The following is a 72,089-nucleotide window of genomic DNA, read 5'->3' as shown; positions in this document are numbered from 1 at the left end:
ATCAATTACAATCACTGTTAAATTGTAATCTGCATAAATAGGTGAATCAAGATAAATGATCTCAGTATTGTCATCAACAGACGCTATAACGTATGGAATAAACTCACCATATTCCATATAGGTATGCGAGTGAAGAATTGGATTATTGAAATTTAGAAAGCTGAATGATTGAGAATCGTCAGTGAAGAGTTTAAAAGAGCCGTTACTGGTTCGCCGGGAAATGTTAAATACAAATGTTGTTAAACCGACAGCTCCGATGTTTATGTTAGTAGTGAAATCTATAACTCCAACCATCATAGGCAGATCTACTTTTAATTTTTCACCACTTGTTAAATTATATATGTAAACAACTACGGCAAAACTTCGTCGTTTTGTATAACTATGTTCAACCACCGAGTCAACTATATTCGATTTATTTGAACCATCGCCGAAATCAAACGAAAAGGTAACATTGGGAGGAAATCGTACACATTTAAACACGGATATGGTAAACTCGATCTGTGAAGAAAAGCTTTTAACTTTTTTATCATTGCCAAGGGACATGTTGTTATACGCAATCCGCGGATAGGCAAATGAAAAATCATTTAGTGTAACTATTTTCATTTCTAGTTGAGTTTGTACGATAACTTCACTTACATTGTTAACGCATCGAACTGTTATGTCCTTGTTGCCTTCGCCTGTGTAAATATGTGGTATTCTGAACGGCCTTGTGTATTGTATATCAACATTTTCAAACGTTATATTCGGCATCATAAGATCTGGATAGAAATAGCATGTTACATCGGTTGGTGGTTCTTCTTTAGAGATTAACGTAATTTCTAATTCGACATTTCCATCTGGTATTGGGTACTGAGAGAGAGCTGATGGAGATATTGCTAGCTCTGTTATAGGATACTGGATTGTAATGTTTCTTTTACAGAATATTCTGGTTGCTAAATTAGAAGCCGTTAATTCGATTTCATACATACCTGGAGAACTATAACTATATGTCCAGGGTGTGCTATCAAAGTGTGTAAATAAAGCACCAGGTTTACTAATCCGTTCATTTCTATCCCCATACAAGATAGAAAATACAAATCCATTAGGAGGATAGTTTTGGAACTTGAATTCTATATCTGTACTTGTATTTGCAAATTGAGGTACATCAATTGATAGTTGGGTGATATCATCCGACACCAAAACTGTTATATTTTGAAAATATTGAGAACTCAATTGTGAGCTAATATTAAGGTTCACCATGAATTGTCCTTGCTTCAAATACGTATGAAAAATTCTATATCCTGATGTTAACAATGTGTCATTAATTGCATCATTTAGATACAAATTATCAGAGCTTTCATCCCCAAAATCTATTCTTAGCGTAAAATCTCCCATGGGAAACCGTTCAACCGAATCTGTGGTCAGAATAAATTCTGCATCATTGGTAGAATTGACAAGTTTTTCAAAGACTGAAAAATTGAAACCTGTAACTGGATTCAATACAGACGTTAGCAAATCAGTTTTCGCTTCATAGCTAGCTCCATTGGTAGCTACTAAAGTAATATTGAAATTTCCAATCACGGAGTAACTGTAACTAACTGAACACTCACGTACGATATCTTCACATATGACGTAAGCAGTGTGATTATCGTTCATGATCCAATCAAAATGAACATTACTTCCGGATGAAAACATGGCTATAAGTTCCATCGGCATGTCTATGAGGACTTCAGCAGGTACATCAATCTATGCAGATAAGTTTGCAATTAAATAGAGATGATTAATAATAGTGTTTTTAATGTATAGGTTATAGGATACCAGTAGGTCATTAGTCGAATTAAAATTTCTATAAGTTCTGAACATTCATTAACTGCTTTATATAAAACACATATCTGTTGCCATAATTACCACCCAAATTAATTTTCGTTTCAAAGATTTTGAAAAACATTTAGAAATTTTACGTTTTTTGGACAGGGTGTCATAATCTTTAGATACATTGCTTGTTGAATTAATAATGTCTAGAACTATCTTGTTTGATGTTTACATGCCCAAATGTATCTAATTTTATTCCAGATAATGTTTAATGAATTGATGAGGTTATGGAATTAAAGTCAACAACAAAAACAAACGTAAGGTGCACAAACACACAAAAGAAAAAGAAATCGGGAATAATCTTATCGACTTCAAATTCAAGAAAAGAAAGTGTCAATACAATATCTGCATATAGTATTGATAGCTATCTAATACTTACTGAAATGTTAGAAATGGTTTCTTCGTATTTCAAAACCAAATTTTCTAAATGATCTCCTTTGATATTTGTTATAATTAACAAAATGTGATAGACTCCAAACACTTTTGTACTGAGATTATCTGTTGTCACGTTGAAGGATCCGATCTTCTTGATATTGTCTGACATAACAGACAATGTTGTATTTACTTCATCAATGATTACTGCTGATGCCGAAATATTTGGGGATTCTTTCCACTCAAACGTCGTGTAGGTCATAGTTAGGTCATTCGTAAACAGGACCTCTGCGGCTGTTGTTAAAGTAAATTCTGAATTAAGGAAACAAAAAACTTTGAGATACATTATGAAGACGACGTTTCTTGCTTTCCGGTCAGAACACGTGTTGGTATCCTATAGAAACCATTAACACGCCAATTATGATATAAAATTAAAATGTATTGATGGAATTTGATGAAACTGTGAATGCAACTAGAACACGAGGAACTTCACAAGAACATCAAAAAAATATCTTTGTAAGTTTTATACTATCTGAAATACCAGTTTAATACTAGGATCCGGGAAAAAAAAGCACAAATGTTTAGTTTACAAGGCACGTTTCCAGTGTCCGAGGAGAAGAAGAATGGGGCAAAATGGTAAAAATGCAGCCGATTTTTGACGACGGTAAGTTTTTAAAAATCCAATCAATGGGGCATACATTCTCTCCCCTTTTTCCTCCCCTTAATCCAACACTCGAATGCACATAAATACCAATAAAACGTTCGTCCGAAAATTAACTTTAAATTATATTTTTCGCAATCCTCTCCTTCTCATTTCTTTTATAATGATATGTTATTGCTACAAAAAAATCGATTTATTGGAATTAAATTTTTAGATGGTCATCCAATTGGTCTGTTTATGAATAAAGAACTGAATATTTTGTTCAGCTTATAAAAAGGTCCGAAAAGATATGAATTAGCATTGTGCATTGAAATTGTTTTCACTTTCTCTCCACGTTTTAAGATAATACAGATACACTATCTTAGTGGCAATAACATCTATTTTGTAAGATTATTTGCAGGACAAGTTTTTTTATATAAAATTTAAATATTTGCTTGCAAGATTTAAGTGTACTTTATACATTTGTATTTATTTCTACAAAATATTAAAATTGTATATCTTTGAAATATAGTAGGTAATTTCATATTTTTTCCATATTAATATGCATTTCTTCTTGCTCTAAACGCTTGTGTAAATTCAATGCGGTCTCCCATTTAAGTACCTGTTACTTAAATATATATACCAATGTACATTTTTCAAGTAGAAAAGGCTATTATTCATTTTTCCTTATTATTATACATAACAAACTCCTTTCTGCAGCCATTAATGATATGTACATTTACCGTAGATAACCATTGTTCTCATTTAATTAACTTTTTGGAAACTTTTTTAACGAAATTCCTTTGTTTAGAAAAGACCTTAACAGTTACATATCTTCGAAATTCTAATTTCTTGAATACTTATGTGCACAGGTTTTCCCAGTTTCAGGACAGTTTAAGTGCTTTATCCATAAAATGGAAACTGATATTCACATTTAGATAATTTCATTTATAGGCACGCTCATGTAAAAAATAGTATTGTCGCCTTTCATAACAGAACATTGATAAAAGCAGGCTTATAAAAAGCTGTTGACACAAACAGGTTTTCGCGCCTGTTTCTTATTTTGATAGTATAGTGCAAATATTGATATTTACTTTCAACTGTATAACTAACTGTATCTATAAAAATGCAAAATGAAAAGCTGCATATCCCGACTTAGTAGGGTGCCCAATCAACAAATTTTATCGATTTGCCTTAACAGAATAACACATGGCTATATTTTATATCGTTGGAAAGAGGAGAACAAGCGTCATCAAAATAATGTTGTCGTCGTTGTCTGCCGTGGTCACGTTTTTTTAATCAGGATCATAGGTCAAAGCAAAAATTCGAATAAAAATGCACAGTCATATTTAGATAGCTGTTTTCTCCTACATATATACGTTTGGAGCAAAATAAAAATAATTAATTTATAGGAAAATATCTGTTGTATCTACATTTAGAACTTATTTTATATTTGTAACGCCAAAAATGACTCTAGATTGACTTTTTTGTATATGGGGTGCAAATTTGAAAATTTTAAACAACTGTTACATAACAGTGACCTTGACCTATTTCAATTTCAAAATTAATTTTTTTTGTATTCAATTCGATACAAGTAAGGTCTAAAGATGTTTTTTAGATCTTAACTTTAATCATTTGTCGAAAAAATTGTGTTTTTCACGTCTTTTGATAGTCAGGTGTTCGTCAATTTCTAGGATAAAATCAAATTTCTGTTATTTGGTGTGAAAGAGTATATATAAATGAGTTTTTTTCGAAATTAACGTCGGACTTGGTTGAATATCAAGCTCTGTGTGTAGCTTTGCTTTACAGAAGTAAAAAATAGTGCAAACAGAGAAAAAGGGGGGGTTAAAGTTATTTAAACAAAACATGTATTAAAAATAGGTAAAACACCCCATCATCATATTAAATAACTAAATGAGCAACAATTGGCTATATTGTTTACAAGTATTCCAAAAATATAATTAGGGAGAGGGTTATGTACAGCACCGATGTATTTTTACAAACAACTGCAAACAAAAAAAGGCGTGAGAGAGCAAAGGAACATGAAAGACTTACAAAATGAAGACAGCCAGACAAAAACACGAAAAAGAAAAACAAATACAAATAGAAAATAATGATCGAGGCTAGTATTACCTACTACATGATTTGGTCTCCTGTAGTTTAAGCCCACCAACCAAGCCAAGGGCAGAGAACATATGGCAGGTTTTTTATTATTATTTTTTAACATATTTTTAGGAATCCCCACTAGATAGATTAAAACTATATTTCCCACGATTTCAAAATTGAGTATATATTTTATCGGTATTTATTGTTTTGAAAATATTATGGACTGCTTAATTTCATTCAATAGCTAACAATAATTTATAAGGTACATACAGAAAATTGAAATCTTATACATCGTCATCTTCGTCGTAATCAATGTTTCTAACTTCAACCAGACGAGTATTTACATTTTGACATGTGTCATTTGCCTGACATGGGCATAAATATATATACAGGATAGATTTTGTTCTTAGCAAATGGCACCCTTTGAAACACAGATTTCCCTTACAAGTACAAACTAAATCTTGCAGAAATTCGGATGACATATTACCTTCGAGATAGATAGGAACAAGTAATTCTTCTTTTCCCATTCGAACTTAAGAGGAGAATTTTAGGATAGTTTTGCTATATGGGAAGACATCAAATTTATGTCTTGAGTGAAGCTCTTATTATATATTGGTTAAAAGTAGATTCACAAGGAGGAAATTTGACAAGGGAGAAATTTTAAATTGTAGCCAATTTTATGCTCAATTTGTTTAGGTCACGGTGATCTATTTTTAGTTTTGACTTGAGATCATTCAACTTGACAACAAGATCTCGAGCTGCATCTATAGATTCATCGATGTCACAATTAGATAGGTTTGACAAATCGGTGAACTCATCTGGGTTGTCCTTCAAGACTAAAAAGCAGTGCGCTTACTGATCCTAAACAGGGCCGATTACGTTGTATCGCATCATGTTACAGCATGTGCGACTGGTAGAACGTTACAGATGGCAAACTGAGACTTTTACATATTTCGTGGACATGTATATAGCGGCGCAAATCTTGTTTACAAGTAAAAGTGCCTCTTTGAAACCATAGGTCATGCGTATGCTGTATGGATTGGATGCAGGGAACGCATAATACTAGAAACATTTGTATCTTGTGACTTTGTTATTATCCTACCCTTGATTCCTTTCACACCGAACTCTTGAACAGCATGTACAATTATGCGAGTATCTACTTCATCGGGCGTACAAAATAATTCTTAAAACCTGATTTAGGGTCCTTGGAAGTGCTAGCTAGACTATGGCTTCCTTATGTCTCTTAGTAACTGTTGATCTACCATAATGCTGAACAATCGATTCGCCAAGAAATCTGATTAAGGCCTGCTAAATCACACTGACTCAAAGAAACTTTTTCAAGTCAGGAAATTGACGACTCTATATATGACCTGAAACACTTTAACAGACGAACAAGAACTTGATTCAGCTTTAAAATAGCTGCAGGTGTGTCTGCTAGTGTAAGATTTATAGCAAGAATGGTGCCGGGTACAACATTTTGAAATCATCAGTACGAAGATGGTCTAGGTCTGACGCATCATGCATGCAATAAACTAAACTCTTTCCGTGCTCCCATAGCCTCGATAAAGCTTTTGTTTATGCTAATTCCTTTCGTATTAATAAGCAATTCAGTAGAAGAACCCTGATATATAACACACTTATCCCATTGTATTTCATTCCTATTTCGTGTCGGGCTTGATGGGCATAGTTTAGCATGACTGAATGTTTGCCTGATATTCCGGGTCTGAAACGTGACCTAAGGATTTGATTTGTATATTACAATTATAACAAAACCCTCAATTCAAAAAAAGCAATTAAAGTTATAAAAAAAACAAAAAAATATTTCCAATTGCAAAACAACGATCTTCAAACTAACTGGACTAATCCAAACATACAAATCGACCAAATAACAAGCTTAACAGAGAAATGAAGTCAGTGACAATTGTTCTGGTTAATGACCTGACAGTGTAAGCTACAAAACGATTAACGACACGAGAAAAGGCGTGTTTGAATCAAGGCAGAAGTATCACTTAATTTGTGTTTTAAATTATTGTTTTCTTCTCGGTTATTAACATTACACGAAAGATATTTTGCACACATATGAACCGTGTCTTATTGGTGTAATCAGAGTAAAAATCCCGTAAAAGTAATACGCAATAAATTTTCTTTCGTTCAAAATGTGGTAAATTTCAGCTAAAACAATAGTCTTACTTAAATCATGAAATACTTAAACTTAAAATATATAAATCTTTTCAGCTTTTGTTATATGATAAATTTAATTTTTAAGCTAAATAATAAGTATCATTTGAACAAATAACACAGAAAGCAATAATTGTTGAAAATGGTCTGTATGATCATGTATCTGTGGGTACCCTAAGAAACCACAAAATTTTGAAAAACGTGACCACGGGAGCATACGACGACATTCATGATTGGAAAATATAATGATTTTCCAATAGTTTGCATATAAATATAGCCGTGTGTTATCCGTTAACTTAAACTCGTTAACTAGACATCTTTTTCGATACTGGGCACCCTACTAACTTACGGTACAAAAAAGGAAACAATATCCAACCCTACACTTGTGTATGTACTTCAAGACCAAACCCCTTCTTAAAAATCATTAGTAAAAGAGGGGCGAAAGATACCAGAGGGACATTCAAACTCATAAGTCGAAAATAAGCTGACAATGCCATGGCTTAAAAAAAGACAAACAATAGTACACAAAACACCACATAGAAAACTAAAAACTAATTAGCACAAACCCCACAAAAACTGGGGGTGACCTCAGGTGCCTCGGTAGGGTAAGCAGATCCTGCTCCACATGTAGCACCCGTCGTGTTGCTCATGTTAGTACAACCATTGTTACAAGTCTAATTTAGTATCTTATAACCAACTCATTGAGATCGTAATAAATATTATATAGTAGTATTAGTTCATGAATTGACCTAATTACATAATTTAACATGTAAACTTGGAAAAAAGTTCAGTCAATGACCCATGTACAAATATTTATTTCCAAAGGTGTGACGAAATTATATACGCCTCATGATAGCTTAAAACCACCATGTTGACAAACTTTGAATATATAAATAAATATATGTATCAAGAAATTTTACAAGTAGGACATTCTTTCCCTTGACAAAAATTATGTCGGAGGAGAGCTATATATCGTATTTCAAATACAAATCAATACATTCTGGTCAGATACGTCCTTCGATGACAAATTTAATAAAAACGATATAACATTTGCCAATGTGTATCACCATGTCATGCATCACTTTGACTCTTAAAGATTAAATTCAAGTAGGATTAGACAACTTTGCGATTTACACCCTATTTCTGGGACACATGCAAAAGATATTAACCTTACCTCTTGCAAAATAAGCTGATGAAAATACCACTTTGAGGAAAATGGCAATAAACTTTGATTAACAAAATTGTAACAAATTAAATGATAGATGATTGATTGGTTTTTAACGTTAAATTGCAAATATAACATGTATATCAGGACGAAAACATCTTAGTGAGATATTAATATGAATCATGTTATGAACTAGTTCTACACGTTGACCCGGGTATTTTATATGATAGTCCACACGTATTACCGATGTTATTTCAACTGATCGGGCGGAGCTTGCGTTTTAATTTGCATGAGGACAGTCGATTTGAAAATGAGTGTGATTACGATGATTGCCGTTATAGTTATTACTGATTTGTAATCACCTATCAGTGACCTCAAAGGAATTTACAAAAGAATGACTGGACAATGCATTGATTAATGCATCTATAGATGGACTGGTTTATTATGAGCGAACTGGATAAACTCCGCCCAGTCAAGTGAAATAAATTGAGTAATAATCTACAAAAAGAAAACTCATCAATCACAGACATATTATTCAAATACGAGCCGACCAATTTGTGTCCTTACTCCTGTATGACGCGTACGTAGCTAAGAAGCAGAAAACACAAATTTTCAAGATTTGTTATTACCCATGGCTATTACATTCTAGGCGAACACGCTTGTATGACGCAACTGAGGCTGTTACAAATTACCCAAAAGGAAATTACTATTTACATTATAAAAAAAAAACACGTAATAAATTCGTGCGTCCGAAGCACTTTTCTGGAAAACACGAAACAAGCAAATAAGGTGCTCTTAAAATTTCAATTGGTCTGATTAATTATTCGATAATTTAGTTGATTGATTGGTGTTTAACACCATTTTTATCACTATTGTGCTATTTCGTTGCGGTCAGTTTTTATTGTTAGAAGACGCCTGAGCGCCGGGAGAGAATCATCGACCTTCCTATAGAAAACTAATAATCTTAAACAATTAAGATTGGAGTCGATCCCACATGCCACGTGCGGGATTCGAACTCACAACCTCAGTGTTAAAACAGTAGTTTGGCTATTTAGACCACTCTGTCACCGAGGGCCCTCAATAATCAGTTAATGATTATTCGTCAAAACTGAAATCGATAACATGTAGTTTTAGGAATAGAATGAGCTGTAGGATATACGGTAACACGATTCCAAAAACAAAAAGGATACTCATAGGTCTACCAATATGTTTGGAAAATGATACATATTGCTTTTTATAGCATACAACAACTGATTAAATTATATTGCTGAATTTCGTCCGTGTACATTTACGCCAAACAATTGTCATTTTTAAATGAAAAAAAAGATGCCCTGCAACTTTGGAAGTTAATTGGTTTGAAAAATGTAACAAAAATCTATTGAAGTCACTTTATAAAAATCATTTAAGTAGTGAGATTTGAAATTAGTAATTTTCATGAGATTACATTTTTTGATTTCACGAGGATATTGAAAGAAATAATGATACATTTGTGTTAGAGAACATTTTTACTTATGTTTTAACATAAATGTACCTTTTATTACACAGCCTTCAAAATCACATGTATCTATCTCCCATGAATTTCCTGTACACATCTGATTCCCAATACATTTCCTTGTCCTGTTCTGTTCACAAATGCTTGAACAAGTCCCGTTCGCCCATTCAGTCCAATCTGTGAAATTTTGAATACATTAATTAATAAAAAGATAATAACGGTTTCAATTCATCACATTAACTAGCACATTCACTGCTTTTACTTTCACTTTCACTTAAATTGGCTCGCAGTTTAATATACAACGAAAGACACAATCATGAATATAATTTTATGATTTGAAATTATATAATTCTATATAATACTCAAATCCCCACATTTTGTCCAAAGTCAGGATCCCGTAATTCAGTGGTTGTGAGTTTGAATCTAGTTTTTGGCAGTTGCGTTCGACTCCTTAATTGACTATGATTGCCAGTTTGCCTGTCGATGGTCAGTTGTTCTCTCCGAATACTACCTCCAAAAACAAAACTGGCCATCCAGATATAGCCTAAAAAACGCTGACAATCATGTTAGGGTTTGAAAATGTTCAGTCAGTCTAATTTCCTTTATAGAATTGGGGTTAATTAAAAAAAATGTATTTATCAGTTTAGGTTGCACCAAGTAATCGGCCGGCTCAACTTAACGTTGACAAGAATATTTAGCACATGTCTCAACAATATATGTGCCTGCACAACAATAATTTAACCTTTCTTTATTCATGGATTAGAGATTCAACTAAAATTCTGTATTCAATAATATATAAATATGTTAAATTTTAATTTTTCATTTTTATTTTGTCGGCTTAAGTTACAGTTGATCTGAGGTGACATAAAGATTTCACCACAGGTTGTCGATTTGGGTATGTCTGATCATCAAAAAAGCACAGTCTCCTAGGAAACATAGCAGCCTTATTCTTCTAATTTGCTGCATTAATGTGCATTGTTGTGAAAAGTTCTTAAGAAACAAAAACCACACCCGTATCAAAAATCCCATACAATATTGTCTGTAACCAACTCTGTTGGAATGACATGATAATTCGACGATGTCAGGAATGATATGTTTCATGTGGCACGATTTGTGGGTTCAACTAAATATAACCACATGACCTTGACCTTTTAACTTTCAAATTAAGTCTTCTAATCCTACCTGAACTGAATGTGTATCGGGTGTTGTGAATATCCGTTGATAAACACAATCTTTGCAGTAGCCACAAGTGGACAGTCCTGTTAAAATTTCCTTTTGAAACTTTGTTACGAAAGAAATTATAATTCGACCTGATGTTATAAGTTTTAAGGAGAGATAGGTAGAAAACATACAAAACTCCACAAGTAGGCATTTGCTTGATTGAAGTTATTTTTCAAATAGTATATGAATAAGTAATGTTATATTTTATATTTGAAGAGACCCATCTTTTTCATGTACGAGTCGGTGTCGAGAGTTATAGAAAATATATATTTTAGTGGTATTTATAATTTCAAACATAAGCATTAAATTTTTCGCCCATTAACTGTCAATCAAATAAAAAATTTAATATGCGTACTGTTTAAACGATTCGGTGAAATCTTGCATACTAGATTGCAGGATACTTCCAAAATGTTATAAGAAATTACTAGTACTTGATTGCCAATTGTTATCTTAGATTTATTTACATGTCGTTATCTTCAACTTGCATTCCTAAACAAACGTGTTCTCCTACTATCCAACGAGACTACGGGTACACGTTTGTTTTCATTTTTGTAGGTAGTTTTGCATTTTTTTTGAAGAACAAAACGTTATTTTACAATATAACATTATTGCTTGTATCTAAATCAAGAAACGAAACTCTTTGCATATTCAAATGCACATAAGTAATGGCAATTGATCAAAGTTTTTTTGTTTGTTTCATATTTGACATGAATCAAGCAAACATCAATCCATCAATCGGTATGTGTATTGACAATATTACGTTACAAATCTAAACCAACATGAAATTCCTAATTTAGAAAAAGCATGAAGATAAAACAAACAATTACGATATGCTAAACTTGAATAGTACAAGTACATAACAATGCTAAAGATTAATCAAGTTTATTGAATGTCTATCTTTATGACAATCAATATAAATAAGAAGATGTGGTACGAGTGCCGATGAGACAACTCTCCAACAAGGTCACAATGTATAAAAAGTTAACAATTATAGGTCAAAGTACGGCCTTCAACACGGAACCTTGGCTCACACCGAACAGCAAGCTATAAAGGGCTTAAAAATGACTAGTGAAAAACAATTCAAACAGGGAAAACCAACCGTCTAATCTATATAAAAAAAAACTAGAAACAAGATACACCTATGGATCACACCAATAAACAACAACCACTGAACCTGTTTCAACTAACAATTATGCATCAATTCGAGAATCATTGTGAAACTATAAAATTGGCAGAATATCATCATGTCTTAATTTTCTTGATTCACTAACCATAATAGTATTTTTCTAATCTCTAGCTACCAACCGGCCTATGTCAGTCATTAAATTAACTCTTGAAAAGTAAACCATTTTACATGTACTGAACTATTTTTGTATTTTTGACCAAATAGCTCAAGTTTGGTAAATGAGATTATTTGTAACCGAAAAAGAAATATATATTTCATACAAAACAAAAACCAAAGATTTAGATGTGTTTATCATAATAATGTTGAGCAATTGTATTTCCTCTGAAATAGTAAAACAATTCAATTATTTCAATTCCACATCCAGTGTCTAATTCAACTTTAAATACAACTGTCTTGTGTGAGAGATTAACTATAACTGAAATCTAAATAAAGATAAAAGAAAATATTTTGGCTTTTATAGATTAAAAAAAAATGTTTTATTTTCAACTTTGATTGTACTAGAAATATTTTAAATGGTATGCCAACAGGGGGATCCAGAATTTGAAGTTTAGGAAAGCTCATAAGCATACAGTGTATGTACTAGTTCGCTCACTATAACGTTTAATGTTTATATTTTTATAGGTATTTTATACTTCAACGTCATTTTAATAATGTTTGTTTATCAACATTGGAATCAGATATCCTGTCAAAATAGTAGATGTCTTTCATAAAAGTCTTATATAATAAAAAGAAATTCGTTGTCTTAAGGTTCATCATAACAAACGAACAAATATGGCTGTATTTACATGCCAAAAACTACTCTGAGTACAGACTTACCTGTGAAGTTTAAAAAGTTTTTAGGTCTGGCATCCACTAGATATATTATAGTTAAATGCATTTTGTGATTCAGAAAGATAAACTCTCTTTTGATTTTGATGAGCATTTGTTTGTCCTTCATGCATAAGGTGTGAAAATTAACTAAGTTGTGGTACAACTTTGAGATGCTCCCTCAGGTAAAACACCTGTTTGTATTGTTTTGATTTTCCTTAATTGACATTGACAAGAGGTATCTTCACAAATACATGTGAGTTAAAAAGTTTATCTGAGTCAGTGAGTGGACAGTATCAAAGTAATTCATGTGTTTGTTTATTTTTACACCTTCTGCAGAAAGGAAAAAAATGTCCAGTTTTTTAGGTGAAAATACGGCCATATTTGTCCATTTGTTATGATGAACCTTAAATTGCAACACCTTATATATTTCATGCATCCAAAGCGGTTTGTCTGCATTTTTTTCATCAGGTACGCGCAATGCCAAATATATGAAAGCCATGTATAAATATGTCCAAACATTATGAGTTAGATAAAAAAAAAGGTCCTAAAAGAATTCAGCTCAACTTTGTCTGACGAAGTTGGAACCTTATTTTCGAAATCAATTTCTAAATTGATCAATGATTAATTAAAAACAAATATCTTATAATCATTTCAGTACTTACTACATAGTTGATAATACCCTCGAGGACTAACAGCCCGCGAACAGTAGTATCGACCCAGTGCTAGTAAATAAGAGCAACACCTAATAAATTTCCTGGGTACGAATCACTTTTCTGTATTTTCCTTCATCATGAAGGCTCCATAGGAACCAACTATTCCAAAAGTAGGGATGTATATATTTATTAGCAAAAGAGACTTAAACAAATAACAAAAACTGTTAGCAAACAATAGACTTAGAAATTGTTTTACATTGATACTTCATAATTAAAAAAATTGTAATACTACAATTTCATTTGTAGTAAGTACTTCACTATACTGTAAAGTTAAATTGCAAATATTTCATAACTACAATCCCGTACCCTTTTCCCGAAGGTGACCTATTAAGACTTATTACCGGGTTCGTACTAACATAAGCAACACGACGGATGTCACATATGGAGCAGGATATGCTCACCCTTCCGGAGCACCTGAGATCACCCCCAGTTTTTGATGGGGTTCCTGTTGCTCAGTCTTTAGTTTTCTGTGTTGTGTTTTGTGTACTATTGTTTGTCTGTTGGTCTTTTTCATTTTTAGTCATGGCGTTGTTAGTTTATTTTCGAGTTTGAATGTCCCTCTGTATCTTTCGCCCTTTTCACAACTTAGTAGGACAAACGTAAGGAACACAAATTAAATCGTACACAAATATTAAAATAAACAATCAAATACAAGAATATAGAATAACTCACCAGCAGAAACAGGTAGTAATCCAATACATAAAGATACTAAAAGCACGTAGAGGAAAGTTTTCTTGTCCATGATATGCTCTTAATGTTTGAGTGAGAACATGTTGGTTGTGATCTGCATATATAACTAAATGTTATAGAAACATTATTACCTTTTAATCATCACCTGTGCAAGACTAATTACCTAAAGGTATTTGTTGTCCTCTGAAAATTCAATAATAATTCATTATTTATCATCAATGAAACATAATACGATAACACAATGAACAAAAAACTGAGTTGGGAGTATATCAAAACCCTCAAAACATGCTTTCATTGGAAATTGAAAATTCGATTTTTTTTAGATTTAAGTTACTTACCAGAGAGATTGGATATATAAACATTATAGAGGATACAATGGATAACATTTTGTAATTAAGCCATTTTTTCTGACCATATTTTGTTATCTTCATTTCCATAATCTCACTGTAAAATTTCTTTTCTATTGTAAAAACATGGAGAATTTCGCAATATTGATGCAAATTATTTTGGTATTTTCATTGAAGACACTGTAAAATTTTCTTTCATTATTTTTAGAAACATTTGAAATTCAATGATTTTAGGAAGAATGTTCTGGGAAATTTCAAATGTGTAGCATATTTTTTTATATGCCATTTATAATAATTGGCTTAATAATATCCAGAAAGAGACATTGAAAATGCACTTTCTCAACAACAACAAAAATAAATAACTAACTTTTATCTTAATTGGTGTTCATTCTTCATTAACAACGATTAAGGAAAAACACATAATGAGATCATTTCAATTACAGTTAAATAGTAATATAATAAGAAAAATACAAATATTTAATGCAAAAAAAGCTCCGGTAAGAGTAGGCAATTGTGTTTATTGCTTCAACCAAACTACTGATAATTCTAACTTAATTTTTAAATAGACTGTTTGCCTGTTGTTCAGTGGTTGTCGTTTTTATGTGTTGTTCTCGTTTCTCGTGTTTTTTATATAGATTATACCGTTGGTTTTCCTGTTTGAATAGTGTTACACTAGTCATTTTGGGGCCCTTTATAGCTTGCTGTTTGGTGTGAGCCAAGGCTCCGTGTTGAAGGCCGTACTCTGACCTATAATTGTTTTCTTTTTACACATTGTGACTTGAATGGAGAGTTGTCCCATTGGCACTCATACCACATCTTCTTATTTATACTTACTTATTAACTTATGCCACTGATTTTACAACTATTAAGGTTACAAATTATAGACCTCAATACTAGTATGATGATCAAAAACTGTCATCATATATATTTATATAACTGTGGTCAATAAAGACTGCATTTGAGTGAAGTTTAATCCAATTAATACAAACACCTTTGAGTGTAATTGTTTAAAATCTTGGCAGCTGTCCATTATACTGGTATTATATTAATAATCTCATTTTCCTAATACAAGAAAAAGAATAACAGCATTTCAAAAAAGTATGGGAATCAACTCTGATATCAATACACATCTTGAACCAAATTTTATTCAATGGCTTACAGGAACATAAGATAATGATAAAACACTTTCATTATTCTTATCAACTGTTTAAATTTGATAAATCACATTTTCCACATTAATTAATAATTGACAATTTGATATAAATGTTGATTAACAAAGGAACTATATGCAAGTGTATATCTAACATAAAGAAATTGTACGCCAACCCTTTTCTTAATTTAAGGACAAATAAGATATTAAAAATTGATGATTAAAATGGTGTACAAAGTTTCTGCAAGTCATATAAACATAGATTTATTTTCATGACATGTCTTCAACTTAGAATTTTGCACTATCTCAAAATCGTGATTGGTAACATAGATCTTGCATGGCTGAATAAAAAAATAATATGGAGTTTGAATACACAATCATTAATAGGCATCAATGATAAAAATATCTAAAAAAGTAAAATAACAATAATACCGAACTCTGAGGGAAATTCTGAACGGAAAGTCCCTAATCAAATGGAAAAATCAAAAGCTTAAACACATCAAACGCATGGATAACAACTGTCATATTCCTGATATAGTTTTGTATGTAGAAAATGGTGGATTAAACAATTCTCATAACGCATTTCATTTCAAATATATACAAGTATGGTTATTTGAAAGCGTATCAATACAAATCATAATTTTTGAAATTTTTCTTAGATTTAGTTGATTGTTAATATAGTGGTGACATTAAAAAAGAATTTTGTAGAGTAAAATTATAATTTTCTACGACCAAATTTTAATTTAACATATTTACGTTCAATTATACATGATTGTGTCACTTTCAGAAATTTTCGAGCATTTTAAAAGCTAGGTCACAAATAATATTTTTAATGAGACATTCGATAGTCCAGAGACCGCTCCCGCCACAACATATGATGAACTTGACGATTTTTCGTTCCCTATTGTTAATTTTCCATTTTTAGATGGTGATGTTCCTTTGGTACCATCTTATGGTGTTTATATTTCACAGCTTGTTCGCTATGCCCGTGTCTGTTGTGATGTTTTTGATTTTAACGAAAGTAATCTATGTATTACTGGAAAATTTTAAAACCAGGGATATCGTTACCATGAAATACTTAAAACCTTTACTCAATTTGTCCATAGATATAAAGATTTGGTTTTGAAGTTTGGTTGTACCTGTAGAAAACTTATTTCAAACGGGATAGCACATCCTCATTTTTACAGAAATGTTGTTAACCGTGCCCGGAAATTTAGAAATGATCCATATGTGTTGCTCCTTTAAATAAACTTATTCTAAAAGGTTACCTATTCAACACTGTAATAAGATCATTGAATATTGTTTTTATTGGTATAAATATTGATTTTGTTATCAGTAAATTAAAAGCTAACTAAATATTACTAGTATGTTACATACATATACATATTCATGTATCTGCAATCTGTCGATACCTGTAACTTGGCATTGCACAAGGTCATGTTTTTCTCTGGCTGTTTATGACGTCTTTACACTAAATCCATTGGAGTTTATTCATACAATACAATGTAAAATATTTTGCCCCATAACACCCATTTTTTTTTTCATATAAGACTTAATAGCTCATGAAAGGTCATTTGCCAAAATTTTAGAAGATTCTTGATTTTCTTTCTCTTGTTTTAAGACCTAATAATATCAATACTATTAAATCTCAAATATCTCGCAAAGGAACTCCATGACCTATCAATATTTTTAGCTTATTTTTATCCTTAATTGATGATCTACCAGCTTATAGAATCAATTTTAACTTCTTAATTTATTAATTTTCACTTAACCTCACCTAAGTACATCCTTTATTGAATATACTCTAAAGGATCTATTTTTTCACCGTTGATAATGCATGAACGACGGATATTTTTCAAAACATAATTTAATATTTCTATCAATGTTAAGCTAGGTTCACTCTGACGATCAGATCAACTCGATCAAGTCCGATCAATCCAAATTACGTGATCGGGAGACTGGTTTGACTCAATGGACAAGAATGTTCGGGATAGGCTACCTTACTCGTCATCGATCTGACTTTCTATCCGAGTTTTTGACACGTCAAATTCATTCGAGTGAGGATCAAGAAGCAAGTCACTCGAGAAGAGATCGAGAATTCGTCGAGTAGCGATCGAATTGATCGGAAAAGGATCGTGTAGAGATCGAGTCGGATTACAAAAATTTTACCGATCAAATTCAAAGGTTAAAAACAAACCGACATAGCCATAGCGAAAAACGGTAACCGACGAGAAGACAAACAGCAGTCCACATAACAAAAAACTAAAAACTTAGCAACACGTAACCCAACAAAACCTGGGATGATCTCAGATGTTCCGGAAGGCAAAAAAATCCTGCATTTTTTCAAATATTAAAGTAATTGTGCAATAACATTCATTGTTAGACTGCTGATGAATAAGTTATCTTCCAAAGTTGGTTTATGAGAACATCAAGATTATATTTAACATGGTTTATTGGCTATTTTCTGTTTTGTCTGTCCGTATTTTCAGTTTGTCTAGAAATGTTTGTAGCATAAAAAAGAAGATTTGGTAAAACTGTCCAATGAGACAGCGCTTCATGATCACAGAACACCAAATGACACCGAAATTATCATCTATAGGTCACCTTACAGTCATTTTTTTTTTCATTCGAACTCATTGACGTAATTTCACACACAAATGAGACAAAAGACAAATGTTTTTTATTTGGTGCGAATTTTCTTTCTAACAGTAACAATATAAACTTTTCAGCGAGCACATGTTTTGATCATTTGTGTCTAACATACTTTTGAAAAGGTGGCATAAACTTCCTCAAACTATACACTCGCTGCAAATGCATGTACATTTTGTCGTTCGTCATTTGTAAGTTCAAAAAGATGCATTTCTTTCTAACTTTAACATTAAATCAATTATCTAAACGTGTTCTTGCTTGTCATAATTCAATATATTGTCTAAAATTACTCAAAATTCCAATGCTCTCTAACTAAACGATGCATTTGTTTCTACTTCTGTAACGTTTAACAAACTATAACAAACAGCACACAACGTTTACCAAACTTTGGTTAGAAAGAAATGCACTCTGGATCTCTTGATAGATATATGTAAAGTTGTAAACTGTTGCAGAAAAGGTATCACTCAAGGGAAATTCTACTTTGGGTCAAATTTGTGGAAATTGTGACATCTTTGCCCTCTTTTTGCAATATTTGTTGGCAAATACATACAAGTTGTTGCCATACAGCAAAGAGAAAATAAATAACCTTTCAACTACTGGATACCAAATCTATGAAAAATACTGATTACATACTTATGCACATATATTTGACAGTACGCTTTATTTGTAAGAAAGCAAGGAAATGGGGAAGGTAAAGTTTATTTATATTGTTATATAACATAAGTTCTAATCCAGTGACAAATCTCATTTTGTGGTGTCATTTTCAAAAAAGAGCAATAAAACTACGATCACATATCAGTGTCCACTATGAGGAAGTTGTTATAAGCATTGGGTTCCTCCTTGTTGAGTTACTGCAAGAAGTCTCTTAAACTGCTCATACAGCGGTCGTTGTGTCAGCCACTGCCTCACTTAGATTTCTCGACGCCCATTGCTTTCTACACCATCTTGTTTGTTTTCTTTGCACTCTACAAACTCCGTCACAGCTATTTACCTGTCTCTCTGAGCTCTTATCACCTTGCCCGAAGTGGATTGTAACCCTTGGGTAAAGAAGATGCACCTTGCCCAAAAATCCAACTGCTTTATTTCTATGTGGATATTTTAAATGTATGATTTTACTCGGACCTTCTACTGAATATTACCAAATAAACGGAGAATGTATCCATGGGACACTGATAATGCTCCAGCTAGCATAAATAACATAATAAAGGGTCATGTTTGGACGGACGTACGTTCGTACGGACGGACAAGGGTAACACTTTTAAAATGCCCATTCCTAAGCGGCGGGGAATAAAAAATTCGAACGTTTTTACAATAAAAATGTGCATACCCGACAAATTCTTGATTATCCCTACGACCCATATACGATCAGGTCGATCTGGTCTTGTCGAGATGAGTCTGAGATCGTAATAGTTGATTTGGTTTAGCTAGTCGAGTAAAGATCGTGTAAAGATCGTGAATTGATCAGAATTGTCGAATAAGTATTCATTTTGATGTCATGATGGAGTCGTGATGGAGTCATTAAGGAGTCGTGAATGATTTTGTTAAGCTGGGGTCAAACATACACGATTTTTACTGCCGTCCTTTACAGGACCATTCCCGATTAATATTTGTCAAAAGTCTGATCAAGATCATGTGAATCATGGATGGAAATATAAACTTTAATTAAAATGTGTAAAACGAATAATTTAATCACGACAACAATCAGATATTGTTCAGGAAGCGTCGATATTCAACCGTTTCCAAGCAAATTTATCCCGATAAACCCGTTCTCAATCCGCTTCTAATCCAATTTGTATATTTCGCCTGGTAAAATTCGACCGATTCTGTCACGACTGCGTCCCGATTCTACAGAATGAATCCGACAGATATCAGACAGTGAACAGACAGTTAACCGACGCTGACGGAAGTTATCCGTTCGAAAACTGTCGGCAAACTCGGGATGATCAGGTTCTGTCGGAACGTAATCCTATCACGGTCCGCTCTATCGCATTGCAAACTGGCTTTGGCTGGTCTCAGTCGCATTGTATTCTGTAATTGTCGGGACTCTGACGTGGGTATCATTGACGAATTTCGTATGTATAACGGGACTGTTCCGGAACGGTTTCGCCAAAAACGGTTAGCAATCGACAAGATCTGGACGCAATTTGGACTCAATCGGCAAAAAAACCGCAATGAAAAATTTCTCTAGATCATTCCCGTTCCACAGGACACCCTCCAGAATTCACAGAACATTGTAAGGATTTTCATCCGATTCAGCAGAATCTGTCACCACATAGGTTCGATTATAATCCGACTAGACAAAATCGGCCGAGTTTCCCCGATGTTTCGGGACGCACCTAACTGTCGGGGTACTTGGCCCAACTTTTCGGATTCTTCCCGACCCGTAGGAATCTGTTACGAACTCAAACGACTGCGTTCAGACAATGATAGGACATTCCAGGTAATTGAGGATAGTAATCCGACTTTTTCACTTTTCGTGTCGTATCGCTGTCTGATCTCAAACGGGAGCAATGATCGGCAGTGTGTGAACCCCGCATTAAGGTCGTGTACAGTCGGATGGCGGCCGAGTAGAAGTCGTAAACAGGCTTGATCAAGACATTTGTTGAGCTTGGTGGTGGAAATTTGGACAATTGGGATCATCGAGTTGCTCTGATCGGCAGTGTGAACCTAGCATTAACAATGCATTTGAAAACAAAAGATCGAATAACTGTTTAAGCTGTTTGATTAACAACAACAGGACACAGACACTGGTATCGAGACAAACATTGAACAGACATAAATAAAGGCAACAGTAGTATACCGCTGTTCAAACTCATAAATCCATGGACAAAAAACAAAATCGGGGTAACAAACTAAAACTGAGGGAAACGCATTAAATATAAGAGGAGAACAACAACACAACACTACAATGTAACACACACAGAAACGGACCAAGCAACAGACAAAATCCCACGAGAATAACAAATATAACATCATATAACATCGATAATATATATGACGCAGATAAACCAGTTTTCATCACTTATTTATACCTTTGGTTTCAATAACAATATAAGATTTGTTCACTCTAACGTCTATTCATTTGTTTTTGCATGTTTTATTCATGTTTTAGCGATAATGAATACCAGTGATTAAAAATTGAAAACGAACGTCGTTAATTCTCTTTGTTCTCTCTAAAACTGGCATACACTGAAGGATACATTTGTCCATTTTACTAACATACAACTTAAATCATCTGACAATATATTGTAATTTTAACTCTAAATCTAAACAATGCAGTTGATGAACATTTAATCTGACGCTATGAAAAGGAGAGACGATCGAAATTAAGATAAAATGAAATATCTACAATGTAAAACGTAACAAATTGAACAGAAAAGGGTGTTATAACAGGGAAGAATTGTCAATGATAACTATAAACGCATAAATTAAGCAATTAGAGGCGCAAATCCTTTCGGTTCGTTTAACAACGAAGGAAGATGATATAAGACAGATTTTAGGTTACGATTTAGCCATGGCGTTGTCAGTTTATTTTCGACTTGAGAGTTTGAATGCCCCTTTGGTATCTTTCGCCTCTCTTTGACAGGTAATATCATTTGCTCAATTTGCTAAATTTATTTTGAGGACCCCCCCCCCCCTTTTGGCATACTTTATTTCAAATATAATATCTTGTACCTGTAAACAGAGACTTATATATATAATACATTATATATTATATTAGTCTCTGCCTTCGGCTCAGTCATTATCACTATCTTAGTCAATACCACTGTCCTGTGGGCAGTCCAGATATCACGATAATGACCAGTTTTTCAAGAACTATGGTATAAATAATCAATTTTGTATTATCATAAGCACAAATCAACCAATTTCGAGTCTCTAGACTCTACAAGACTTGAGCAAACTTCTTCAGACTCTGTTTAGTCGGACCCGAATGTACTCGACTTGAGCAGACTTCTACAGACTCTGTTTAGTAGGACTCCAATGAAGAAGCTTCTGTCGTTACATTCTGTGAAAGTCTGTTAAGCTAGGTTCACACTGCCGATCAGATCAACTCGATGACCCCGATTGTCCACATTTCCACGACCAAGCTCAACCAAATTCTTGATCGGGCCTGTTTACGACTTCTACCCTACCACCATCCAACTGTACACGACCTAAACTCGACAATTTACGACTCCTTGATGACTCCATCACGACTCCATCCCGACAACAAAATGAATACTTATTAGATAATTCTGATCAATTCGCTATCTTTACACGATCTTTACTCGACTAGCTAGACCAAATCAACTTTTCACGATCTCAGCCTGATTTCGACCTGATCGTATATAGGTCGTAGGGATAATCGGGAATTGGTCGGGTATGCTCATTTTTAGTATAAAAACGTTGGATTTTTTTTTTATTCCCTGCCGCTTCGGACTGAGCATAAAGTGTTACCCTTGTCCGTTAGTACGCACACACGTCCAAACATAACCCTTCTTTATAATGTTACATATGCTAGCTGGGACATTATTGGTGTCCCATGGACACATTCTCCGTTTATTTGGTTATATTGAGTAGAAGTTCCGAGAAAAATCATACATTTAAAATATCTACATAGACATAAAGCAGTTGGATTTGTGGGCAAGGTGGTAAAAGCTCGGAGGGAGAGTTAACAGCTGTGAAGGACCTTGTAGAGTGCATAGAAGACGATGGTGTAGACATCAACACTAGGTGAGGCAGTGTTTGACACGATAACCACTGTGTGGGCAGTTTGGGAGACTTGCACTAACTCAATAAATAGGAACCCATAGCTTGTAAAGACTTCCTCATAGTGAACACTGATAAGTTTTATTGCTCTTTTTTGGAAATGACACAACAAAATGAGATTTGTCACTGGATTAGTAGTTATGTTAGATAGAAATATACATAAACTTTACTATCCCCATTTCCTTGCTTTCTTACAAATAAAAGCGTACTGTTTGTCAAATATATGTGCATAATGTAAGTATGTAATCAGTATTTTTCATAGATTTGATATCCAGTAGTTGAATGGTTAAAGAAATTTATTTTCTTTTTGCTGTATGGTCACAACCTGTATGTATTTACCAAAAAAATATTGCAAAAAGAGGGCAAAGATGTCACGTATTTCCTCAAAATTTGACCCAAAGAAGAATTTCAATCCCCTGGAGTGATACCTTTTCTAAAACAGTTTACAACTTTATACATATATATATATCTATCAAGAGATCAAAACTACATTTCTTTCTAACCAATGTTTGGTAAACGTTGTGTGCCGTTTGTTATAGTTTGTCAAACGTAACAGAAGTAGAAACAAATGCATCGTTTGGTTAGAAGAGATTGAAATTTTGAGTAATTTTAGACCATGTTTTGACGGATTTGCAGCGAGGGTATAGCTTGTCAAAGTTTATGCAAACTTGCAAAAGTATGTTAGAAACAAATGACCAAAACTTGTACTCGCTGAACAGTTTGTATCGTTACTGTTAGAAAGAATTCGCACCAAAAAAAAAATTATTTGTCTCATTTTTGTGTGAAATTAGGTCAAATTTTTGGCATACGTGTTCTTTGAATCGAGTTACATCGGAATATGTAATAAAAAATGGGGGTCACCATTTTTGTTTTTTTGTAATTTTCATAAGAAAACGTCAATTTTGGCGACAAATTTACTTAGGTATATAGGGGAAATGCCTTTTTTTCGGCTTACCTTTTTAGATTTTCGAATGGATGGCTATTTTCTTATATACGGAGAAAAACAAAAAACTAACATAATATCCAGGATTGCATAGTGAATCCATACACGTATAGAAACTCATATGTCACCATCCTTGTTTTTGAAATAAATGGCTTCAAAGTTGATCGATATGCCTAGAATTTGACCAAAAACGTGTGACGTTATGGTGTACGGAATATAACGTTATTCCTTCTCAGAGAAATGGAGAAAAAAATATGTGTCGGGATCTGAATGAGTATATTTTATTTTCATTTCCCCTGTCGACTGTCGTAAAGTTCCTAGTAATGCAATATAAAATTCTACTGAATCAGATATAATTTTATTTCGTCCTGCACATGGAATTTCACTCATATGAATTAATATCAATATCGTCTGATTTTCACATCAAACGAGCATATACTTGAAACTTGCGTGAACAGGTTCCATGTGAATCGTATGATAATAGTTCATGCATAAATCACCGGAATTTTGTACACGTTAAATTCACGTAAATATTTGAAATAAAATTATTTAAATAATATCTTTGTTGTAAAATTTGATTAAAACCATAAAAAATTCCTTCAGATTTTTGTTAAGTTTACGTGAAAATTAAATGAAATATTTCACGTGAGATTCATCATTACTGATTTTTAACTCCATCATATTAGACAATGGTGGTATCATCACTGCATCCCGTGATGCATAAATATAGTATTTCAAAAAATTTGATTCATTTAACTGTTTTTTAATTGCTCGGTTTGATGGTTGTTTAACGTTCAGTGGCAAATAGTTCATGCATGTTCGGGACGATACAATACAATTTTGAAAACAGTTGTTTATAAAAGACACATTTGATGTACCAGTCAAAAAAGATTAAACATTCTGTTATTAGTGAAAATTATGAGGAAAAATAATAATCATGATAAAATACACATTCCAAAAAATAGAATAACAAAGCTCCAAGAAAAATTCAAAACGAAAAAAATCCCTTTTCAAATGACGAAATCAAAAGCTGAAAACATCAAAAGAATGATAAACAGCTGTCATATTCTTGACTTGGTACATACAATACATGTAGTATAGTGTACTCTGCGTGGTGTAAATGTGTTACTTGTTTGCTCAGCAAGTCGGACAAACCTTGCAAACTGTTAACCCGAATTAATTCAGTCGTTATATTCCGCTTACTACATTAAGTAAGTAGGAGAGATCGATTACGGGGAGGGACTGAATTATTCGGGTTAGCAAACTGTATGCAAAATTTCACAAATTTCAACATTCTGTCATTTGTGAAAAATTATTTACATAACAAATCTTGAAATCATATATGCATTCTTTATATAAGTAAAACAACTGCGAAATTTAAAAGTTCCAGCTTGAAATTCAACCTGTATCAGATGTAAGCCGGAGTCTGTACTCTGTGTGCCTTTGTATTTTATCAAAATGCCTAATCCAGCAACCTGTCATGAAACAAAAAAGAAACTCCAGACGATATGCGCACCTATAATATGAGTAGTAACACCAGGTACATAGTTTTAAAGCTGAAGCAAAACTACTGTAGTCCTAAATAATTAGCCGAATTAACCCTATATATACTAAGTGCGGGATTAACGGTCGAACGGACAAATGTAAAACAATATGATGAAACGTGCTCTATAAGTAATTTGGTGACAATGCATATTTTTGAATATGCAGTTCATATAATGGAATGGTAATTTGGAGATCTGAAATGTAGTAGCAATGTAAGAAGGCTAGCATTTCCGTCATTTCGTCTTTGGTGGAAAGTTGATTAATTGGAAATTTTACCGCATCTCCTTATATTTCATAATGGTTTGAATTTTCTAGAGAAGAGCAAAAGTTTTAAAAGACTTAAACTAATATTAACCAAGAGACTGAAATGTTACTGTGACAATTATACTACACATACTCAAAATTTTCCAACTATTACTAAAACTACAAATAAGAAGTGTAAAGATACTATTCCAATTAGCATTAGTTACGATTTTCTTGATGTCTTCAAGGTGTTGATGTCAGTTAATAAATGCCCAGCTGTTGCTATCTTATAAATTGCATATCACATATCTCCATTTATCATTCTATCAGCCAACTTTTGTACAAATAACATGTACACAAAAAAAAAAAAAAAAAAAAATATTTGTACTTGTACTTTTACAAATAAAGTCTCATGTTACCCCACTTCCAAAATGAGCAAGCGGTAACGTAGATATTTAGTTTTGCGTAACTGTTCAATTTTGGTCTTCCTCGCGGTCTGCGTTTAAACTTTTTCGAATTTTTTGAAAAAAATAGAGGCAATGATTTAAATTTTAACAACTAAAGTTCCAAGTGACGGGTGTGAATTGTAGGATTGATTGCTTTGATTATTGGTTGGTTAACGTCCAGTGGAAAATATTTCATGCATGCTCAGGACGAGAACAAGTTAACAATAAATACAATAGGTAGGTTTTGCAATAGAGGCAGGGCATCCGCGATGATGGTCGGGAAAATTTTAACTGACGCTATACATGTATATATATACTTGTATACACGTTCTAAAAACTAATTTTAAGAAAGAAACTTTTCGGACCTTTTCCGACGCCTAGTATGCGAGCAATATGGCCCCCAGAGCCCTAAAAGGTAACTTTGTTAATTTTCTTTCAGTCGTTTTGTCTCCCAACTTGTACATATACATTCTTTCCAATTCAAAACTAAAAAAACACCGAATACCCATGCAAGCGTAAATTAACACGAATATAAAATCTAAATGATTTCAAGATCTAGCTTTTTTACAGTCTCTTGCCGTTTGAATAATAAAAAGTCAGTCGTTTGCATGTAAATTTCGAGAAAAAAATTATAACGGAATCAGGGAACATGGAACCGGTCTGACTACAGCCAGCCCCAACTACCAACTTGCGTTTGTAGACGCAAGTGGATACTCGGGGCGGGCTTTATTCAGACTCTAACGGAACCTTAATTTTGTTATTTTATTTCTGCCGAATCAAGTGCCCATGTATTTCTCAGCCTTCGTTAACTTTCTAATGCTTCATTCCGATGTTGCTGTCCGTCCTGAGTAGACCACAGGTATTTGGGGCATGGACCCCCTGTTTTGGACCTCACTAAAAAAAATATTTATTTATTTACAATTTTCTACAATGTATAAACATATATAAAGTCTCAACAATCCATTGCTAATCGATTACAATAATTTTTTTACTATCCATACGAGACCCAAGTGAAAAAAGAAGGGCTCGTATGGATAGTAAAAAAATTATTGTAATCGACTAGCAATGGATTTTTGAGACTTGATATATGTTTATACATTGTACAAATTGTAAATAAATAAAAAAAATACCTGTGCTATAAATTAGATTTCTACTTTCAAAACAAAATTTCATGGGGATACAACGCGAATCATGAATAAGTACTTATTGCAAAAATAAACCAAGGTTTACTTTTATAAATTGTTATTTGGATGGAGAGTTGTCTCATTGGCACTCACACCACATCTTCCGATATCTATACCAAGAATAAAAATAAAGTGATAAAACTGTGTCTGTTATGCATAAGAACATATATAGATAAAGCGTGCAGATGCTTAAATATCAAAGAGACAGAATATGTAAAAAGTAAAGTAATACTTTTTAAAGATTAACAATGAGCAGAATGATTGCCGGAAAACGATACAACAATCTATGTCAAATAACCGCTACGTATTGCATCAAAACTCGGCACTCTGCATCTAGGGAAAGTTACCGTTAAAAATGCCACACAAAACCCGCTGCATTGGCTTATATGTGTGAACGTTATTCGATAACGTCAGGAACGATAACTCATGGCGTAACGTCATTCGGTATCGTGTTACCTTAATGATAATTTCTGTGTCATTTGGTGTTCTGTGAAGAGGTGTCTCATTGGCTATTGTACCACATCTTCTTTTTTATGCTACAAACATTTCTGGACAAACGGAAAATACGGACAGACAAAACAGAAAATAGCCCATGAAATAGGTAAAATAATCTTTATGTTCTTATAAACCAACTTTGAAAGATAATTTAGTCATCAGCAGACTAACAATGAATATCATTGCACAATTACTTTAATATTTGAAAAATCCGCCGGTGCCAAAATTGCAGGATTTTCTTCCCTTTCCGGAACATCTGAGATCATCCCAGGTTTTGTTGGGTTACGTGTTGCTAAGTTTTAGTTTTTATGTTATGTGGACTGCCGTTTGTCTTCTCGTCGACTACCGTTTTTGGCTATGGCTGTGTCGGTTTGTTTTCGACCTCTGAGATTGATTGTTCCCTTGGTGTCTTTTGTCTCTCTTTCAAAGAGGGACGTAAGATACCAAAGGGACAGTCAAACTCATAAATCTAAAACAAACTGACAACGCCATGGCTAAAAATGAAAAGGACAAACAAACAACAGCACACACGACACAACATAGAAAACTAAAGAATTAACAACACGAACCCCACCAAAAAACTAGGGGTGATAAAAGATGACCTTTCCTTGCAAAAATACACGGAGGAATTTTTGTAGTTAAAAATAATGTTGCCAATATATTTTTGCGGAAGCATAGTTATGAGAGTTAATCAGATCTGCACACACTTTTAGAGAATCGTATAGCAGTCATGTGTTCTCGTGTATGGCCGAGTAAAGATCGAAGAGTGGTAGAATGTGGTCGCGAAGGGATCGGGTATTGGTCGAGTTGGTCTGGGATAATATAAATATACAGAGTCGCAGTAATCTGGAAGCGATCGGGCATTGGTCGAGCAAAGGTCGAAATGATCGAATACTGATTGGTAGTTTTATTGTATTCCGACCAAACTCGATCTCTACACGATCCTTTCCCGATCAATTCGACCGCTACTCGACGAATTCTCGATCTCTTCTCGAGTGACTTGCTTCTCGATCTTTACTCGAATGTTTTTGACATAATATGTGAAAACCTCTCGGGTAGAAAGTCAGAACGATGTCGAGCAAGGTAGACTATCCCGAATATTCTTGTCGATTGAGTCAGACCAGTCTCTCGATCACGTACTTAGTCTCGATCGGGTTTAATCGAGTTGATCTGATCGGCCGTGTGAACCTAGCTTTAACGTTATTAATACCAAAAAAGTGACCAAAGACAATGCCCTAATGTGAATTACATAACACTCTAGTGAATCTATTATCAGTAAAATAAAAGAAATTAATATTTTGTTAAAGTTTATCTCCCGAAAAACAAAATGTTCTTTCTAATTATCAAATTGATCTGAGATGTGATACTTTGGTGCTTAAATAATTAAAGGAATATATTTCAAATCCTTGATATTTGTAAATCCAAAACTAATACAAACTTAACGTTGAAGAGCTGATATAACTTATAAGAACTATGATCAAGTGAAACCCTTTCCAACTGAATTTTACAGGGTGTTCCTAGGTTGTGTTGTTACACCACTGTCCAAGCAAAGGAGACTGAGAGCTACAAAAACATATCAAACCCACCATGTCTTTTTCAATCCTGGAAGAGGCAATCTAGTGATTTATTGAAGTCTTTCATATCCGTTTTTGTTCGTTGAGTCAGAAATTAAACAACTAATTCGAAATTCCATTGCTTTCTCATTCTACATTGTCCAGCATTCATACCAATTTGATCATAATCCAATCAGGAACTTCTATTTTTTTTATATTTGTCTCTCAATAGACTGTAATTTCATCTTTATTATTGTTTACCTATATCAACTATCTCAACTAAATTCACGAGTAAACTACAAAAAATAAGGAATCCACATAGTGTTAAGTTTATCTTAGTTCCTTATAGGACATGGACATACAAATTCATTTCAGTAGGTGTAAAATACACCTTTTAAAATAACAAAAGTATCCTTAAATAGGAATTAACTGTCAAGCAATTCTGAATATTATTTACAATTCAATGTTATAATGTCCTGGACCAAATATCAAATAAATCGAGCGTCACTGATGAGTCTTTTGTAGACGAAATGAATGTCTGGCGCAAATACAAAATTCGAATCTGGTATCTATGACGAGTTTATTTCCTTTAAACCTTATACGAAAGATGAGATATATGTGATGAGAGTTCCATCTTCAGTATTTATTGAGCGAAGCCTGATACGACTGCAGTGGTCGAACCCTGAACAGTTGGGGCAAATCTGGACACAATATTCAAGCTTGATACTATCCGAATTTGGATTGTGATCAAATTTTTTTATATAATATAGGTTTCTGACACAAACTAAATGTGGTCAAAGATTTTACAAATCTGATGTGCAATACAGTGCAATTGAAAAATTTTCTTGTAGTACAATTTTAGAGAGATCCATACACTTGAACATAAGTTATATTATTGTTTTATTTGTCTTACTTTTACTATTTCGTCCATTTTTGGTGGTATGCATTTGATGTGGCTCTGATACATCCCGTCATTGTGTGACTCTGATACATCCCGTCATTGTGTGATTGTGCTATGGTAAATTTTTATATGATTGTCTTTGGTTTTTGCAAATGCAACTATATTGATGGAGTTCAATCTGCAGTATTTATTATAAATTCAGAGTAACACTTATGCCATGTACTGTGACATTTGTTTGGAGTCAAGAAATCAGTCACTATCAAATTAATGTATCATGAAGAGATTATATGATTGACAATTTTCGAATTCATGCACTTTACCGTAAATTTCCTATATCCCAATCCTTATTTCATTACATCATTGTTTGATGATATCGTTTATGCAGACACTCAACTGGTGTAACTCAATACATAATAAGCCACTGGAGATTGGTGTATAAAAATAATTTAATGGAAATAATTAATATTCTATAACAATCACTCATAAACAAGATAAAAGCATGTCTCAACACTACAAATTTAAAATATGAATGTTCTATATCTATACTCGACTGAACTGATTTGTACTTATCTGTTGCTGTTATCTTTGCCATTCGAAAAAATCTGATCTTTTACTCAACAGTCTGGAGTCTTTACCCATGCATCCTTGACCTGCACTTGACCAATACTCAACATGATCGCGACATATTTTTCAGTCTGAACCATACTTGACCAAAGGTTTTATCCAAACTCGACCAAAGTCTGAACAATGCTACTTACAGTGATATGACTGTTGTTAAAACTGAGTTCATAAATTGATGAGATACATACAGAAGTATGGTTCAAACAAGGTTGAATTTTGTTTAGACTAGGTCCATATGGTTCAGACATGGTCGAGAATAGTTAAGACTTAGTCTATTATGGTTCAGAAATTATATAATGGTTAAGTACTAGTTGAGTAAAAGTCAAGTACAAGTTCAGACTGTTCAGTATGGTTCAGACTCAGTCGAGTAATTTTTAGTTAATTTCAGACCAAATCAGACTGGTTTAGTAAAAATCAGTACAGTCGAATACAAATGCAGTCCAGTTCAGCCTTTTACTGATTTGTAGAACAAGGAACAGAGTGCTTTAAAAAAATGGTAGCAGCCTTTACATGAAAATACCTTTAGAAGCTTATATGTTATATAAGAAATGGCATCGATATAACTAGATTGTACACAATGCCACTGTTCAGTTATCGTGGTAGTATTTATTAACCTTCATTCATTCAAGATAAGCCTGATATTTTATCAAGTCACATGAATAATGAATGCTACTGCATTTGTAAATCAGCCACAAATAAAAGAATTTTTTTCAATATAAAAAAAAATTACAACATTATGACATTATAATTTTTTTACTGACGTCATTTTAAAACTGTCTGACATACAAAGTATGTTAATGATCTTGCCTTGTATCTGATTATAAGCATTGGACTGGAACATGATTCTGATTCTTATAAAATTGCATGTGTCACACATATTTGTAATGACCAGCTAATACTGTAAATTCAGAAATTATAATGTTTTTATTATTTCGAAAAATGCGACAGAGTTATAATCGCAATAATTTAAATTTGCAATTTGAAATTTTGTATATGAATTAAATAATATTTTTCTCAATATCGTAAAAATTAAATTAGCATTATAGTCTAAAATGACAAACTTGCAATAATAAATGCACTCAATAATTTCTGAATTTACAGTAATATAACAACTATAAATATGATATTAATAACATTTCAATCATAGATGTTTAAGCTGTCAACATTAATTGCATACCAACGTTTTTCCTCATTTAGGTAACAAAGATTTTTCAAGAACATCTGAAATTTAGGTGATATCAATTAAACTTCATTAAAATTTCATATTACTAATTGATCAATATACAATGGCAAGTATACAATTGCCATTTTACATACTGTGATAATGCATTTGCTTAAATTTCTGTCTGTTCAAGCTTAATTACACGGTATCAATTAATAAAGCTTCATTACAGTTTTAAAGCACTAAATTGCACTTTTACATGAAATGGTACAATACACACTTAGTAATTGTTTAAAGAATTTTATCTTTTAGTTTGTTTCACATCATTATTATAATGTTAATCAAGTTATCAGTTATTTTCATGTCAGTTTTAGTTCATGCTTTAGTAGGCCTTAAATGAACAATTAAATATTCATGATGTTTCAATGTTCATGTTTAAAGCCTTGCACAATGCATTAAATTAAATAATGAAATGCAGAAATTTCATAAACATGTGGTAAAAATTTACCATAGTTTTACTAGCAAACATAATTGCCATTTGATATCTCACAGTCAAGTGTGAGTCCTGAATTATTGTTTTCCAATACATGAATAAATGGTACTTTATTTTTTAAATACCAGAAAAACTACAAATAATTATACATATGATATCTTACAAACAGAAAGTTTGTAACACATATAAATGACTACATCAATATCATATCACTTTAATTTAAAACTTCATCGTAGCTAATGCCCCTTTAAAGAATCTCAGAGGCTACAGTAGTTATTGAATCAAGTAAATGGAAGATCTAATGTCAGCTTTCAACCAATTGCATTCACAAAGTTGTATTGTTTATTATCTCATCTACAATTAGTGCCATAAAACTTTAATGAAACAAAACTGATAACGAAAGAAAAGTAAATGGAGTGAAAAGACAGTAGTTTATGTAAAAAAGTTGAATCAGATGAATCCATCAGAAAATATCATTACCCAAATATTAAAAGTGTAAGAACATACAAACAAAATGTCAAATCTTGAATTGAAAATAGGCTATTTAGGGGCCATAATTCAGTGGTTGACGTTAATTGCTGTATATCCTTTTTTTGTACATAAATCAGGCAGTAAGTTTTCTATTTTGAACTGTGTTACATTTACTTTTCTGGGGCTTTTATATCTGACTTTGCAGTATGGGTTTTCCTCATTGTTGAAGGCCATACTGTAAACCTATAGTTGCTAATAGTTGTTAATTTTTGTGACATTTGGTCTCTTGTGGAGAGTTGTCTCATTGGCAGTCATACCACAACTCCCTTTTTTCTTAATATGTTTGTGTTGCATTGGAAGACAATCAATAGATTCATTCCTAATAGCAAAGCTTGTATTCTACTGAAAATACCAAACTTTGTTATTATATGGTATTGCCCAAATGATAGAATTAAAATACTCACTCTCTTCACTCAAATATGGCCAAAAACATAGAAAGCTTAAAAAGAAATAAAATATACTATAATATCACAAGCTTGCCATGTTTCTTGAAAGATGATATTCCTTCCTATGTAGCATATCAAATGCCAAGTGAAGAAGGTCACTGTCACCTATTTTTCATTATAAATCTGACTTTTCTGGATCTATTTGAATATCAAATTCAAAACTCCCGGTAAGATATCCATGTTTTCCTGAGTTGTATAATATTCCCCCTTATTTAGTTGATATCAGGATTCCATACTAAATTCTCTGTTTAAACTGTCTAAATCGTTTCTATCACAAACTTCATATAAATCAGGTCGTCCCATAAGTGAAACGGCCATTCTCAATGTTCCCCAAATATTTTTGGACATAACTAACTGAGGATCTTTCAATCCATGACTCTTTCTCTGCATATTTAAAGCTGTCAAAAAATGTTCAACTGCTTCCCTAAAATAACAATATCAAGATTAGTTAAAGGCATTAAAGAACTTATTTAAGGAATGACTGTAATATGTTTTCTGTCTATGAAGACAAGAGTGCACACGCTGAAATGTCTCGCCTTCTATACTAATCATTGATATTATGTTGATAGTCCTAAGTACAAAGCTAAGCTTTATTACAACTGTCACATAAACTTAACATTAATCAAGATAACTTAACAGAGACCAATGAACCTTGAAAATGAGGTCAAGGTCAGATGAAACATGCCAGGCAGACATGTACAGCTAACAATGCTTCTATACAACATATATATAGTTGACACATTACTTATAGTTTAAGAAAAATAGACCAAAACACGAAAACTTAACACTGTGCAATGAACCGTGAAAATGAGGTCACGGTCAAATAAAACCTGCGCGACTGACATAAGGCCTAAATTAAAATATTGTTTGTTTCCCCAATCCCGACCCTGCCAAGCAAGGTGTGGGTAGGTAGGTAGGGAAATAATTTTATTTTTCCAAAAAGCTTGACATTATCGGACGATCCGGCAAGCCTGAAAATCTAAAATGAATAAAATAATATTTCACTTAGTTTTGACAATAAAATTTTATGAGTAGCACCAATTTTGCAGGGTCGGTCGGGATTGGGGAAACAAACAATATTTTATTTTAGGCCTAAAGATCATAAAATATTTCCATACACCAAATATAGTTGACCTATGGCATAAAGTATTAGATAAAAAGACCAAAACTCAAAAACTTAACTTTGACCACTGAACCATGAAAATGAGGTCAAGGTCACATGACATCTGCCCGCTAGACATGTACACTTTACAATCATTCCATACAACAAATATAGTAGACCTATTGCATTTAGTATGAGAAAAACAGACCAAAACACAAAAATTTAACTATAACCACTGAACCATGAAAATGAGGTCAAGGTCAGATGACACCTGCCAGTTGGACATGTACACCTTACAGTCCTTCCATACACCGAATATACTAGCCCTATTGCTTATAGTATCTGAGATATGGACTTGACCACCAAAACTTAACCTTGTTCACTGATCCATGAAATGAGGTCGAGGTCAAGTGAAAACTGTCTGACAGACACGAGGACCTTGCAAGGTACGCACATATCAAATATAGTTATCCTATTACTTATAATAAGAGAGAATTCAACATTACAAAAAATTTGAACTTTTTTTTTTTCAAGTGGTCACTGAACCATGAAAATGAGGTCAAGGACATTGGACATGTGACTGACGGAAACTTCGTAACATGAAGCATCTATATACAAAGTATGAAGCATCCAGGTCTTCCACCTTCTAAAATATCAAGCTTTTAAGAAGTGAGCTAACGCCGCCGCCACCGTAGCCGCCGCCGGATCACTATCCCTATGTCGAGCTTTCTGCAACAAAAGTTGCAGGCTCGACAAAAATAACATCCAAAATGTGGGCACACTAAATAACCGGCTTAGCAAGTTATTAAAAATGTTGACATTCAACAGCAGTGCCAGAATTACTATAGTCATTTAATATAGTCATGGTCAGAGAATTAAACATGTTTAGATATTAGCTTTGCCTTTAAATGAGTAGCTTGTTCTTTAAACCGAAATTAGTAAGATCCAATCTGATTTTTAGAAGTATAACTATTATGGATGTGTAAAGTATTAAACTGCGAGTGTTACTCATTGACTAGTTTTTACTAAATTCCAACAAAACTAACTTTAACTCCAGTGTATGGCATAATGCTATAGGTCTGAACACAATTTTTCTAGCATAATGCTGACCAGTTTGAAGCACATAGTAATTTTAATCTATTTTTCTAAGCCCCTCTGCCCTCTCCATTTGCTCTCATAAATTTCATTCAAGTTCTAATGCTAAAATGTGATTGTGTTGATCCTGATAATATGTTTAACATAATAAATAAATGTTACTTACTTGTGAGCTCCCAGATTTATACATGCTATTCCAAGATTATATCGTGACCGGATAAAACCTGGTGATATGTGTAATGCATGATGGTAGGCCTCAACGGCTTCATCACTTCTATTTCCATTGGCCAATGTAGCACCTAATTTATTCCATAACAAGGCATCCTGTAAAAACAATTATACAAATATCAATTGATTGCTTAACTGGTGTTAAATGCCACTTTAAACAATATCGGCTATTTTGTATTGGTCAGTAACTGTGGCCCCCAATGCTAGTTCACTGTACAAGTTAATATAAGAGGGTAAAATATAAATGAATTCCATGCGATATACGTAAAATACACTAGCTATCATTCAATCATAATATTAGATATAAACAGTATATAAATACCTTAGAATTTAGTTATTATCTTATCATAAAGGAAAACAAGAATGTATCCAAAGTACACGGATGCCCCACTCGCACTATCCTTTTCCATGTTCCATGGACCGTGAAATTCGGTAATTATCTAATTTGGCATTAAAATTAGAAAGATCATATCATAAGCAACAAGTGTACTAAGTTTCAAGTTGATTGGACTTCAGCTTTATCAAAAACTACCTTGACCAAAAACTTTAACCTGAAACTCCCACTTTCATTTTCTATGTTCAGTGGACCGTGAAATTGGGGTCAAAAGTCTAATTTGGCTTAAAAATTAGAAAGATCATCTCATAAGCAACAAGTGTACTAAGTTTCAAGTTGATTGGACTTCAGCTTCATCAAAAACTACCTTGACCAAAAACTTTAACCTGGACGGACGGAGGGACGGACGGACGAACAGCGCCACAGACCAGAAAACATAATGCCCCTCTACTATCGTAGGTTTGGGCATAAAAAGTATCATAATGTTAAATGTTCTTAATGAAGATTTTTATTTACAAATGTATATATTATACACTACATGTAGATCCAACTTGTTTTTTATCTATTAAAGTAACCTTATACACTTGGTCTGACTGGCTAGCCACAAAACCAGGTTCAACCCACCATTCTTATTAAAATTTACCGTACCAAGTCAGGAATATGACAGTTGTTATCTAATAGTTTTTTTCTATGTATGTTGCATTTTCAATTGTTTTTTGTTGCACTACAGTGTTTCTGTTGTTTTGTTGTTTTCCTCTTACATGTCTTATAGTTGATGTAGTTTTTAACCTGGATTTGTTTTCTCTCAATTGATTTATGACTTTTGAACAGTGGTGTACTACTGTTGTCTTTATCATTTTGTTTATTAGCTTCTATATTTGGTTTAACTTGTCTAAACTCGGTCTGCTATGTTCCTAAACTTGGTTTTAATTTTCCAACACTAGGTTAGAACATATTTCATTTGCTTAAATATGCATAAGAGATGAGTCACAAGTTCACCAAATTTGTAAATTCTTTCCCAGAGTACTTACATTAGGTCTGACTTGCAACGCTGCACTAAAACAATCTACAGCTTTATCATACTCGCCGCTCAGATTAAATAAAACACCAAGTCCATTCTGTAATAAATAGGAATCTTTGAAGAATTTCAGATAAGAGCAGAAGCATATTTCCCATAATTTTATCAAAACAAATATAACATGATAACACCTCAATGACAGCAAGCAGGTTTTTCTTCCATTTATAAGTGTAATTGTAAAAGAAATCAAATGCAATTACTCCTGCATGACAAATACTGCTGATTCATTTATTTTCATGGTTATCAATTTTCGTGGATTGAGAAAAACTTGCATATTAGTCATGTTAGTGGATATTTAATTTCGTGGTTTTAGCAATGTCTGCTTACATTATTTTTTTAGAAAATTTGTAATATGTTGAATATTTAAATTTGTGGTTGCCTTGTTCCCACGAAATCCACAAAAATTAGTATCTAATGAATAATAATGAATTCACAGTATCAAAATGTGTCAAAACCAATAATAACACATATAAGTGATGAGAAACTACACATATATATAATTTGAAACTCGAAAATTAAAATCAAGGAAACTAACTCCTAAAAAGCAAAACCAAAATTTGTCAATATCAACATTTTTGTCATTAGACACAACACATTTAAATTTGAAAACCACTGGCTGATATGTTCTGACTTATTACAAAGAAACAATGTAGAGTACTTTTTCATCATCAATCCGTAACCATAACTTAAGAACAGTAAAAATTTGTAAGGGTTCCACGGAACCCAGTGTCTCACCTACTTTTGATGTTAATCACACACTCAACAAAAATGATAAAAAAAAAATCAATAAAATTATTCCTCTTGATACTATCTTTTGATTGCCAGAAGATTCCGTCCAAGTTTGGTAAAACTCCAGGCTAGTTAAGTATCTTAAAAATGTTTTAAAAACTTTAACTGCAGACTGTATGTAATGTTAACTGGAAGAAAAATCAAGTCCATTTATAAGAAAATACGGGAAAAATGTTTATTTCTACAAAATTTACTTCTGGATTCTATCTTCTGATCATAAACAAGCTTCTGGCCAAGTTTCGTACAATTCCAGGATAGTTCAAGAAAGTTATAAAAATTTTAAAAACTTTAACCACAGAGTGAATGTAATGGTTCCTGGAAGAAAAACGAAGTCCATTTATGAGTAAAATATGGAAAAATGGAATTTTATTTTTACAAAGTTTACTCATTGATACTATCATATGAAAATAAACTAGCTTCTGTACAAGTTTGGTAGAAATCCAGGATATTTCAAGAAAGTTATTAAAATTTCAAAAACTTTAACCACAGAGTGAATATTTGTGGATGCCGACCACGATAGTGCCGATGCCAACACCGACGGAATGTAGGATAGCTATGTCTCGCTTTTTCAACTAAAGTCGAAGGTTTGACAAAAAAGTATTGGTTGAATGTTTCTCAGTTATTGTATATTAAAAGCTTTTAATAAGCAGAAATATTACACATTTTGTTAAGAATACATCAGATAGGTTAATAGTAAAATAAATATCATATATCTCTTGTCTGACTGGTTGACTGCACAATATTATCATTAATACCTGTACATCTGCATCAATCTCTTGAGGGGACATTCTGGCAGCTTCTATAAATAGACCTTGGACTTCAGTGTGGTCAGAACTGAAATTAAACAAGAGTGCACACGCTGAAATGTCTCGCCTTCTATACTAATCATTGATTTTATATTGATAGTCCTAAGTATAAAGCTTAGTTTTATTACAACTGTCTCATAAACTTAACATTAACCAAGATAACTAAACAAAGACCAATGAACCTTGAAAATGAGGTCAAGGTCAGATGAACCATGCCAGGCAGACATGTACAGCTAACAATGCTTCTATACAACATATATAGTTGACCCATTACTTATAGTTTAAGAAAAATAGACCAAAACACAAAAACTTAACACTGTGCAATGAACCATGAAAATGAGGTCACCGTCAAATAAAACCTGCCCGACTGACATAAAGATCATAAAATATTTCCATACACCAAATATAGTTGACCTATGGCATACAGTATTAGATAAAAAGACCAAAACTCAAAAACTTAACTTTGACCACTGAACCATGAAAATGAGGTCAAGGTCACATGACATCTGCCCGCTAGACATGTACACCTTACCATCATTCCATACAACAAATATAGTAGACCTATTGCATATAGTATGAGAAAAACAGACCAAAACACAAAAATTTAACTATAACCACTGAACCATGAAAATGAGGTCAAGGTCAGATGACACCTGCCAGTTGGACATGTACACCTTACAGTCCTTCCATACACCGAATATACTAGCCCTATTGCTTATAGTATCTGAGATATGGACTTGACCACCAAAACTTAACCTTGATCATTGATCCATGAAATGAGGTCGAGGTCAAGTGAAAACTGTCTGACAGATATGAGGACCTTGCAAGGTACGCACATACCAAATATAGTTATCCTATTACTTATAATAAGAGAGAATTCAACATTACAAAAAAATTGAACTTTTTTTTCAAGTGGTCACTGAACCATGAAAATGAGGTCAAGGACATTGGACATGTGACTGACGGAAACTTTGTAACATGAAGCATCTATATACAAAGTATGGAGCATCCAGGTCTTCCACCTTCTGAAATATAAAGCTTTTAAGAAGTGAGCTAACACCGCCGCCGCCGTAGCCGCCACCGTAGCCGCCGTCGCCGGATCACTATCCCTATGTCGAGCTTTCTGCAACAAAAGTTGCAGGCTCGACAAAAAATACCAAAGTTCAATTGTTCTTCTTACTAAATATCTGTTTTAATTTGTTATGTATGTAATACATAGCAATGGTTTTGTCAAGATGATGTCCTTTCATTAGGAATCAGTACAATACAGCATATTGATGAATCTATATGACATAAATATCTATTGAACAAACATGATGAACTGCTACGTTTATCTATCAAGAGTATAACCTTGATATATTCTGTACGCTGTGTATTTTGATGTTTTTAGTTTTTATACAACCTATATATATAAGATTGTTCTTTATAAATACAAGTTTTCTAAACATGAACATTGCAAAAGAAAATCAATAATAGAAAGAAAATATTATTGTAATAATGTAAATTTTTACCTGGAAACAAATGAGGAAGGAGCTAGTGTAGGAGCTATTTCACCCGGTACCATGTGTGAATATTTAGGATTATTTTTTAGCCACAATTTCAGAGTCTGACATGCATGTCCAGCTAATGATTCATTTGTATAACTAACTGCTAAGGACATTAGTGCTGTTAAATTTGAACTGTTCAATTCTAAACATCTGAAAAGATACAAAGTTAGGATCAAAAGACTTCTGAAATATATGCAATTAAACATGCTGAAAAACATGCTGAATAAAACAATACTCGTAGTTAATGATGGAACTACAATATCAATTACTTTTTGTTGATTGGTCTTGTTAGGAGAGTAGTCCTAGAAAGAAAATCCCCTCCAACATCATTAATTGAAAATGCTTATCTATAGCTTAGACTGGATACAATTAACAACTCTACATAACTCCAAGAATTTCTTGTAACAGTCAAATTTCATTCCCATTTTTTTTAGCCCCATCCAAAACCCATTTAATATATATTTCTTATTCATCTTTTGATCAAATAATCAATCCATAAAGTCCTTTGTGGGGCTGAGGGACTTTTTCAGGACTCCAGGATTAGGCTTTTAATTTAATGCTGAAATAAAGGTAATGGGCCTTTATTATGGAGGAAATTTGGGAGTTTTACCATTGGGACTCCGGAATTACAAAATGTAATAATCAATTTTTTTGGAATCCATGAGAGAATGTTTTATTTGTTCTGAATGACACCCTTTTCTCAATCCCTTTCCCAAATCTCAGAAAAAAGTTTTATTTTCATCAATGGAAACACTTTCCCAATTCTAGTTCTACAGCTATTAAATCTGAATTTTGATGTGCTGCACATGCTTTTGTCAAGAAGGTTCACCTAAGTGAGATTTGTACATTCTGATTGAAAGACTGATTTCCAAGGTTAGTATAATTTACAAACTAGTTATTTATCCTAGTATATTGCAATTTATAGCATTTGACTAATTTCTGGAGCTAGTATAATATACAAACTAGTTATTTGTTGTAGTACATTGTATCTTATTAATAGAATTTGACTATTTTCCTGAGGTAGTATAATTTACAAGCTAATTATGTTTTGTACTGTAGTACATCATAGTTTATAGTATGATTAATTTCAAGAGTTGGCATAACTTAGAAACTAGTTAATAAAATAATTTATTGTAGTAGTCTGTAATTGATATTTAAATAACTTACTTTTTAAGTGCAGCTATTGCAGCAGGTTCTTGTTCATTTTCTGCCTGTGTTGTACCTAAATACTGCCAGGCCTGATCAAAATATAAACATATATTGCTTTTTGTTTTACAAAATTGAACACATATATTGCCAGGCCATATATAATATATCAGAACATTTATTTATAGTCTGTAGTGTACCAAAATTCTGTAAGGCTTGTAAAAACGTTAACATAAATTTGATCAATTTCTATCTTTATTACTGAATGGCCACATAAGACTATAGATTCCACCACTGCATCAAGTTTGTTATAATATTTCTCTACTCCAGACAGTTTAATTTACAGAAGAAAGTTATGTTATGTATATGTGACGTCATCAGACATGGTCACCTTTTTTCATGACATCAATATAGGAACTTAAGAATAGTACAATAATTTGAAAGAAAAATTGAATTTCTACCAATCATTTGCCGACAACAAAGTTTTCTGTAGAGAAAAGAAATATTTTTCTTTCACCATTAGAAGAAATAAGAAATAGCATGAAAATTTGGGAATATAAAGAAATAAACATATCTATAGACTTTTATTGATTGTATTCTTTCTTCAAGATCTAATTTGTTCGAGAATTTTTGACAGTTTATTTTAATGACAAATTGAGCAAAAATAAATCTTTTGCAAAATGTTTCCAAAATACAAGTATTTATTATTTAAACTAAGGTCTACAGGCAGGATGTCTCTTATGTGGATAACTGTAAACCAATTTGTTTTGCGTTTAGCCCTGTCTAGTCCACTTGCCAGATATTTAATTTCACGATTTTCAAATAAATTTGATGTAGTGAAATAGAAAAGTGCTAAGTTTTATGTATTCACAGAGATTTATATTCGCTTTATTTTCATCTGATGATAATTAGTTGATTTACAGTATTAGGGGTCATGACACTTTGACAATCTTTATCTTGACATTAACATGATTAATAGGCTATACTATCAGGTTTTTTTCAGGCGGGGGAAACAAATTCCTTTAACTACATGTAGACGTGTATATTATATTGTAATTATTCTGCTCATTTTGGCAACTTGACTGGCAAATAAAATATTTGTTTGTTTGTTTGTTTTGAAGCCTAACTTTTCTGTACCTCAGCATGTTGTTCATTTTTCTGCACAGCAGCTTCAAACAATAAGACAGCATTAGGTATATCTCCTTCCTGTAACTTATCTATACCTGCTTGGAATGGATTCTCATGATCTATCAATGGATTCTCTTCTTCAAATTTATATTCCTGTAAAAAAAGGGTACTTTAATTATTATTTATTGAAATACAAGTCATATTGTGAATATAAATATGTAGCCAGCTGAGGTCCACCCCCGGGTGCATGATTTTCTTGCTGCATTAAAGACTCATTGGTGACCTTCAGATGTAATCTGCTCTTTGGTCAGGTTATTGTCTCTTTGACATATTCCCCATTTCCATTATCATTTAAAACAAAACAAAATTTGGAGGCATTATTTTGTATTCTTTTAAAAATAATTGTTGCTCTTTACACTGGATCGTAGCTAATGTAATTTAAAAAGTAAAGTGTGTAAAATATAATATCTCACTTGTACTGAAATCATACATACTAATAGGTGGCAACCCTAACTGACGAAGATCTCAAGTCACTGTTGTATAACCAGTATTTAGTTTTTTATTGTAACTATTAACAAACAATTTATTGTACTTTCAATAGTTTTCATGTCATTCGTAAATACAGATTACCTACTAAATTAATATTCCTGTCATAATGTGTTAGACATAACAGTTAATATTACAACTATATTTTAACTATGTTTGTGTGCAAGTTTTTTTGTAAGTGGCTTGTATGACAAACAACCTTAGATGCCAAATAATGTAAAAATATTCAACATGTAAGACACATGTATGCATAGATCAGTGACAAATGAATAAAATAATCATAGACATGTTCTTGTACAGGAGTGCTGCTTCAGCCTTCTTTAACTCTTAAAAAACATTGGGTATCATGATTACTGCTATTTGACAGTGTTCGAAAGGTGGTGCAGTATACTTGAACTGATTATATACAGGTGGGTAAGGGTTGTTATCATACCTTTCCATTAATTGTCTAAAAACAAAATGTAAACAATAGAGGTCAGGAATGAAAATATATTTCAAAAGATTAAATAAGAGATAAAAGAGGTGATATTCTGAAATAGGTTGTATATATATATGCAAGTTCCTATTGTCAGTTATTGGATTATTTTCTTTTAGTTAGCGCTTTTCACTTGTTCTATTTACACCTGCTAATGATATTGTTTGGACCTTTGGACTCAAAAACAACATCACAGTTATTGTTAATCAAGCAAGATAGCTTTCTATCTCCCTATTTTAAAATTCAAATTTCAGGAAATCAGTCACGGACAGTTTAATTTAACTTAGAAATTGAGTGAAAGGATGGAAAAAGCTCTCATCTCCTCTTTCATTTTTTTTAATAGAAACAACATGACTTAAGATCAGCAAATAAGAAAATCAGCAATATTTGAAAGAATGCTATTGTAGTACAGCTTGATTTTATCATTTATGTTAATAAATAGTATATGTTTGTATTTGTTCATGTATTGACTTGTTGACTGACTTTGACAGAGTATACAGTATGACAGTACTTCTATTTTCTATTCACTTTGACAGAGTATACAATATGACAGTACTTCGATTTTCTATTCACTTTGACAGAGTATACAGTATGACAGTACTTTGATTTTCTATTCACTTAGGTATTTACATCCTGGGTTTTCTATTTCTTTATTACGATTGGTTACTCTGTGAACTCCTTTGATATTGAGGCACTCTTTCAAAATTCTACACAGAGATATAGAACACTGACACTTTATTGTGATTTAGATATATTTATTCTTCTTATTCTGAAAACCATTCTTTATATTCAGGTCAGTTATATTCTTTACATTAGTATTTGATGCATGTATTTCTATATTTTTATCTTGGTATAAAAGATATGAATGTGTTATGAAAATGTGTATGAAAGTCTACTTTGATTCCCATGAGTATGAAAGAGTTCATATTTTTACTTTAAGTTGGTATTTGCAAGACAGAAAGAATATTACAGTTATTGTATTATTTTTCATATTTGGCTGCTATTAGATTCCAGCATAGAATATTGTCTTGCATTGAGTTTATCTAGATTATATACTATTTTAGACATTAAGACTTATGAAGTCATATTTCTTTATATTCAGATTCCAGTATGTGAAGTATAAGAGTACAGTTACTTTTTAGAGGAGCACTGCTCAGCCCTTGTATTATATACACGGTAAGCTGTGTTCTGTGTTTACATGTTTATTTATTTACGTGTTGTCTATTTGTACTATGTGTTTTAATTAATGTGTGTCTTGTTTGTGTTATTGTTTAGTTTATGAATATCTCCGAATAGAATAGTGTATTAGAATCGATTACTTTAGATAATGATTGTTGACACAAGGTGTTATTGATATCTGTAGAATTGCATATTGAACAGTTACGGGAAACAGACTGTGATGTAAATGCTTATGATTTGCAGTAAAACATACTTTATTAATTATGGTATATTTTGAACTGAAGTTAACTGCTTGGATAATTTATATTTCATTTTATTAATATGGAGATAATAATTAAGAGTTATCGTTCTTTGAACATATGTATTGTGACTTATTGTGTATTTTATATGTTACAGGGTGTTTATTCAAGATTACTTTAATAAACCAATAGAACCCAACTCAAGTGTTTATTAGGCCCAACTTGATGAGTCTACACTATTAAACACAACTGGTTGAGATGTTTCTGACTTATTTCATTCCCCTCAGATTGATTTATCAACATGTGAAAATTTCATCTTTTTTTCTGCAATAATTAAGTCTTAACTTAACTTAAAAACAACAGTTCAGACAATTATCAAAAGGTTTTCTTCTCAAGAATATTTCAAATTACTGTGTGATCTGCAATGGACAAATGGATAATTCAAATCATAATTAATTTGTCTCTTTGACAAGAGCCTATGATAAAATATACTTAAGAAAACTGATTCTTGTAGCTTACTTTATATGGATCAGTTTGTTCAAATTCTGTTAGCCATGGATGGCCATCATTTGTAGTTCTGAAATAAAAAAGAAAAATGTTAGGAGCTGTCAGTAACTAGTGCTCATGAATTTTTAATTTTTGCAATAATTGTGACAGCAAGGTTTTACAAAATAAAAACTTGCATTTTGAATTTTTATAACATTTTTTGTATGCATTTCTGGCCATTTTTCAACAATCCAAATATGAAGAAGGCACAAAGGATTTTTTTTTAAATACAGTAACAACTAATAGTGTAATAAATAAAACTTGTAATGAAAAAACAAAAGTTTAAAATTTTGCTGAAATGTTTGTACCCTCGAGCCTCCTTAAAAGGCACAAAAATAATTCTGCATTTACAGAACAAATTTACGACATACAATAGAAAAGTAATGAGTTCATAAATTCCTCTTCTTTCGATCTTTGATAGTGACAATTTCATCAGGTAGACTATTGGTATTTTGTCACTTCAAGGGATGTTCATCCATTAAAAAAAAAGAGATAGACTGTTTAATTTCCTATTGACCATTTTATTTTGTATAGGCCATGTAAAATCTGAAATGTTATACATGAAATAAAATTATTTGTTAATATCAACCAGCTATTTTTAAACTAGCCTATATAACAGTGTACAATCTAAATGTTTGATACATGAAAACTCTTACTTGTCTACATCCTCCCAATGTTTTTGTAACTTTTCCCAGAAGTTTTCATCTGTTACATCCTGGTTCCCTGTCATTTCAGCATACTCATCTTCCCACTGATCAACTAATGATTTACCAGCCTAAAGAAAGAATTCAATTCAAAAGTTTGTTTAACTTAATACAAAGAAGATATAACTAAATAGAAGAAAAAATCACATAAACAAAGAGAAAAAATGTTGAAATACAAAACAAAAAGATGTTCTTTAAGGTCTGAGGCCATCAACATTTTTACTAAGCATTCCAAGAGCTTTTCATTTACTACAAAAAAATGATTATTTCTTTATAGTTGTTACTAACTTTTTTTGGAATTTCCTATTTAAACAATTTCATGTATATGCAAGGTATGTCATTTAATGAGTAATAATTATATATAATTTAAAAGAAATACTGTAAATTCAAGATATTTTTGCTGTTTTTGAAGAAGTGACAAAAAAGCTTGATTAATTATTGCGTTTGTAGGAAAATCTGCATTCCAAGTGATGTATCAGAATCATAGTTTTTATTATTGCACTCGTCACCTATTCGCATTATTCGCATTAATAAAGATCTTGCAACAATTTCTGAATTTACAGTAATAAGAACTTTACAAATGTTGACAAAGGTAAGTTATTCTGCTAAAAAAATGTAGAATCCAAAGCCAAGATGGGAAAGGTATAGACATGTGATGATACAAGTAAGCAAAGAGCCAGGTAGTAAGGATCAACAGCAGGTGATAGGACATTGCACACAGCTTTCATTTCAATGTTTTATACATTGTATGACACTAAATCACTCAAAATATTGACTTGGTTTTATGAACATCTGACAAAAATCCTAAAAAAAGAGATGCTGGTTCTGATATCATGAATCATGATATTTGTTTCTATAGTTTTAAGTTTACCATTTAAACTGAACAAGAATGTGTCCCCAGTACACAGATGCTCTATCTACACTATCATTTTCTATGTTAAGTGGACTGTTAAAATGGAGTAAAATCTCTAATTTGGCATTAAAATTAGAAAGATCATAACATAAGGAACGTGTATTCTAAGTTTCAAGTTGATTGGAATTCAACTTCATCAAAACTACCTTGACCAAATATTTTAACCTGAAGCAGGACAGACAGACGGACAAATGGACCAAAGGACAGAAGGACAAACAGACCAACAGACCAGAAAACATGATGCCCATAAATAGGGCATAAAAATATAGAGCCAAAGAAAGAAGGCCTTCAATACCTCCCTCCTCCCCCCCCCCCCTCAATAAAAAATATGTTTGATTCATGATCAGTATCTACGGGAGGTGTCTATCCTTCCCTTTCTTGTCTTACTGGAGGTAAAATGTCCTTTATTTAAATGCTTTGCAATCATGGTCACACTGGGAAATACCTGATTTACAGAAAACTCCTGAGCCCAATCTTCAGCCTTGTCTTGTTGGGACAATTCTATAACATCATTATTCTCTATTGTAATTTCTCCATCCCCTATCCGCTTCACAAACTTCATAAACTGTTGACAAAAATTACATGTCAAAATTTTTCGAAAAAACAAATTTGTGAATAATTAAAAAAAAAAAAAAAAGGAAATGGTCAAGTATTTTATTTTCTCTAAATAACAGACCTTGAAAAATTTAAATTAATTTGTTCCTTTCTAATAGACAATAGGTCTTATCATGGGTAAAAAATGAACTCTCACTTTCCAAAAAATAAATGGAGAATGATTCTATGGGAAACAGATGATGCCCCACTTGCATATAACATTATAAAGTTATAAAGAGAAGAATTTTGCCAATACATTCATTGTGACATGACATTAAAAAGCTATATTGTCTTTCCCCTTTTAAAAAATATCTACTGAATGGAGGACACTTTATCTGTACTTTTTTTTTAATTTGTCTTCCATTCATTCAGAAAATTAGCAAGATATAATTAAGAGTAGAACTAAGATTCTTTCTACAACTTATCAAGTGAGCAAGTCACTTCTAAAAGTATCATGCCCTTATATAATAGATTAACTTGCACTACAGGCAATTCGTTTTGGTCTGGCATGCCTGCATAAAATGTTTTTGCCAGGAGGCCAGTAGAATTTGCCTTATTTGACAGGAATAAAATTCAAATTTTAATTCAATAGATTAGTATGTGAATAAGCATGTGCAGTTTTGGCAGCAGAAAGGGAGCTGAAGATGGGGTTGTAATTACATGCAATGTAAAAGTCATGCAGAACAGAACAAATAAATGATTAACTGACAAAATAATTTGAACAAAATTTCTGGTTGACTGATTGAATATATCTTTTTTTTTTGCAAGAGCTCAAATAACCCTAAGAAAATTTTATATCAGCCAATCAGAAAGACGGATTTCAACAAAGACAAAGGCATAATAACAATTGGATAGGTTAATCATACTTACTTCAGAATTACTAAACTTGGGATCGTTAACAGATCCTAACAATTCTTTGGCTGTATCTGATAAATCTTTATTCTGTTCCCTTTCTGATGAAAATTCATCCAGCCATTTTGTGTCATCCAATTCTTTAAATTCTTCTTCCCTGTAATTTTATCGTTTAATATACAGTATGGGTTTTACTCATTGTTGAAGGACTTACAGTAACCTATAGTTGTTCCCAGCTTTGTGTTATGATCTTTTTGGATCATTCCTTATTTTGTATGAATGATTTTTGCCTTTATCAAAGTTTATCTACTTATATGCTAAGATATTCATTGATTATAAGTAAAAGGCTTCTTTCTTTAATTGCAGATAACTCATGTTAATACTGAGAAAGAACAGTTGACTACAAAAATACAGAAAAATTACAAATCATTTTCAGACAACTTTTGTGTTGTATACTTTCTTTATATCAAAAAGAAGTTCTGTAAAATTATCATAAAACAATATTATTTTAAATCAATTCTATAATTACTAACCATGGTCTAGTGTGTGCTTCTGTGTGATCCAAGTATTCCTCAGCCCATTTAAGGTTAGTAGGAGCTAATGTTTGTGTGGGTTTTTCTGATAAATATTCACTGGACCATTTCTCTGAAGGACTGTCACCTTCTGTTGTTAGAAATTCCTGAGCCCATGAGTCTGATGATGCAAGTTCTGCAATTGCTGGAGCTGAAATGTGAAATTATAAAGTTAATTGCATATCTTTGTCTTATTGTGGGGTTCTGATTCCGGATCCCAGTTACTGTTTTGTCTGATTTCTGTATCCCACTTACACTACATTTGTATGTACGTAGGCAATTCTCATTTTTTTTTGGAATTTCCACTGTCCTGCTAGACTTCATTTCCCATTTTCATGGCACAATAATTTGACTTTCACATGTCACGATAACAAAAAAAAGGCAATCCTACGTCACACTTAGACTTTTTTTATTTGAGAATTCTTCATTATTTGAGTCAGAGACATTTATTTTGTTGTGGAATTTGTGGATAAAGGTGAACTACTGAAATTGAAGTTTCTTAAGAATTGAATGGATAATTCCCCAAAACCACTACAAATAACATGTTTGAAATAATCAATACCTCCTTTCTCAAATTTGTTTCAAATTCATCAGTAATTTATTTCCCTTGTCAGATGAGATCTGGATTTATCAATAAGTAATGCCTTTTATAAGTTGTGTTTCACTTACCAGATGATTGACAAATTTTTATGGTATGTTAGATGCATGTAGTTTGAATAAACAATTTTTGTGTGATTTGATCTCTGATATTTGAATCTTTCTAAATGCATATGTGATAATTTCAGTTCAAAATTTCTCTGAATCATACCTCTCTCAGGTGTATATTTCAATTAACAATTTTTGTGTGTTTGGTAAACGATATTTCAATCTTTCTAATTTGCATATTTGATAATTTTACTGGTTCCTTCCTACCTCTCTCAGGTGTGTATTTGAATTCCGCTTCTTCTATTTCTCTCATTTCCTGAAGTAATCCACCCATGTGGAATGTCTGTGGAGCCATCGTAATTCTCTGACTAGACAGAAACTCATCAACTAACTGTACAAAATGACAAAACACAATTAACTGAATTAAGGTGGTACATAACACTAAGGGAGATAATTCTGTTTAAATCAGCTGAAAATTTTAATCATGTTCTATTGAAAAGGAAATAGAAAGCTTCTCAAAATTAGCATGTAAAACAAATATATATAGTTTTATTTAGTTAAAACATATTTATTCATAGTGGAATTGGAAACAAGTTTTGCAACTTATATTAATTCCTTTCCACTTTGCGGATGCGAGTGCTGCCTTGTAGCGGCATTAGCCTGCTCTTTTTGGAAATCTACAAGGGTGTCTTTAACGTACAAGAGATATGGCTCTCTCTTAATACGGGTCAGCCATTTAATGCCCCATTCTGACGGACTATCATTGTTTCCTCAAGACCATACTTGCAAATGGTGTCAGCTAGGGAGAGCCGAAAATTCAGTCTATACAATAAAATTCTTTCGATAAACTACATTCTCTGAACTGCAATTAACCAAAGAACTTCTAATGCTTATGGTATTTTTAAATATGATGCAATTCTGTGTAATAGAAATTTTTCCGTTTAATTTTCCATTTTGTAAGTCACGTAAACATTTCACTGTCCATTTAAATGTTGTATAACATGTAATAGGCTGTGAACAGTGTAAAATGAACACAGCATATATCTTATAGCCCATTCCAAGTCCCAAACCTTAAACAAAACTTGATGAGAAAAAAAACCTGATAAGCCATTCTCATTGGAGAATCCAGGGGGGTTCCAATGTTTGAAACCCCCTTTTGAATAAGGCTTAATCCACACTTGATACTTCATATCTAATTACCTCATTTTCTGTTGACTGTCCTATTGGTCTGCCAGGCTGCAAAATATACAGTATTTACTTCATGCTAAATATGATTTATCAATGTACTGATCACTAAATTTGAACACAAATCTTTATTAAACTTAATTCTTTTAACAGACTGAAAAATTAATGTTATAGATAATTCAAATTGATAAGAAAGGGGAGGAAAACGTGACAAATTGTACAAGATAAACATTCAAATTGCAATTTGGAACCTCATTTCTTATTCGAAGAAAGCATATATATAGAATGGAATAAATGTATGAAGTATGATTACTAATTTTTAATTCATCTAAGATGTCTTAACACAATCTATGGTAATAAGATATATATCTAAATCTCAAAAACGTAACCAAATCAGTGTTGTCTTTTTCAATATTCATGGAAGACCTATTGGTGACCTTCTGTTGTCTTTTCTACAGTCGGGTTGTTGTCTCTTTGACACATTTTCCATTCTCAATTTTATTCCTTATATCATGTATATAGTTTGTTTTGTTGCTAAGTTGATAAAACTTTTGTTCATTTGGTCTCTTGTGGATAGTTGTCTATTACCAAATCCTCCTACATATATATTGACATTTGTTAAAAGTAAAATCACAAAGATACTGAACTTTGAGGAAAATCAATTCAGTATTAAAAGACTTTATTCTAGATAATACTACCATTTGCTGTGGGTGCTGGACTCTTCCATGACTGAAGTTTTCCTGTAAGTAAATTTTTTTTTTCTAAATATTTTACAAAGTAGAAATAACTAAAAAGTATGATAGTCTGAGATTACTCTGACCTCCAAGGGCTGTTTTGCCAGACAATTACAGCATGTACAGACAATCATGACAAAGACAGATGCTAAATGTTCATCGTTACTACATAGACCTTTTAGTATGTTCGAATTAAAGAACTTATTTAAATACATATTTAGAAACCATCACTTCAACTGTCAACTAACATTTTTTCAGTTTTAATTATTTAGTTATTTGCTATACAAGAACATTGTAATCACTTAAATAAGAACATTGTAATCACTTAAATAAGAACATTGTAATCACTTAAATAAGAACATTGTAATCACTTAAATAAGAACATTGTAATCACTTAAATAAGAACATTGTAATAACTTAAATAAGAAATATGTTGCAATACAATACTTTTAAGATCAGTCTTCAGCTGATATATATATGTAAGTACATATACCTGTCGTAATCCTCTATCCTGTGTGAAATGTGACGTCAATTTCATTAGTGAATTAGAGCCACCACATTCCCCCTCCACCAAATTTCTCATAGCCATTTTGTCTGTTTAAAATCTGAAAAGTATTAATTAAGATTAATTTTACTAGTATAGTCGTGATATTTAAAATCAAATACACATGGCAAAAGTCCATCTAAAATTACAATAGAATATTAGAAATATCACCATGCCATCCCGTTATTGAACATGTTGAAGCCTCAAGTGCTTGCACTGTGCATGAGAGTCATGTCAACAAATGGGTAATTAAGTGATGTGGGTTCTAAAATACAATCTACATTAGTTTAAGACTCTCAATGAGTATGATGAGTATGATAAGAGCCTTCTGAGATTTGCTCCCCTTTCCTATCACTTCTTAGTAAATATATATGTAGGACTCTAAAGTGCGATGGGGACGCTAAAGTATGATGGTCACGCTAAAGTGCGATGGTCTACGCTAAAGTGCGATGGTCTACGCTAAAATGCGATTCCTCCATACGCTAAAGTGCGATTCCTCCATACGCTAAAGTCCGATTGTTGCGAAAGTATAGACGTAAGAAACGTACATGGATTATGACGTTAACAGTCGTTTATACAAACTAAAAATGAACACGCCGAAAGACAACCAACAAATATTTGATTCATAAGAACTTCAAGTTTTCATCCAAATGTCTTATTTGTACATTGTAGGAAAATATAGCATGGATGTATAGTCGCTACAGAAAACGGAGAACATTAAGCTCGGCAAACATCGCTTTTCCCTCTCATTTAAATTAAACAAATAAATGTTACATCATGATTCCGACAATAATCGAATTTTGTATCTGTAATGTAAAAAGGACGATTGTAAGAGGATGTGTTCCCATTAGTGTAACGGCAATCTACACCAATTATACAAATATTCAATACGCTTCATTTTACATAAAATATAATATTTCGCTACACATAAATTACCTTTTTAGCAATTGTTACGTACTTTGGTCAGTTTTTTTAATTTAAAAACAATCACTTTAGCCTATCGGTAAATTATGAAGCCTATCACATATGTTATACCTAAGCATACTAGCTTTTGCTAAAAAAACTATGTTTAAACATCGATGTTTTGATCCCTCTAATCTTAACTTTTTGTTCCATCTCACTTTAGCGTGATATACCATCGTACTTTAGCGAACAAACAACCATCGCACTTTAGCATGAGACACCATCGTATTTTAGCGTAGACCATCGCACTTTAGCGTGACCATCGCACTTTAGAGTACCATCGCACTTTAGAGTCCTACATATATAAAATAATGTCTGTTACTAATCTCGATTTTTGTTATTTTTTCAAACATATGTGACATGTTTTACAAACAAGATAATCATGATGATGCATGCTAGTCACTTGTCATAATGTTACAAGTTTTTTCAAATGTAAAAGAAAAAAAGAAAAAAATACTTTAAAAATACATATGTAGCATAATCATCATCATACAACTTATAATACTTATAATAATACAATATCATTTCATGCATTTAATGAAATCAAGCAATGGTTAATTTTCATCCACAATACTTATTTACTTTTTTTATGTGGTGAATTAATTAATCATGTAAATTAAAATACATAAATAATGACAACTGGGGTTTCTGTCATGTGTTATTTTGAAACTTAATGAGGTGAGCGTGTAAATTAACTCTCAAGTGGGGCAAGTTAGCAGAATTTAACTGTATCCTCGATGATTGGAAGTTCGATACCCTTACTCGAAAAAGACAGAAAAATCAGAACCTTGGAGCACATGTTATCCACTATGACACTGTGTGACTGATGAATGAATATTCTTCACTTATTTGCAAACATTCTGATAAACTTTATTGATGAAAAGTTTCAGAAACATGGTCAATCTGTCTATATTTCGTATTGTGACCCTATTCCTTAAAATAAGTTGACATGCTTGTAAGTTCATGACCTTTGTATTGGACAGTGGCTTGAGCGCATGATCAATATATACATGTATGCAGGTCAGGCCTATTGTATTATGTATATAAATTTGAGATCAAGTAACCAATGAATATCTGGTTAAGTAGAGAAATTGGGACATACTAATTTTTTCTTCTTCAACTTATCGTTCGCCTTTACACCAAGTGTCATAATGGCTGTTTGTGTATAAACTTACTACTAATTTTTTTATTCTCCATTAAAAAAAATATAGAATTTTTACAAGCGACTTTCCATGGTCAATCATGTCAATTAGAAAATTCAGTATTTTACATTTTAACATGTTTAAGATAGCTATAACGTTGTATCATAAATGCATCAAAGTATTTTTGCATTCCATTTGCAATCAGTGGCATAGAATTTAATATATATAGGATTATAAACACATTTTTTCTAGATTATCAATTTGTAAACCGGGGCGATTAACTCACAAACTTAATAAAAGTCCATAGGACTTTCATGTCAGGTTTGTGAGTAAGAGACCCGGTTAACACATCAATAACTTCTAATCCTTATAATTCTTCGGCCAAACATACATGCTTATTAATTTACATTATTTGTTTGATGGCTGCTATCATGGCTATATTTACCATCAAAAAGCACAATGGCATGTCGTAACTAAGGAGTATGCCGCCATCTTGACTTTCTAAAAACCATAATGTTCGATAAATGCATCAGAATCTAAAATGAAATAGCACCTACCTCTAAAACTTCATTTTAATTAAATATTATCCGAATTAGAAGCGTAAACGTAACGTAATAATCTTTCCCTTGAAATTTTCATTCGTATGACGACTTGTTTTGCCAATTTACCAAAACTATCCATGCCTTCATGAAATTTCACGGAATTTATTTAAATTAAAGGCGAAATAATTACGATTGACATCCTTGGGTAGGATTGCTACCGATGATATTGACAACATGAGTAGGCGTGTTAAACACCATTGTGAAGATAAATCAATAATAACTAGTTTTAGTGGACATGGTGGAGTTGACAGCCAAGAAATCGGCATATGACAGAATTTCGTCACCACCTGACATTTTTCTTAATCGCGAGTTAAATACCTTGAGTTATATAAAGGTATAAAGGAAATATTTTTTTCTGAAACGAGTGCCTGTGACATAATCCACTACAGTCAGGTGTACTACTTGTACAAGTTATTTTAATTTACTTGAAGAAGTAAAAAAAAAATACACATACAATGTATAAGTAAATAAATAATGTTTGAATAGTCTTCCCATAATTTTCTCAAAAAATTACTTGTACAAAATGTATAAGTAAATTTTTCTTACAATCCCACAAAAGTCCTCAAGTTTTGAGATGTAAATTCATGCCTTAGATGATTTTTTCCAGGTTTGCTCATTTTTATTTTATTAGAGTTCAATCAGTTTGATCTCATATTAATTCAACAAAGAAACTGACTGCGCTAAGATTTTAAATATTTGTGCAAGGCCTTCAAAAATTGCTCCTTGTGGGCTTGTAAATAAGCAGTGTTCTGAAGATAACAGACAAATGAGATTTTCATTGTCCATGAAATTACTTAAATGATAAGTAAAGACATCTGCAAAGAGCAGATAATTATAATTCTATTAGAGCAAAGAAATCATAAGAATTCAATAAAAGATAGGATGACTTTTTTACTTCTTCAAGTAAAAAAATCTGAATGTCTAAGGGACAAAACTCAGGCAATATTTTTTTTACCTATTTAGTAAATAAAATTCACTTGTATAAGTATCCTGCAAATTTACCTATATAAGAATATTACTTTTTCAAGTAATTAAAACTAACTTGTACATGTACAAGTAATTCCTGACTGCCCTAGTCCAAATGAATTATGACGTCTTGAAAAGCTTATATATTTTTTTTCTGTGACGCATCTTCGATGTACGGTGTCAAAGAAAAAAAATATAATAGCCTTTCAAGACATCATAATTATTTGGACTAATAATCCCCAAGCTGTCATGATCAGAGTCAATGCTAGTACAAATAATTATGACATCTTGGAAGGCTATTTTAAATTTTTGCTTTGACGCCTTCCTGCGACAAAAAAATATAATAGCCTTCCAAGATGTCATAATTATTTGGACTAAGTCAATGCTAGCTATATATATACACTGGTCACTGCCATGAAAATTATCTGAAGAGGAGGGCTTGTATAAATTTCAAAAAAAAAGTTACCACAACCAAAGAGAAAGAAGGATTCAATACAGAAAGGACATTTATATTCGCTGAACAGCAATATATATTTACATATGGTTTCCTTCACGTTCTTAGTGGTAACGATGATTTGGAGAAACAGGTCAGTCCATCGTCCCACATAAGCCGAACAACAACGTTCATTGAAAACAGGACGCTTTCCGGTAAGTGCGAGAAATAGGTCTAATGATACTAATTTTCAACCTGGTTACTTTCTTTAATAAACATATTCACTGAATTGGATTAAAACTTAAGAATATCAATGCAAATTAAAGAGTTCGGTATATAATTGACCATTATAACCTACACGATCATACAAACATTCACTTGATATAGATTGACGCGTATGAAAATTTAACGAACTACTTCTAAATTGTTGACATTGGAGAATCGTGAAATAGAACCAGACTAGTTTTGATAAAACACAATTATAAATCAATATGCCATCAAAAGCAGAGGACATAATGAAAGGATTCAAACTGTATCCTTAAACAAGATAACTGTACATATATTCACATCAATTATGTTCACAAATTTCCAAATCTATCATCGGCGTCTAGAGACATCCTGATTTGTGACATTTACAATAAATTATGTCACATGCAAATTTAAATTCCTTTGCTCGACCTTTTCTACATGTATATATCTACAGCTTTACTTTATGACATCATGTTCTCCCTTTGTTCTCCAGATTCTGTTGTCACAGTCAGACACAGATTTACATGTGATAAAACTTGGGGCAATGTTGAAGACAGTGTAAATTATAATATTATAACTTATGAATTCATGACAAATCGCCCCACACCTAATCGCCCCACTTTTTCACAAACTCGCTCCACTTTCTAAAAAAAACGCCCCACTCTTGTTTACCAACTCGCCCCACTTATGAAAAGGGTTAACTCCTATTGCAAATAGGTATGATAACATGCCCCCCTTATGAAAAGGGTTAAAATCCCGCTGAAATACGGTCTGTCAACTGGTCCCACTCATGACAAATAGATAAACCACTTATAAAAAAAGATGCAATCCCGTTGTATATCTTTGTCCCTGCCCACGTCAATACCTTTGATAACCTAAGTGAAGTGCTATAAAATCAAATTGCTGTTAAAAACTCTGAATAAAGTTATATATAAATGTTAATCACGCATCAATTGTATGATTATAATACAATTAACAGGTTTCCTTTCAATTGTTATACAAATAACTAAGCTTACAAGTATAAAGTTATTCTCCAATAATGATACGAAAATATATTTGCAATTATATTTTAAGAATGTTAAAAAAGTTTAATAAATTTCGTGTTTTTTTTTTTTGTATTCTGTGTGATTACAAAAATCCAAATAAGTTTTCATTTAAATTCGGCTAGTTGGTAGACCTGAAAATTGTATATAGAAGTAGATTTTTCCTTTTTTCAATAAGCGGTGCGAGTTGAAAGGGGAAAAATTAACTGGATTTAACCCTTTTCACAAGTGAGGCGATTTTTTTAAAAAGTGGGGCGAGTCGCTTAACGAGGTTGGGGCGATTTTTTTATTCTTTTAATAGTGGGGCGAGTTTGTGAAAAAGTGGGGCGATTTGGTGTGGGGCGTTTTGCCAGTGGGGCGATTTGTCCTGCTTCCATAACTTATACTTTATTCACTTTACATTGTAATGGTAATTTAACCCATATACAAAGAGATAGCATATTTTTCCATAAGTGGGGCAAGTTGGCATTACTAAATTCATGGTGGTTAATTATACATGTATATTAATCTATTACTGTTTTCCATTAAGTGGGGTGAGTTCACGGAGTTGGCAAGAGTAATATTAACAGGATTTAACCCCATTACACATTAGTGGGACGATTTGGTAAACCGGTTTGATTTTTTCTTTCAAAGTGGGTTGAGTTGGTGAAAAAGTGGGGCGATTTGTCATGGATTCCATTGTGTAGATAGATTATTCGTTCTTTATTTAAAACATGTTTAATATCAGTTCAAATTTCATAATCCTGGAGGAAGTAATTGAATCTGAATGGCTAAGATAAAAATAATGAGGAAGGTATTATCCACTTTATTTTTTATCAATAATTAGCAAGTCTTAAACATGAATAAACAGTCAGGGGACTTACTTAAATGAGTGATTCAAGTAACATTTAAAATTTCCATAAAGGTTTGGAGTAAGACATGTAAGAGTTGTCTCTCTTTAATAATCACTTATTTAAGTAGTACAAATTAATCACTAGAACTAAGAAGAAGTGATTTAATTTGATTTTAGCTTAAAATATAGAATACTAATGATACAGGGACTAATTATGTTTCTAAAATTATCAGAACCAACATCTGTGTTGATAGGATGACCATGCCTTAAACATGAATAAAGTACAAATGTATCAACAAAGATGAAGCTCAGTGTTTACAGCATTACAGTACTGACATGACTGATTAAATTTTTATAAAAAAAAAATAGAATATTTCTGAAAGTTACTTACCAAAGATCATCATGATTCATGGTCATGAAGATAGAACCCTTTCAAAGAATAAATTTGGACAATAATTTTCTTCACTTTCTTTCAAATGTTCATTTGAATGACATGTGGGGCTTTCATAGCTTTCTATAAGGTATTTGGTCTCTGCTGTCTGGTGGAAAGTTCTCTCATAGGTAATTTCACCACATCTATTATACCCCACATGCACCTATGATAGTAGAGGGGCATTACATGTATGTTTTCTGGTCTGTGCATCCGTCCATTTGTCTGTCTGTCCCCCCTTATGTTAAAGTTTTTGGTCAAGGTAGATTTTGATGGTGTTGAAGTCCAATCAACTTGAAACTTAGCATGCTTAGTATGCATGTTCATTTATGTTCACTGATGATATGATCTTTCTAATTCTAAAGCCAAAATAAATTTTTAACCCCAATTTCACGCTCCACTGAACATAGAAAATGATAGTGCGAGTGGGCAACCTTGTACTATGAAAACATTTTTGTTATAATTATTAACTTACTTAATCATGTGAATGTATAACAGACTTTTAAGCTTGGTAATTCATGCAAACTTCTATGGTCAACATCATATTCAATTCATGAATTTCCCTTAACACATAAAAAGTAATTGGATGAATTTACGAGATGCAGACAGTGGTAGAATATTATGGCAGTCCAGTGATGATCTGTATGTATTATTAAACATTTCAATATTAATATATATATGCATGTAATGTTTAAATATAAATTAGTGAATGATCTTGCTTACAACATTTACAAGGACGCTGATTTGTTACAAGTATATGAGTATATGATAAATCTGCCTAAAAAGTGTATAATACAACACCAATATTTCAAAAAAGGAAACATTATATTAATAAAAGAGATGTATATACATTGTAATGTTAACAAGACAAATACCCAACGACACAAAAAGTGATACCCCCCACCCCCCTCCAAAAAAAACCCCAGATCTGTGAATAATACATGATACAAAGTATCAGCTATTAATAAAAATTTCTTTCCAGTCTACAAAATGAAATACTCTCAGATATCTGCTGTTGTATAATTGCATGCAGTCAATTTCATATAACATGTATATTAATGCATGCAGGATAACACAAGTTTGTGCAATGCCCATTTAGTAGAATTTACCTGTTAAAAATAATAGTAGCATTTAATTTTCACTGTTTGAACTATTTTACAGGTCATCTCCAGATAAAGATCATGAAGGTAAAAAGTTGTATAACACAGATCAGATAAGTTAGAATTATAAATCTCTCAATAAACAGTATTTTTCCTTATGGTATAATAAATGTTCACATGGTGTTTCATGTACAAGAATACATGTACAAATGTATGCATAATGGGCATGTAGAAACTATACAAGGTCAATAACAGTTTTAATGAAAAAAAACCTCTTAAAAACTCATGTTAATCATGTTAATTTTGAATCTATTAAGTCAGTAGTTATATTTATCCCTCTAACTTATCTGATGTATTCTGTTGAACACTCAGTATATGGGAAGCCTCATGTCAGAATAATTGTTACAGATAAAGACACAGATTTGTGTTTCCTGTAGATGGTCACATTGTCAGCTACCAAGTCAGGATTTTTGCCAAAGTCAAGAAGCACATGTACAATTACAAAACAGCAAGTTTATAAAAAAAATATATACAGTGTAGCATGATGAAAATAATAAAATGTTTGATGATTGCCAATGAGACAATTGTCCATCAAAGACAATTGATGTAGAAGTAAACAATAGGTCCTTGAACATCCTTCAACAATGAGCTAAAACCCATATCGCATATATCATGTATATAGCATGTTGTTATCTTTTATTTCTTGTAAGTCGTAATATTTAAATTACATTGATATATTTCTATCTCATTATTTAATTTAAGTGGTCAAAATAAGATGTTTACCATGCTATATTTTTTAGCTCGTGTACCTAAGAAGATCTTAAAATGTAAAACAGTATCCAGAGAAATTAATTTTTCTTCAAAGGAACAGATGGACAAATTTAGATTAGAACAAAAAGTTTACTTCAAAGGCAAAATTTTAGAAGGTATGTTTATATTTACATGTAGTTAGACATGTACATAGAAAATGTAGAAATAAGAACATGTGGTTTGAGTGCCAACTCTCCATCCAAGTCACAATGAGTTAAATTCACTTCAAAACAAGTATATAACACTAGTCAGTAGGTAAAAATAGGCCCATGAGTCATGAGAGCAAAATGTCTGAGACAAGGTTAGAAATTAAATTTTCAAATACATAGCTGAAAGTTAAAAGTTGGTGCAGTTATAAATAGACAATTGTGTTGTATTTTAAATTTCTCAACAATTCAGAATCAGTAACTCAAAATGACAGTTTAAATATTTTATTGTAAAAACAGTCAATTCTAACCATATAAAGGCCAATAACTCATTAGCTGAAGGAGAAATGTATACATTAATTTATAAACACTTTATACTATATATATATATATATATATATATTCTAGCTCAATCAACTGGATTTTACTCATTCCTTTCTTATGACTATGTGAATTTCTTTTCTCTTTTTTTGTGGATTTTTATGCCCACATCCCTGTATGTTCAAAAATTGGTTCCAAATCTCTTACTTACTTTGCTTCAACCACTTTATGAAACTTAAACACAATGCTTAATACCACAAAACACAGATCAGGTTTCATTTGTCACTTTTTCCTTTCACGAATTATTCCCCTTCACAAATAAAAATTGCTGAATTTTTCATTTCCAATCTTTAACTTCATTTTTCCTCAACCATTTGTTATGAATGCTATACCCAATGCTTATTACCACATAACATGGATCAAGTTTGAATTCTTGTGGAGTCACTTTTACCATTCTAGAGTTACATGAGTTATGCCCTTCACAAATGGAAAAAAATTCTCTAAATTAAGTTTGCCTTTACCAAATGATATGAAACTTATATACTCAATGCTGATTCCACAAAACTCAGATCAAGTATGAAATTTTAGTAGTGTCACTTTTACAGTTCTGAATTTATGTCCCTTTATAACATTATATTCAAGCGGTGGCAATATCTGTGTCCCATGGACACATTCCACATTTATTTTGTATCAAAGTCTCAGATGTTGTTGGAGCCAAATGATCACAAATCTGTGTCATTTTTTGTGAGTTCTAACCAGTTTTTCAAAAGTATGCTTTAGAATACAATGAAATGAGTTTTAGAAAAAAAATTAAAATGTGCATACTGTTTAAGATAGTTTATAAGATAGTTGTTCTTTAAAAATTTAATAATTACAAACTTAGATACATAAATGTAATCATCACCTATACAATTTTTTTTTTAGAATGGTATTTTGAATTTGGCTTTGTAATTCCTGATTCCACTAATACATGGCAGTCTGTGATAGAAGCAGCACCAGAAAGTCAGATGATGCCAGCAAATGTTCTAAAGTAAGAATTACAATGAGTTATATTGCAACCATATATATGATTACAACACCTTCTTGATATCAGATAACTTAGTTCTCATTGCTTTATAGATAAAATTGACAATAGAAATGAGGAATGTGATAAAGAAACAGCAACCAGAGGAAAGAGCAGAAAACAGCCGAAAGGCCACCAATGGGTCTTCAACACAGGCTTCAGCTGGCCCCTAAACAAAAATATCTTCTAGTTCAATGAAAATGGACATCACACTCAATACTGATACAAATAGATGAACTAAAATTTAAAAAAACATTCTCTCTTCATTGAAGACCCATTGGTGGCCTTCGGCTGTTGTCTACTCCATGGTTGGGTTGTTGTTGCTTTGACACATTCCCCATTTCCTTTCTCAATTTTATTAAGACTTACAAGGATCAGAGACACAAATAATAATTCCTCTTGACTTCCAGTATGTAACAAATAAAACAAAACAAAGAAATGTGGTTTCTAATTTATAAAATAGTCAATAGTACAAACAATCAATTAAAAAGAACAGGAATAAATGCCCTTTAGTCATGCTTCAATGAGTACAAAGAAGAGGGGATTTTTTTCGTACTGACATGAAAAGCTTCATGACCTGAGTTCATCTGACAGTGAGTAATGGAATGATTAATGATATTTTTCTTTGTTTCAGTGGGAATGTGATAATAGAAACCAGTTTTTATGACGGAGATTTACTTGTCAGCAAATCCAAAGTTAGAATCTTTTATGTATGATGACAGTAACACAAAGACTCATAGTCCCATTCATAAAATTCACAAAGTGCAGACAAGTAGCTCATCAAGGGGGAATAACCTGTACAGCACAGCATCTGCACTTATAGAACGATAAAACGTGCAATTATTTGTGATATTTGTCTGATGTTGAATACATTATTTTGTCTGCTAATATCTGTTACTACTTTGAGGGATATATCTTTCTAATCTTAGAAATAGATATTGCAATTCATTTGGGAAGGGGGTTTATTCACACAGAATTTCTTTTTTTCAGATTTTTATAAAAAATATTCATAACAATTAGCAATAATGTGTGGAAAAGATAATATATATTTTTTTGTAGTTCTGTCAATATGAACTAATGTTTCAATATGCTATAACAGTTCTACAGTTGTTTTAACTCTGTGTATAGTTTTATTGGCCTCCTATTGTATTGCTTGCTGTAAACTTTTGTGCTTTCCTGATCACAAGCTGTTTCTGTAAATTAGCAAGGAATTCATTATACTAATGCAATTTTGAATTTATACATTTGTATTATTAACCTGAATATGATGGATTACACAATTTTATTTTTAAAAAGATTTTTCATTAAATCAATATGTTATATCCCTCAAAAAAACATTATTTATTTTTATTTAAATAAAAGGTTGTTTTAATGACATTGGGGAACATTTCCCCATTGCATTATGCACATAATTATCAAGGGGAAATAATCACAATAGATAGTTGTATCTGTCTCATTCTACAAAAGATATTCACAGTACTTCAGGGAATTAGACAAATATATATGTGTAGAAACATTTCCATGTTGTCAGGGCATATTATTTTTGACTGTTGTTATTCTATGCTAGTCTATACAGGAATAAACTGGAAACAGCATCTGCAGTACATGTATTTATAATTTTGATGTCTTTTCCTTCTCTGAAAGTACCATACATATTAGATTTTTTTTTTTGCATAACTCAAAACGTCTTATATAAATTTACATTATGAGAATTGGTATGCACCCCCATACAACAACGCATCAACTGTGTATTTAACAACTATTTAACCTATGTATAGGTTGATGCCAAGTTATTTCAAGCATTATAGACTTGTTATATGTGTCACAAGTTTTGATGGCCTTTAGTGCATAATTTTTTTTCAAAGGGTCTAAATGCCTTAAATTCTTAAGACAGCAACTGATTTATAACCTGGTTTTGTAGTGGGGACATAGATCTCACAACATTTAAAATAATAAAATTGAGAATGGAATACATACATTTTACCTTTTTGTCTTGTTTTTCTGATGATGAATTCCATTATTATTTTCTGCAGCCTCAGTGTTCATTTGCATACATTATTTTATATAATCATGAATACAGGTATATGATAGAATGTATAGGAAGAATGTAGCGTGGGTTTATTTTAACTTATTTATTATGTTTGCATGAATATATTGTTTCAATCATTTTGACATGTGTAATTCATTACAATTGACTTTCCAAAAAATATAATAAAAGTTATCATAGCAACTATAAAAAATAAACCTTAAAAGATAACTATACTAACTTATCCTAGAATATTGGATTAAATGCTACAATCAGTCAATAAAGCTTACATTGCAAATTGACAATTATCATTTTAGAATCTATAATTCAGAAATAACTTTCTGAAAAGATCTATCAATAATATATATTTCTAAGCTGAACAAGGAATTTTCAAAAGTTTATTGTGTGGCCTTTACAATTTTGCAATTCCAGTTTTATATTTGTGCATAAAAAGATATCTCATAATATGATATGCTATAAGCAATCTTACCAGCAATATGACAAATTTTTTTAAAAATGCAAATGCACCAAACAAATAGTTAATAATGGTGTCCTTAACTTTATAAACTTTAATTAAATTTGCAAATATTCAAATGAGGTAATTTTATTTTATATAAATCTTGTGTACATGCAATATTTTTCGTAGATTAGTTTGTGAATCGACACATCTTTTGTTAACCTTATATTTTATTTCTTGGAATACCATAGTATCAATGTGTATTCAATGCAGAAGATTTGAATATTTGTGCAAGCATGCAAGAGCTTTATCCATTCTGAAATCTTAAAGATGGTTAAAATATTTCTTTTTTCTCATGATTGAAATTCTAAATTGTAGAGTTGAACTATTAATACTCAACTATATGTTATGAATTATGACAATATTTTTTTCATATGTTTTCTTACATTTGATAGTTATAAAAGATTAACTTATGTTTTTGTTTAATGGGGTTTATATGACCTCTGTTTATGTCACATTGAAGTGCTTTTAAAAATACACACAAAAATGTCTGAAGATATATTTTATTGTCTTGTTTTGATTGTGCCTAAAACAAAAGTTTTGGTGATTCGAGTGTTGGATCTTTCAAGACAGGTGTTTTGTCTTTCTATTTATTGTGGATTGATTTGACTGTAAATGTGACATGTGAATATGTTACAGAGAAACCACAGAATTGCAAAGTTACTTTAAAATCTTTACTATAAGGTTAGAAAAAGGTTTAATTGTCTCAAATACCATCATATATGCTTTGTTGAAGTAGACATTTGTAATCTGATATATAAATGTGTTTAAATGAAGAAAAAGTATTGTTATCTAGGTAAACCAATGAATTTTTATGTTGAAATCTGTATAAGTTTTTTTGACTCGTTTCATTTTATCATAATAATACATTCCAAATTTTCAAACATATTTTGTATTAAATTTATGCTTAAAATTTTTCATGACATTTACACTTTAAATTGCAAGATTCAAGAACAGACATAACTCAAGTTAGAAAAGTGTTAATTTAGACAAGGCCTAATTCAAGAGAAAAATAAAACACCTTATATTAGTTGGCTTCAAATAGAAGACAGAGCAGCTGTCTGAAATTAATAAAGATAATTAAGTTTTAATACTATTTCCATTTGAATGACAAAATTAGAATGCAAACCATCTGAAGATTTTAATATATTGTTTCAAATGAGTAGTTCAAATTCCTATTAGTGTATTTTTTTTGTGAGAAGGGCTATTTATTCTTTGAGAGTAATATGCCTATATGAGCAGGTGGGGTCAATATTCCAGGAAAAATAAATACAACAGTAACTTCTTTAGTAAATGTAGTGTATAAAATTTATATTTCTTCATAGTAGCTTATTAATCTCGGTGTTTATAGAGGTGAAATTTACTCGCCAATAGAATAACTGAAACGTCTTTCTTTTTAACATGTAGAAATGATTTTTTAGCTGTAAGATTAAAATGATCAGAATTTCTAAAAGTAAAATGGACAATTCATTTTTGTGAATATTGTCCCATTAAATTCTCAGGCATTCATCTGTTACAAAATGTAGAGTAGTTTAAGTTTAAGTTGAATTTTATTTTATTTCTGAGCTGTAAGTGTATTTTGTTTTCACAATTCTTTCACACTTTTCAAAATGTAAAATGATAATGTCTAATTTTCATGAACATTTTTAAATGTTTTGTTTTTCTGTTAAATTATGTCGGTTTCAAATGTTTTCAATTATCTTAAAGCTGCTTAAACTATAAAGAATCATAAAACTGAAGAAAGAAAGATGCAATTATGTTTGTTTATGAGTAAATTATAAAAGTCTATTTTAGACAGTATATCTTTCATCCATTTAAAACTTAGATAAAAGATCTACACATTTCAATGAACTTTATTAATAAGAACCATAATTAGCGGTGATGAGTGTAGGTATATAATTCTGATATGTTACATTTTAGAACAGAAGGTATAAAGTTAGTACCATCAGGGTACCAGTATTTATATTTGACATTCCACATTGTAAATAGCTTAGTTTTCCACCATGTATGAGAGATCCGTCCATAGTATCTTAATGTCATGAGTGACTGTTTCTTTGTTTTGTCTTTCTACATTAAATGTCTTTTATGTCAATACTTTGTTTTGTTTGATTTCAAAACTTTTATAGTTGTGTAATAGAAAGTGAACATGCCATCAGATATAATGAGAGAATAGTGTTATGCATCATCACAGTTATTTGTCTATAGGACACCTATTAGAATGGCTTTAACAAGAATTTCTCCTACATCAGAGGAAAGCAGAACATTTTGAAGACATGATAACATGAACATAGCCAGAAATTAGTAGTGGTTTTGCTAATTAATATTCATAATATGTAAATGAGAATTGTACCACGTGATAGTACTTTGAACTGCACTGGCTTGATAGGCTTGATATCATTGAAATCTTTAAAACACGGATATTATAAGTTGCCCGTCACAGAGTCCTTATTTACAATCACTTTGATATTTCCGTAAAGTTGTCAGGCGGTCAAAATCAAAACAATGAATGCGAATTTAGTGAATTTTTCGTGCCTTCGTGAGTTTATTCTTCTCAAAATAGTGACATTTTAATTTTACGTGGGAACCTAGAGTTCAACGACTACACATACAAGGTTTGGACTTGCTTATTCTTTGGAAATTTCATATTTCACCCCGGCAACCTGTTTTTGTAATGACCTTGTAAGCCAATTTTCAACACGAAATTTGCAAATTTGACGTTTCAGCCATTTAAGCCTGTATTTTACACTACAATGTTAAAAGCCTCTCGCTTCGATTTTTAAAATAGCTTAGGAACCTGTATTTTTGCAACAACAGTCATTATGTTTCGTTTAAATGGTGTATATTGTTGTGTATATTCATTTTCTGCCCCGGCAACCTGTCTATCACTTAAATTAAAATTAAAACAGACATTTTTTCAAAATTCCTTATCATTTTAATGTAATTTCCGTGACCCGTATCCAATTTCTTTAGTATAATATTCAAATAAGCAAAGTGGCGTTGATTTCTGGATATGAGTAGTCAAACAATAACATATAGTATGTGTATATGATTTTCAAATATTAAAGAAGAAAAAAGACAGGTTATATAAACAAAAAATAATCATCTCCATCTTACTGAAATAGGTTAATTAAAGGAGGATAATTTTAGCATTTAAAAGAAACCAATTTAACCATAACAGTCACACATGCTTAATTCTTTCAAAACAGGATTTTTGTGATTTTTTTGGGGGAATAAGAACCATAATTATCAGTAATGAGTGTAACATTCCATGGGGGAAACATTCCATTCCATTTTGTATCAATATTTATACAATTGATACAAAGATATTAAAAAGCTTTATTGGAAGGTACTTTTTATTTGATATTGCTTTTTTGACTATTATCCATGTGGATAATCATCACAAAAAGTCATATTAACACACAACCAATATAAAAAAAGAGATTTTGACATGATTGTCAAATGAGACAACTATCAGCTAATTAAAATGGATCTAAGCAATTATAGGTTACCTTGTATCACTTCCCACAAAATTTTCCAGCCAACAAAAAATACTGAATTGTGATCTTTAAAAGGCCCTGACATTACAAAAGGTAAAACAGTTCAAAGAGAAGTCCCATGTCCTGAATTATGACTAAACGATAAGGTTTTGTTATTTACTGTCAAAAATAAATATAATATACTGTTGATGAATAGCTAGAGAAGTTTAATCCTTTAGTTGATGTGTAAATAACTATTTATAGTCTAAATGCACTGTTGGGTAAATGTAAAGTGGGAAAAAAACTAATAAACATAGAAACAAAGTTAATGCCACTTATTAAAGATACATTTTCCTCAAGACCCTTCCCTAGAGTTTTTTATTTGAATCCTAAATTACACAAGAAACTATTCCAGCTGCTGTACTTGTTTTTAAACAGAATTTGTGTACACAAAAACATTACAGTCAAACATTTTTTGTCGAGTCTGCGACTTTTGTCGCAAAAAGCTCTACATACAGGGATAGTGATCTGCCAGAGGCATTGTTAACTAACTTCTTGAAAGCTTTATGTTTCAGAAGGTGGAAGACCTGGATGCTTCATACTTTGTATATACTGTGGATTCATTATTATTCTTTTGATTTGTGAGTATCAGTAAACCACAATTAAAATGTTCAATGAATGACAAATTTTACATATATATGCCAGTATGCTGACTTTGGCAAAACCACAAAATCAAATAACCACGATAATGCAACTTTTCCGCAATCCATGGAAATTGGTACCCATGAATATATATGAATCCACATGAAATGCCTTATATGATGAAGTTTCTGTATGTCATATGTCCATTGTCCTTGACCTCATTTTCATGGTTCTATGGCTACTTGAAAAAATGTTATTTTCTCTCTTATTATGAGTAATATGATAACTATAATATTTGGTGTGTGCAAACCATGCAAGTCCTCATGTCCTTCAGACAGTTTTCACTTGACCTCAACCTCATTTCATAGATCAGTGAACAAGGTTAAGTTTTGGTGGTCAAGCCCATATCTCACACCGAACAGCACGCTAAAAAGGGCCCAAAAAAATACTAGTGTAAAATCATTTAAACGGGAAAACCAAGTCTTATCTATATATAGAAACAAGAAGCATGGTTGATCCGTTAGAGCAAACGGATAATTACATTCAGACAAACAAAATCTAGGTGACTTTATCATATATTTTATAAGAAAATGAGAAAGAGAAGGATGGTCGTAGTGTGAACGTAGTCAGGTCGTAAGAAGAGCGTGACGAGGACGGCAAGGGCGTGCTGGAATCGTACTATGGTCGTGAACAGCGTGGTATAGTCGTAGTGGAGGCATAGTTGGGTCGCGGTGAAACCGTGATGGACGTAGTGAGGTCGTGATAACGGTCGCTGTGAGATCGTAGCGCAGTCTCTTCAAATAGAATCACGCTCTCGCTACTACCCCAGTCCCACTAGGCCACGATCGCACTACGATCTGTGAAAAAAATGCAAATTTGATGATCGTAGTACAATCGTGTAGATCGCAGTAAGGTCGTATCACGGTCGTGGTGAGGTCTTCAAGATTGTGATGAGCATGGCCAACTTTGCACATGTTCAAAACAATCGTGGTGCGGTCGTGGCCAAATCAGGTCGTAGTAGAAGCGTAGTGAGAGCGCACTAAGATCGTAGTAAGATCGCAAAGGTCGCTGTACATGCACCATCGGAGTGACAGCGTAGCGAAAGCGTGATTCTATTCGGAGAAACTGCGCTACGATCTCATTGCGACGTTATTACGACCTCACTACAATCATCACGTTCTCACCGCGACCAAACTACGCTTCCACTACGAGTCGACTATACCACGCTGTTCACGACCATAGTACGATTCTAGCGCGCCCTTGCCGTTCTCATCACGCTCTTCTCACGACCTGACTACGTTCATACTACGACTATTATTCTCATTGTAATTTTCCCATAAAATATATTAATTCTCTCCAGGTTTTGTTTGTCTGTTACTTACAACTTACAACTCCCGTTAGCGCCATGTGTCGCATAGGGCGCGAATGGAAGCCTTCCATCTGAGTCTGTCTGCTGCTGCTTGTTCTTCTTCTCCCCATGTTCTCCATCCAAATTCTGTTCTTTCCTTATCTACCATTCGTCTCCAAGTTTCTTTTGGTCTTCCTACATTTCTCTTTCCTGGTGGTGTCCATGTCAAGGCGATTCTACAATCATTCCATGGGTCCATCCTCAGGATGTGACCTATCCAACTCCATCTCCTGATCTTAATGGTGTTGGTTATGCTGCACACGTTGGCTTTTTGTAGCAGTTCTGCGTTGGATATCATAGTTGGCTAAAATATCTTAAAGATTCTACGCAAGTTCCTGGTGTTGAAGGTGTTAAGTCTATCTCCATCTCTCTTGATTATCTTCCAACATTCTGCCCCATATAGCGACACTGATATTACATTGCTTTTACAAATTTTCATTTTGGTGTTTCTACTGTATTGGTTTGATGTCCATATTTTTCTTAGCTTATAGTATGCTGCTTTTGCTTTTTTATGCCCACCTACGATAGTAGAGGGGCATTATGTTTTCTTGTCTGTGGCTCCGTTCGTTCGTCCGTCCGTCCGTCCGTCTGTGCGTCCGTTCAGGTTAAAGTTTTTGGTCACGGTAGTTTTTGATGAAGCTGAAGTCCAATCAACTTGAAACTTAGTACACTTGTTGCTTATGATATGATCTTTCTAATTTTAAAGCCAAATTTGACTTTTGACCCCAATTTCACGGTCCACTGAACATAGAAAATGAAAGTTGGAGTTTCAGGTTAAAGTTTTTGGTCAAGGTAGTTTTTGATGAAGCTGAAGTCCAATCAACTTGAAACTTAATACACTTGTTGCTTATGATATGATCTTTCTAATTTTAAAGCCAAATTAGACTTTTTCCCCCAATTTCACGGTCCACTGAACATAGAAAATGAAAGTGGGAATTTCAGGTTAAAGTTTTTGGTCAAGGTAGTTTTTGATAAAATTGAAGTCCAATCAACTTGAAACTTAGTACATATGTTCCCTATAGTATAATCTTTCTTATTTTAATGCCAAATTAGATTA

The 72,089-nt window shown here is 32.2% G+C and overlaps 2 protein-coding genes across 5 annotated transcripts; one reads left to right on the top strand and one right to left on the bottom strand.

Moving 5' to 3' along the window:
• Positions 1-31,057: 31,057 nt before the first annotated feature.
• Positions 31,058-57,218, bottom strand: LOC143055957 (peroxisomal targeting signal 1 receptor-like). Of its 4 annotated transcripts, none has more exons than XM_076229013.1 (18): positions 57,075-57,218; positions 52,813-52,924; positions 52,284-52,325; positions 51,601-51,636; positions 50,668-50,791; positions 49,717-49,906; positions 49,202-49,340; positions 48,183-48,302; positions 46,777-46,895; positions 46,094-46,151; positions 44,115-44,129; positions 43,145-43,288; positions 42,029-42,099; positions 40,826-41,011; positions 39,264-39,342; positions 37,673-37,759; positions 36,246-36,403; positions 31,058-34,306 (listed from the first exon to the last, which is right to left on the bottom strand). In XM_076229013.1, exons 2-18 carry the CDS (start codon positions 52,906-52,908, stop codon positions 34,105-34,107), a joined length of 1,866 nt encoding a protein of 621 aa, XP_076085128.1. In that variant the 5' UTR covers positions 52,909-52,924; positions 57,075-57,218; the 3' UTR covers positions 31,058-34,104. The 4 variants fall into 4 exon arrangements, with proteins under 4 accessions (XP_076085128.1, XP_076085129.1, XP_076085130.1 ...); XM_076229014.1 differs by lacking the exon at positions 57,075-57,218 and adding an exon at positions 55,414-55,432; XM_076229015.1 differs by lacking the exon at positions 44,115-44,129.
• Positions 57,219-57,359: 141 nt separating this feature from the next.
• On the top strand, positions 57,360-67,598 carry LOC143055958 (retinal rod rhodopsin-sensitive cGMP 3',5'-cyclic phosphodiesterase subunit delta-like). The gene is made up of 6 exons (XM_076229017.1): positions 57,360-57,501; positions 60,103-60,165; positions 60,685-60,710; positions 61,424-61,549; positions 62,825-62,930; positions 63,598-67,598. The coding sequence occupies exons 1-6, from the start codon at positions 57,461-57,463 to the stop codon at positions 63,677-63,679; spliced, it is 444 nt and encodes a 147-aa protein (XP_076085132.1). The 5' UTR covers positions 57,360-57,460; the 3' UTR covers positions 63,680-67,598.
• Positions 67,599-72,089: the final 4,491 nt, after the last annotated feature.

This window comes from Mytilus galloprovincialis, chromosome 13 (genome assembly GCF_965363235.1).
Source record: "Mytilus galloprovincialis chromosome 13, xbMytGall1.hap1.1, whole genome shotgun sequence".
Lineage (NCBI taxonomy): Eukaryota > Metazoa > Mollusca > Bivalvia > Mytilida > Mytilidae > Mytilus > Mytilus galloprovincialis.
The sequence above is the reverse complement of the archived record's forward strand: the minus strand, read 5'-3'. Positions and strand labels throughout refer to the sequence as shown.

What these genes read in the sequence shown, in the direction of transcription:
- LOC143055957 (XM_076229013.1), bottom strand. Translation starts at nt 52,908, where the DNA reads ATGGCTATGAGAAATTTGGTGGAGGGGGAATGTGGTGGCTCTAATTCA. An exon ending in CAAATACACACCTGAGAGAG is followed by an intron (nt 49,907 to 50,667) that starts GTAGGAAGGAAC and finishes TTCACATTTCAG; the next exon opens with CTCCAGCAATTGCAGAACTT. An exon ending in CCAAGTTTAGTAATTCTGAA is followed by an intron (nt 48,303 to 49,201) that starts GTAAGTATGATT and finishes TTTTGTCAACAG; the next exon opens with TTTATGAAGTTTGTGAAGCG.
- LOC143055958 (XM_076229017.1), top strand. Translation starts at nt 57,461, where the DNA reads ATGCCATCAAAAGCAGAGGACATAATGAAAGGATTCAAACT. An exon ending in ATAATGAAAGGATTCAAACT is followed by an intron (nt 57,502 to 60,102) that starts GTATCCTTAAAC and finishes ACACATAAAAAG; the next exon opens with TAATTGGATGAATTTACGAG. An exon ending in TGGCAGTCCAGTGATGATCT is followed by an intron (nt 60,166 to 60,684) that starts GTATGTATTATT and finishes ACTATTTTACAG; the next exon opens with GTCATCTCCAGATAAAGATC.